The sequence below is a fragment of the Schistocerca piceifrons genome, chromosome 5 (assembly GCF_021461385.2).
Source record: "Schistocerca piceifrons isolate TAMUIC-IGC-003096 chromosome 5, iqSchPice1.1, whole genome shotgun sequence".
Classification (NCBI taxonomy): Eukaryota; Metazoa; Arthropoda; class Insecta; order Orthoptera; family Acrididae; genus Schistocerca; species Schistocerca piceifrons.
The window spans coordinates 178499785-178571873 of NC_060142.1; positions in this window are offsets into that span (position 1 = coordinate 178499785).

Genomic DNA, 72089 nt, shown 5'->3' on the forward strand with positions numbered 1-72089 from the left:
AAAACTACGAAACAATATAGCACAAGTGTAACTGTTCTGTGTGTGGTAGTGTGACTCAACGTACATGTACCTGGCACGGTTCGTCCTCAATACGACAAGAAGTTTTAAACACTATTTACAATGAAGTAATTAAAAAACCCAGAAATACTATACTTGCACATAGAAAGCAGAATTACAAGTCTAATACATGAACACGAGCCAGATGCTTTGTTGACTGAACCTGTGACCAAGAGGCATTGTTATTTACGAAATTTGAAAGAAAAAAAGTTTTTGTTACCTCCATATATATTGACGAAAAATACACTGTGATCATTGCAACATCTTCCATATATACATTACACCAACCAAACAGCATCAACTCTCTCGGCCAGCAGAAGAACAACTGCACACGACATGCTCTCAACTAGTACAGCTCTCGACATCCTCTCAACAAGCACTGCCCACAGCAACCTCTGAACTACAACTGTCCTCGACATTCTCTGAACAACTACTGCGCCAGTGGAGGCGGCGGAATAATACTCTTTGGCACAATCTCTGGCGCTGTGACTCAGTGTAGCCACCTTTCATATGCCCCTCCTCCATGGGCTAGAATTTGATCGTATTTTTGCCAGCATTGGTGGTGAAAATACCACCAAATTCGTCCAAAAAATACAGACAAAAATAAAATATGATATTAATAAGTAAATATCACATAACTAAATAAATTTTGGCTTTACACTGACCCTTCAATAACCTAATGTATAAAATACAGTAAGGAATACAAATGCTTGCATACATGTGATTTTACATAATAGTTTACGCAAGTATTATTCAATCAATGGCACCAGCAATGACGAATAGGTGCAGGTAAGAGTCTCATAACATTTCATAAACATTAAATACACAAAAAATCAGTTTATACAAATATTCACATAAAATCTTTTCAGTAGTTCAATAAACAGGTAGCACTCCTCAGAGTAGTTGACAGTTCCAACAGTAGCACCCAGCAATGGCCAACAGGTGCCAATAGCAATCTCATAACATTTCATCAACAGTATTTAAACAGCTCCAACAGTGGCACCCAGCAATGGCGAGCAGGCGCAGACACCAATAAGTGACATCATCTCAGTAGAAGCAGTTCCATCAGTGGCACCCAGTAATGTTGAACAGGTGCAGACATCAACAAGTGACATCATTTCAGTAGAAGCAGTTCCATCAGTGGCACCCAGTAACGTTGAGCAGGTGCAGACACCAACAAGTGACATCATTTCAGTAGAAGCAGTTCCATCAGTGGCACCCAGCAATGTTGAGCAGGTGCAGACACCAACAAGTGACATCATTTCAGTAGAAGCAGTTCCATCACTGGCACACAGCAATGTTGAACAGGTGCAGACGCCAATAAGTGTCATCATTTCAGTAGAAGCAGTTCCAACAGTGGCACCCAGCAATGTTGAACAAGTGCAGGTAACAGTCCATAATATTCACTATCACTAATTAAACAGTTCATCAGAGTTCATCAGCAGAAATTAAACATTTCCAAGTGGCACCCGTCAATGTTGAACAAGTGCAAACACGAAAAACAGTTTGAATAAACTTGTAATTGCTTTTACAAAATTATTATCAATGCTCTTACACTTAACATACAAATTATAATAAACACACAAATGATATCAGATAATTGTCATATTAACTATTACAAATACACAAATATCAGTAAACCTATAATGTTTATGGGTGTCAGTGCAAGCTACAACAAACAAGAATAATAATATTTAGGAGATAGGTCGGTAACAATTACTTGGGATTAGGAAAGGAAAACACACAAAACACACTCATTCATATTTCATCCACATTTAAGTACTACGGTGTAATTGAATAGTGTTAACTGTGTAAATGCAATTCTATCAAAATTTGATGTTCAACATGTGTATCAAGTAGTAGTGGCAACAGTGTATAACAGTCAATAATAGTTAGTCATCGTCATAGTCATCATGTCAAGACCAATGTTTGCCAAGCCAAATCAAAATGTACGGTTGCTGAACAACTGTCAGTGTGCTATGATACGCAAGTAGTTCCTCTCTCCAAAAAAAGTATATACTGCTTAGTGATTTAACAAAGTGTGTGTGTAGACAATCTTCCTTCTACTTGAGTGTTCTAGTCTGCCATCTTCATCCTCGTTGTACCATATAAACCAACAACAACAAAAAAAAAAAATGCTCCACACTTACTTTACCTCTTATCCACCAAAACTCCAATAATCATCAGCATCGCATAAATTTAATACTTCAATAGTACCTCTTACGTCGATACATATAAACCTTATCATCAATATCATTTACCTTACCTCTTGTCCACCAAAACTCCAATAACCATCAACTTCACACAATCTCAATACCTCAATAATACCTCTTCAATACGTCGATACATATAAACCTTATCACCAATATCATTTCACTTCCATAACAACTCTCTCCTCTAGTCAGTCTCCTCGAACAAGTACAGATAAAATCCTAGTGCAAACTTCAATTCATCATCCCATACAATCCGAAGACACAATGTCCACACACAACCTCTGTGTAATCCATCTAACCCAAATCTTCTACTCATCACGAAATTATAAAATAAATTTTGGCTACCTTGTCCATCATTAAATAAAAGAAATGCATACATGACTTCTAACAGCCTTTAATTTGAATAACTTCCAGTAAGTAAGTACGAGTACGGAGTGTGAATGATCGTAATACTTCACAGTGTGTACACCTCTTCAAGAATCATGTCAAAACAGAAGCAAACATATGGAGTATTTTTTGTGTGTCAAGTGTCACTTGCTATTTCAATTGCTCACGAAGAATGCAGTGTAATAACTGTCAATGGTCTAAACCTAGTGTTGGTATATCATGTCGTTAACTTCCTTTCTATTAGCATAAATTTATACAGCTTCCATACAACCTCCAGCTCATGTGACTTCAATGAAGTTTCTTGTGCCAATGTCGTTCGTAGCATTATGGCAGTTCATTTTCTTATCTTAAAATATAAAGCATTGAGCGTAAGCAAAACATGCAATAGCGAGTAAATATACCAGTAGAGAACACAATGTCAACAAGTGGATGTAGCACAATCCCTACAACGAGGCTCTGCCAAGCGAACAATCTACGATTATTACCATAGTGTGACCTTAACTCAATGTTCGTACACAGAATATCAGCTTTTCTATATACCAAATTAAAGAGTAGTTATGACAACTAAACAAAAATGTGTAAATATGCAATCCATACGCAAAGTGACAAGTATATATCTTACATAATAAACAGGTCATTAGCATCATATCAGCATAAGCAAATAAATGTTCATATGTAATCTTAATAAGTAGACATGAAGGCGCAAGCAGATAAACCACAAAGTATAACTTACATACATAACCATATCAGCACGACTAATCAGGAGAGAAGAGCTGTCTGTGGCACAATTTGACAAGAAGAAGGGACCGGTTGGTAGGACATGTTCTGAGCCATCAAGGGATCACAAATTTAGCATTGGAGGGCAGCGTGGAAGGTAAAAATCGTAGAGGGAGACCAAGAGATGAATACACTAAACAGATTCAGAAAGATGTAGGTTGCAGTAAGTACTGGGAGATGAAGAAGCTTGCACAGGATAGAGTAGCATGGAGAGCCATCAAACCAGTCTCAGGACTGAAGACCACAACAACAACAACAATCAGGTGACAATTATAATTTAAGCAAATAAGCACTGCAGACACATAATAAAAAAATATGACATCAGTGAAAAAGCAGAGCAGCCAAGCGATGCATAATATACATAAGTAACAACCCTGTTCCTTAATCAATCATTGTCAAAATCAGTTAACACAAAGTATAATCACGTAATCGCGAGCAGCAAATTACGTCTAAAGTACGTACCTAAGTGGTAATATGTTACCTGAAAAATAAGCTCAATTAATAGTTACCTTTTTAGTTTATTACTTTCTTCTTAGAAATTACATTCTTCCTGAAATTTTATCGATAGCAAGTCCTCTTAACGTCGGACACACAGGATTTACCTGAAGTTCTTAAATATTTCATACAACTGTATCTTGAAAAAAACTGAACGTTTAAAACATTATTTATCAAGTCACTATATCTTTATACTGAGTTTATTCGGAGAATTGAGACTGTGCGTTTGTTTACGGCTGTCAGTGCATTCGCACTCAGCGCTCGATCAGCAGTAGGTACACGTGACGTAGGAAGTAATTGTTTGCGGTCAACGACTGCCTTGTGCGGCACGCAGACTTGACTGTTGCTGTGAGTATGGGCCGCCGCCAGAACACGGCGCGGTATCCTTACATTCTCTGCATGTTTACGCATAACTGTTAGTTTCCCGAAAGTGTCTCATTCCACAAAGATTTTAACGTTCGATTTATGATGTATTCCCTTAGAGCGCCGAGATTTAAGAGTTTCTACTTCAACAGTGTTATCATGAATAATTTTTCGAACTCTATATGGACCGTTATAAAGCAGAAAAATTTTGCGACACAAGTCTTTTCCTTTGTGAGACAAACGATGAGTCTTAACACCTTTTGACTAACTGACAAGGTTTTTAAAGGACGAGGACGTTTAGCTGATTTCTCTCTTCTAGCAGCCGCAGATGAAATATTTTGTAGAGCCAGGTTGACAACTTCAGAATGCCGCAGTTTCCGTGAAGGCGGAAATGGAACGATTTCAGAAATGCGATTTGTCGGTGCTTTATTTTTTAATATCAATATAAGCGGTAAAGAAGTTGAATTATTAGGGAGTTCATTCAGAATGTTAAATATGAAGATACTGATCCCACGTTCAGTGATTCTGATGACAATAAAGACGACACAATTTATTGATTTCCTTCATCCATCTCTCTGAAGCGTTAGATTGAGAGTGAAAAAGTGAAATGAAAATTGGTTTAATCTTACGACGCCGAAGAGTGCGAAGCCAAATTTTAGTGCGAAACTGTGATCCATTATCTGATATAACCTTATCAACATGACCCACTTCTTTAATAAAATGTGTGATGAAAGCATTACATATTGAACGAGCTGTTGCTTTGCGTAAATGTGTAAAACACACATATTTTGATGTCAATTCTACTGCTACCAAAATGTATGCAAAACCATTAGTAGAACGAACCACTGGACCGAACAAATCGACTGCAGCCATCTCCTTTAATTTCGCTGGAATGATAGGAAACAACGGTGCTCTGTGAGAAATAGTTCGGCTTAGCTTTTTGACGTAATTTGCATTTGGCAAGAACAAATCGAATACATTTTTCCATATCACTGAAGTAGCAATTTTCTCATAATTTATGATAGCATTTTCTGGGACCGAAGTGTGCATAACTGAAATGTGTATACCAAATCAATTTATTAACCCACTCATCAGGAATTCAAACTAACCAAACAGAGTTGTAAACCGACTTTCGTTTCAAAAAGTATATCATTGCGAACTAAATAACACTCTCTAATGGCTACGCTTTCCTGTCTGCTCCACTTCTCCTTAATGTCCTTCCAGATAGGATCCTTGTTTTGCTCCTTAGCGATGTCCTGGAGCGAAGATGAAATAAAATTTTCAAACGCAACGCCTTGATTATACATCAAACAACAATTGCTTTCTTTGCAGTCCTCCTCAGCACTTTGTTTCAAACCCATAGGAGCACGTGATAAAGCATCAGCAATAATATTTGAAGAACCCTGTATGTAAACAACACTAAAGTCAAATTCCTGTAGATACAGCGCCCATCGTGACAATCTTCCATGTGTTAATTTTGTTGACATAAGAAATTCCAGAGCTCGATCATCGGTGTAAACCTTAGTATGTCTGCCATACAAAAATATGCGAAATTTTGTGAAAGCCCATACAACAGCCAAAGCTTCAAGTTCCGTAATCGAATTATTCTTTTCTCATTTAGAAAGAACACGACTTCCAAATGCAATAGTTTTCTGTACTACAACGTCGTTTTCTTCTATCTCTTGAAATAAGTGTGCATCTAGGCCTTTGTATGATGAGTCCGTCGCCAAACAAAAATCTTTAGATAAATCCGGATGTGAAAGAAGTGGAGCATCAAATAAAGCATCACGAAGTTGTTCAAATTCTGATTGAGCTTTCTCATCCCAACACCAATTAGAAATCTTTCCATATAGTTCACATAAACAAGGTGTGGGCAAATTGTCCAATCTAACAAAGCGTCTAAGAAAATTACAGACGCCAAGGAAACTACGAACATCACGTTTTGTAGTAGGAACAGCATAATTACGAATAGCGTCTAGTTTCTCTGGATCAGGAAGAATACCTTCTGTAGAAATAATATGAGAAAGAAATTTCACATGAGAACGACCAAATTCAGATTTATCCAAGTTCACGGTAATGCCAACTCTTGCAAAGATACGTAATAATGAATCCAAAATTTTGTTATGCTCACTCCAAGAACGTTTAGCAATAAGAATATCGTCAACATTTGAAGTAATATTGTTACGAAGACAGACAGGTAAAATTTGTTTTAAACTACGAATGAATACTGCAGATGATATAGTAAGCCCAAATAGTAATTTCCGAGATTACCTTTGGGTAAAATAGTCATATCCGGTTATTCTTTGCTGACTCCTTTTCTAGATAGAATAATAGTTGAAGAGTTGTTTTGATAGATACCAAGAATAGTAAAAGAGTAGGCAGCAGTGCAGAAAACTGAAACGGAAATAGCACTACTACAGCTCGGTGCCCTGTGCACGCTATGGCACATATTCACTTAGTGTAGTGAATCCCCTGAGGACCTAAATACCCGCACATAAATTCCAGTTTGTGACTTAGTGGTCAATTTGGTGGAAGTGCGTACATAAATTGATCTAACCATGAACATGGATTTATGTCATTCTTAGAATTGCGAAAGATCTTAAATTTCCGAACAGTTAAAAAGTGTTTCTAGTCGAAGTTTTCGCCTCGTGGCGATAAAGACCTACCGCGTCTGTCCCAGTCCGAATGTCGATTATTGTCAAGTTTGCGCGCCTGGCGCTCTCTTGTTGCATCTCGTAAATGAAATAAATTTTTTTCTTCAAAACCCGCTGCTATCGGTGATTCGAAATTTCTTCTACAGTCTTTTCCTGCGATTTCGCTTTCAATTTGTTTAACTTGCTTTCGTAACGCCTCAAATTGCCTTTTAACGCGTTCATTACATTTTTTCTGATTTTCTACATGTTTATTTATATTCTGGTACTCTTCTGTTTCTGCAGATGGCAATGGAGCTGTATCATCTGAATCTCTGTCCCCATTTAAACTAAGATTTGTCAATTTATCTGAAATCTCCTCAACTCTTTCCGATAAGTCACCTATTTGTTCTTTCTGTTTATTAGCGTCTCCGTAAGTGTCGCGACTCGGGTTTCAGTATTGACACATTTAGTAGTTAACTGTTCATATCAAAACGATATCTAACTAAGAACGTTTTATGGAATAGTGACAGACACATACGCTTAGATAATCTAAGCGCAATTGAAAATGGTGTTTGGAAAGCTATTGCTCGACATTACTTAATAAGTAAGCGTTTATCGAGATGCTGTCCTAGAATTGAAAGTGTATGACGGAGGCACAATACACAGGCAGGCGTTGGTCGAGTGACATTTGTCAATATAATGTAAACGTTTCATGCCATGCTGCAATAATTTTAATTTCTGAATGTCGATGTTCCGCTGCAGGCAATACCTTCTGTTGCTGAAGTTGGATACTCTCTTTGCGTTCTGCTAATAGCTCCATGCTTTGCAGATCTGGATGTTCCCTCAGATACTTAATCACTGACCCTCAGTTTCCACCAATAATTAAACCAATACTTTCCTGAATCATTAAGATCAGAATGCTAGTTCAAAATATACATTCCAACTCAAATTTTAATTACAGGACCCAAGGTAACTAACACGGCAATGCACTTGGCAGTACAGGCAGAAAGCAACGATCGTTCTCATCAACAGCCGTCTATGTATCATGCCGAACCTGAAATAACCGTTAATTGTGTTGGCTCGCAATTTCAATGCGTAAGAAGGTCAATTAGCTGACTGTGCTATCACCAATTTTTACTGGTGTCATTACGATTCTAGCTCAATATGGCATGGAGCCACCGTACAGTTGCTTTAAATAAATGTAACAAACCAAGTAGCTTGGATGGAATCAAATAATGAAAAGAGAATGCTACGAACTTGTATGTATATATACCGTATCAGACAGCAGGATTGGTTCAAAAAAGTCATATTGATTCAAAGACAGGCTTTTAATATGCTAATTCCAGTAAGGCAATGACTCACTTACAATTCAGGGAGTGGTGATAAGTATTAATCTACAACACTGCTGATTGACAACAGCTTCGTTAAGCAGATTCCATTTACCAAGGAAATGAGCAATCTATGCCATTGCATTTACTCAGGCAGAGGCAAATCCACGTAAGTAACCACATATTTATTTTATTTTACTTCAGGAACTTTTGAATACAGCTCTGAAACAACTTGTACACTCGCCTGAGAGTCACCGCAACAAGTAACTGTAAAGATCTCATCTGTTCACGACTGTAGAAATTTCTAACTAATTCAGGCCAACAACAGACGAAGCTTACATCCCACCTAATTTAAGAGGGCACTACTCGACGAAAAACAGCATCAGACTTTCAAGAATAAATGTAACTGGAAACAGAAAGGGGACTGAGCGTTCAAACAAAGAAATCTTCGTGGTTATAAAGTCCGGAAGGTTTTTCATTGGCTGGTAGCCAAAGCCGACCTCCAGAGATGCAAAATGCCTCAGTGTACATGTAAAGAGACAGCTGCGCCAGAAACTGAGTGTATCCTGAACACAGTCTTTAGCTCAATGAGTGTTCCTTGGGTACGAAAATTTAATGCTTATTCTATCACCCTGGATCACATAAAACGATAGATTACTCCCTTGAAGTAGACATCGGCAAGTGCTGAGCTGTGGACCCACAGAAGGTTTAATAATAGGCAGAATTCTCACCCGTAGCGTTATTGGTCCCCCGTTCTGCTACTAATATTATTGGACTCTCCTACGACTGGCATTCCGCCCTATAGTTCAAGTACTGGTACAATCAGCGCCGAAAGCTTTGCGCGGCTGTTTGTGTGGCCCACTGTCTCAGTTTTTCTTTTGAGTGATGGCTGGGTCTTCACCTGAGTATGAAAAGGCTTCCCCTTGTAGCCCATCCAATGCGAAGAGAGTTCACATCGCCCCACAGACAGATACATTAAGGAGAATAGTGAAGTCGGAAATGTTAAATTAAGTACAGCGAGAGGGGTTGTCTACATCGATACAAGATACTCCCTACGCACTCATGTAATCAGTGTGCAGTACAAGTGATACGTCAGCAAATAAAAATCAAATCAGAAAGGAAATGAAGTTAGAAGAACTTCGTATACGTGTCAACTATGGAAGTATTATAAAAATGTGGGAAGCACTCCTGAAACAGGCTGCCACTTCACATCATTTACCGATTCAAAATTGTTGACAATAGAAGTCTCAAGATGAAATGTGGTGGGACCTTTCCCGAACAGTTTCTCTCGTCCGGACAACCTATGACAAAAACGAGAAAAATATAAGAAAAAGTAAGAAAAGTAGAGAGAGCATCTGTTTTGTCTCCTTGAAGCCTATCGTTCATTCTAATACATGAATTCATCACCCAGTGTATCTAAAGTTTCACGTGGAACTGATATAAGGAAAACGTAAAAATTGTTTCATATTGCAGCACAGTGATCCAAATGGTTATTATCTAAAACATGGATGTTCATTTAACATAAAAACTTCCTCACATGAAAGATGAACGAACAACAAGAATGAAATATACAGGTATAAACAAAAATCTTTGAACACATCCATGGTGTCACTGTGTGGGGTGGCATTTACTAATAAAATATATATATTGTGGAAATCAAAATATGAATGAATTGCTGCGCTCATCCATTGGTGTGCATATGAAATCAAATGAATTTGCAAAACAAAAACTATAAGTAAGTAGAAAAATAGCGAGGCACGCAAATCTCAGCAGATTTCAAGTTAGCAAAGGTGAATTCTAGGATTTTCATATGTCGCTGTAAGTGATACTGGCTTGTGTACATTTGTAACAGATATGTGACAGAAAAAAAGTAAACGTAATTATGCGTTTCGGTACATCTGATCGTAGGTATAGAATATGAGGAACAATGTGTGGAATAAAAATACTATCAATAATACAAACTGTTTCATGTGTTTGTTTAGCTGTTCATTAGTGCCAACTAAGTGTAATAAAAACGTAAAACAACAATAAACAAAAATACAAAAATTGCAGAAGTACAAGGATTAAAATGCAAAAGTTGCATTTAAAGTACAAGTGTCAGGATGGATTTGTAATTAATCCACTGAAATCACAAAAACAATGTAAAGAAAAAAACCTTTACTGCCTCTTTGAGAGGCCCAGAATATGCCAGCATTTCCATTGACAAACTACTATACAAATAAAACTACGGGAAATATTACAAATGAAAAAGTCAAATTACTACCCATTATCATGCTCGAGAAATACGTTGCAGATTACCGGAGATAATAAACTTTTTATGTAAGACTCCCCAGAATATTTTCCCTTCGTAGTCATTACCTTCGTAGTCATTTAATGTACTAAAAGGCTGTGAACTGTTTTACTAATAGAGTAGTACGCTACTTAGATTGATATAAGTGAACCATAGTCCAAGTTACAGTTTGTAGTGTATTGCGAAGTATATAAACAAGTAGGATAAATGTACCAGGTAACAGAACACCTATTTGAATCTGTAGTCTGTACAGTAACAGCTTTACATCCCTCTGAATTGATTTAAGTAACATAAAACAAGACGGCATACGAGGCAGTTCAGTTACGACTGTTCGTGATATGATATCGTTACCTTAATCACTGACACTTTTCAGAGTTTTATTAATGTACCTTGCCTGTCACAAATAATAACTTGTCGTTGCTTGTTAGTACGAGCTTCGAAGAGAGTGCAAACTTGCGAATTACTAAAATTCATTACTTTATTCCCTTTGGCGAATTTCTTTCTGGCTATACAATTTATGATTATATTTATGTTATTTACATTTTCGGGAAAGTGCAGTTAAGGGTCTGTCCCATAACGTTGTAATGATCGTAACCAGGAATTAAGAATTTATTCTAACGATCCAAAACCAAAACCTAGTTTCCTAATCAATCTAGTTACAGTTTTAAGAAAAGTATTCTCTATAAACGAAGACGCCAATGGCTATAACTTCTCCTGTGTAATGAAGAATTCTCGTAAATCAGTGTTAACCACTGTGGTAACACTCTAATAAAAGTACCCTCTTGAGCTGTCTCATATCATTGTATTATTGTTGGTTAAAAAAGACAGTTACATGTAGGTTAAATTTCAAAAAAAAATTGGAATATGCATGTTATGGATAACTCATGTTCGTTCTACAGACCGATATACACAGAAAATTCTCAGCTATTACTATTTTTCCTCGACATCACCAGTTCCCATGTGCTGTGAAAATGACTATTATTATCTGTCTGCTCTGAAGAATCAAAATTCCTTATCTTCCTACAACACACCAGGACGTCTCTCAATTGGACTTCAGACCACCTTCAGTACCGTGTCAGATGACAGTGGTTGCGGCCCAACGTTATCCACTCTAGTAGCCAAATGCTTGGTCATGTGATACTCTCATTAAGATATTAAACAGGTGATTATGATTTCCAAGTGACTCATATGTGATTGCGATATCTCGCACAGCTGTTACTCGGTTGACTTTTGATATCATTTCATTAGAAACATAATCAAGACGAAGGTTCTTTTTGGAGACACTAAATAAACAATAATATCTTTTCCGTTTTCAAATGAAGTGCCTACATACCTTGTACATATTTGGCAGAACGCGACACGAGTCACTGTATTCTTCAAGTATTCTTTACAATTTTCACGTAAACCTCGAGTCAAGTGCAAAAAAATATAGAACACCAAATCTCTAGTTAAGCTTGTAAGCAGGCTACTCTACCGATAGGAAATAACTTGTTTACTTATATTCCTAAACAAAGATTTATTTATTTACTCGTGTCCAGAACATAACGTACATACACAGCCGATAGACAGCAATTTACAAATAATATAAATACATGTTAAAATTCCACATTACATGGCCTTCTTCCACATGAAGTATAGCTGTGACAATTTCTATATTGTCTAATTGTCTAGTGTACCCCTAGTCCTCATTAGCTAGAAGCTCTGATGCAATAGCCTATGCATATGTCATGCTGTGCGCAGAAACTCTCACACCCTCATTACTAGTAATGCCGAATGTGTATGAAAAATTGGTGACCGACTCTCACAAGCTGCAGTTAAGTTTATAGATTTAGGACAAGGGCTCGGAGAGCCTGTCCCGCACTCTGCCTTTTGCCTGTGAAGTGTTAGCCAGTCTTGAATTCTTTCGTTTTGAGTTGGTGAAGTGGTACCAGGCTATTTGTGGTGCTGTGCCTGTACTGCGTGTCCATTGCCATATTGTACTTTAGTTTGGGCCAACTGGTACAGATAATGAGTACGGTGTTGTTCTCTGTCCAAAGTAAAGTTTTGTGGATTCAATAATGACATATAAAGGCGTCTGCTAATCTTGACTTCACAGTTGTTGAGGAGGCAACAACGCTACCAGTTTGAAAATGATAAGCACCGACCAGTTTACATGTGAATGATTTCTTTCCTTCGCTGTCAGATAACTGGCTGAAAGTGATGTTCTCCCTTAACATCGTCAGTGTTAGGTTTTAATTGTAGCGAGCTATTAGGAATTTGTTTCTCGCAGTGGTATGGTACCTTGCTGTGCTGCTTGTACTGCGTCACTGGTTTTGAAAAAAAAAAGATTGTTCCTTCGGAAATTGTAAAGTAGTAGTGCCTATCCATAGGCAGCTTTATTTGTCTGTTATTAATTTGAAGAATATTACAGAGCCTTTAATTGACAGCTGTGCCTGGTGGTAATTTTTTTTTTTCAGAAGAGGGTAGCTAACAGATAGTCTAGTTATTAAAAATTTTAGATGTGAGCCTTTAATATTCATTGATGTGCTCCCCCATCTGGCTTAAAATCTCTTTGTTTTATAGATACTTTTTGATGCTCGTGCTGATCTCTGCACGTTTGGGTAACGTACGCGGTTTATCACGTTTAAGTGATGTTAACTGCTTCCCCATTTTTGTTGCTTAAAGGTCACACATACAGTCCTGAGCTTGGGTGAGTTTTGTTTAACGATGTCTTATATTAACACACTCATTTATTGAAGTATTTTGTGTGTGGTAATTATTTTATTTTATGTTTGTTCTAGAAATTCCTGTCCATACCGTTGGAAAGTATAGTGCAAGGCAGATTTCAGGTGTCGTTTAGAGGTTTGGTAACCAGATCCGTATGTTGAATCTAGTGTGTAATGATTTAATTTTTTGCGTTTCCAATTTTAGCTAATTTTGTAAATGTCATAATTTTTTTGAATTTAAATGGTTGAAATGGCTCTGAGCATTATGGGACTTAACTTCTGAGGTCATCAGTCCCCTAGAACTATGAACTACTTAAACCTAACCAACCTAAGGACATTACACACATCCATGCCCGAGGCAGCATTCGAACCTGCGGCCGTAGCGGTCGCGTGGTTCCAGACTGAAGTCCCTAGAACCGCTCGGCCACCTCTGCCGCCCTTGAATTTAAAGTTTAGGCTCCTTCCACTACCGAGTCTGAGCGTTTATTTCTGTGGCCTTTTTCTAATTAATTCTGTTTTCTTTTTTATTTTTAAGTTTTCTCTTTGCCTTCAGTAACTTCGTTGTGTTGAATTGGAGTCAGAAAGCAATTCTTGTAGAATAATGTAATCAAAGCGTAACATCACGTGATTCTAAAGCTTCAAGTAAATCGACCCCAGCTAAGAGTGCTGGCTATGACCATAAGACGGAAATCACCTTCCCTCCCGACTTATTATTTGGCGATTTTCGTACGCTGCTTGCAGTCACGGTCAGAGATCGCTGCTGACTGGTCGCCGTGAATCGTGCTGCAGTGGCTGGCCGATGTGGGTGGTGTGGTCCAAAATGGTGTGATTGGAAGTCGCAGACGTCATTAAATTAACGATTGCCGAGTCCCGAGTGAGTTTACTCTTGGAAAAAAATGGTTCAAATGGCTCTGAGCACTATGGGACTCAACTGCTGAGGTCATTAGTCCCCTAGAACTTAGAACTAGTTAAACCTAACTAACCTAAGGACATCACAAACATCCACGCCCGAAGCAGGATTCGAACCTGCGACCGTAGCGGTCTTGCGGTTCCAGACTGCAACACCTTTAACCGCACGGCCATACTCTTGAACTTCTAAGACTTAGGAGAAGACTGGAATCAAGAAAACGCGGACAAGTGTGGAAGAGGGAATGACGTCCAGACCCAGAGTAAATGTAAGAGTGCCAGTGTAGATATTTTTCAAGGTCCTCCACACAATTTTCCCAGCCAGTCCCAGAAAGGGGGTAAGTGCTCCTTGAATGTGGGATCTGCGAGTCGATTCACAATCTCCCACCTGCAAGTTAATAATCGATCTTCCAACGAGCATTGTGTTTACGGAAACGAGAACAGACTGTCACCCTGGGCTGGAGATTCCAGAGTTTTGGTGTGAACTCCGTCCTAAGTGCCCACAGAAAGGCACAATCAGGAAATTTTTGAGATGGACTTGTTTAGATTGTGGAACAGAGTCTGAAGACCAAACTCAAAGGCTTATCGGCCAGTAGTCAGCTGAGACTCCACCGAAAATTTACCAACAGGTGGAATTCTCACCCCTATCATTATTGACCTCCCGTCTTCCTGTCGGAAGCGCTGGACACTCCTTCGATCGTCCTTCCGTCCTATTGTCCAGATACCAGCAAGATTGAGTCTTAAAGGCTCACTCGGCTATTTGTGTGGTGTGCACTGTGAGGGATGGCTGGGTACAGCAGAGCGTGCGAGAGCGTCACCTGTAAGCGGTTGCAAGACAAGAGAGTTTCTGCAGCCCTAAAGCCAGATACGTTAAGGAGAATAGCTACTGCTGGTATGAGACGTTAATTAAATACAGAGAGATGGGTTATCTACATTGATACAAGCTACGCCCTAACTAGTAACCAGTGGGAAATACGAAAGTCATGCCAGCAAGTGAAAACTGGTTCAGCTACTAAATGAAGAAAAGTCTCGTGTATAAATCGAATATGGAAATAGAACACAAACGTCAGGAGAAGGCCTGAAACAGACTGCTGACTCACAGCAGAAAGAGAATATTTTGACAATTCGAAGCTGATTTCAGCAGAAACACCAAAGCCGTGCCCACATAATGGCGCGATTTGACAGCAAAAAATAATGATCAAAAATGAGAAATACAAATGAACAGTCGATTTTCACATTTTTTATTTATCGCGCATGAGTAAGTATTTTGTTCAGAATACCATCACGCGTAGAATCATTGCTGGTTCCAACTGTTGTGTTGTTATATTCTATCCAACAATGTAAATGTGACTTTGATGTACCTCTTACATCTCTGACTATATTACGAGGTTAACAATGCAATCCCTGTTCACCAGCCGGGACTGCATTTTTAAGCTTGCAGTATAGTCAGAGATATAAGATGTACATCAGAGTTCGAGGTCTCAGTTCATTCTCCTTATCCGCTGTCGCGCGGGGCATACCTTGTGCACAGATTCGCTTCTGCCAACAGTGACTTTCACTAAGAATTATGTTTTTGTGTTTCCAGCAGGAAACTTACATAAAAAAGGATCTGAGATGTAACGAGGATATAAAAATCATTCGCTGAATGTGAAAGAATTGTATTACTTAAATGTATAAGAACTATTCGTATTGTCGGCTGAAGCAAACATTTTACATCTTCAGATCTGATAAAACCCACTTCAAAGTTTGCTGCAAATTTATGAGGAAAACAGTAAGGCACATTGAATGTCATAATGTTCAATAACAGCTTTTCCATTTTCAAATGAAATGCCTATATAGCTTTTACACACTAAATATACGGTAACAGCTTTTCCGTATTCAAATAAAGTGCTTACATATCTTGTACATATTTGGCAGAAAGCGACACGAGTCACTGTATTCTTCAAGTATTGTGTTTATGTAAACCACTAGTTAAGAGCAAGAAAATATAGAACCCTGGATCTCTAGTTAAGCTTGTAAGCAGGCTATTCTACCGATATGAAAGAACTCGTTCATTTATATTCCTAAAAAAGATAATAGTTTAATTCATACAATGACTGAAGTTACTCATTATGTGTAACCAATGTGACATACTTTCCGAATCACATGTAGAAAAATGAACTGCTAGTGTGATTCATAATCAACTATCAGTAATTAAGGAATAATAATCATGTACGGATAATAACACTTGTTTTCCGTCCTGGACACTGTTAGTTCCACGCTTACGAGCAGCAACGCCAGTCGGTGAATCTTGATGACCACGCTGAGTTGCAGATATCGCCCAAACCAGTAAGAAATATCTCTACTTCGACCTTCATCTGTCTACTGTCTTGATCATGGCCATACACATTCGTAATAATTAAGAAATATATCGTCACGTTATAAGAAATTATTGTTGTGTTATTTTTTATTTGTTGTAAGTAACCTCAAAGTTGATATTTCATCTTTGGTCTCTACAGGGTGTACTGTTTCCCTCCCTTTCTGTTAATATAACCAAGTTACCGTTTTAAATTGGTATTTCTCGCAGTTAGGTCACTTTAAATTACAGAGTAAATACACAGTGATATGTACATCACCAAAGTTGACTTCAGTAAACATCCAATATACATTAATCTACCATCTTTTGAAAATACTTACTGATATGTAGCGTGAAATAACGAGTTGACATTCCTGATATAACCTGGTACGTCATAGCACGTAGAAACTAGGTAATGTCTTAATATGTGGATTAGAGTATAAAGGTAGTTGAAATAAAGTTCTGGCTGGACGTGTTGCATCGACTTTTACTCTGTAACTAATAAGATACAGTAACACAATCAAAAACCGAAAAATAAGTAGCAAAGAGAGAAAGACTTTCGACTATTGAACCATTAAAGTTATTCAGGCTGTACATTTTAAAATGTTAGAGGAGATAAAAATAAATACTTTCTTAAGCGACAAATATGTCACATGTGCACCCTTTCCCCACTAGGGTCAATGAAGGTTCTGACGCTAAAGACGCTCAGAGACGATGTTTCTATAGTTGTGTGACGAATATAGTTTTAAAGCTGCTACCGAAAATATCGTCCGATTACATTAACCAACAAGTGACATATACGAGTACATGAAATAATTGTTTAACACCCTCTTAACAAATACACTGACTTGTTCGTCTTTGGAACGAAATACATAAGTGATTCTGCTTGTCACGGATCCGGCAGTTGGTTTGTAGGTTTTTGGAGGTATTTGGCATTAGATGTCTACGTATAGGTTACGTAATTCGCATAAATAACAGTTCGTGATTTGAATGCGCATTGATGGTGCCCGATGGCGATGATTTACAGCAGACGAATCTTGCCGCCGAGACATCAACTTGAATTCACTATATCGCACCGTAAAGCACTGAAACACGTCTCTGGCCCCGAGACACGGACAATTAAACTGCTGAGAGATGACTTTGCCGTCGCGGATGACATCAAACATGAAGGGATGCAGGTCGTTCGCAGCTCTCACAGTGTCTTAGATTACTACCACAGATCCCACGCAAGCCCAGGGGAATGTCTCCCACTGCGAAATGCTGCTCCACCAGCCTGCGTCCGTGGCGAGCTGCACGTTTCGGGCCGCCGTTCACCTCGATGACGGAGTTTGGGGAGACGACACTCGACCCACTGGAGCAAAAGTGTGATTCACCAGAAGTCCCGACACGTATCGATTGATAGATGGTCTAATCCCAATGGTCCCGTGCCTACTGCAATCGTAACTGATGATGTCGTTGCGTCATGTGAACACGTAGGGATGGTCTGCTGCGGAGCCCCATGCTCAACAACGTACAATGAACGGTGTGCTGCGAAACACTTGTGAGTGCACCAGCACTCTGCTCTTTCAGCACAGATGCCACAGATCACCATCTATCCCACTTTACAGAGCAGACAAGCATCCGAACCCTACGGCCTTTGAAGTGTCGTGAACGTCCAATCATTTAGCGCCTAATGGTTCTTTCACTGTCCTTCTACTTCTTTTCGTAGACCCTGACGTCAACGTTCGACCGGCTTCACTGTTTTCAAGGTACTCGTTCCCAGGCTCTGCGTAATAATAATCCGACCTGTGTCAACGTCGTTTGTCTCAATGGATTTTCACACATGCAGCATATATCTTCACTAGGGTGATCCCAGATCCGTGTGTGCTCCACTTACACACTTTTGTTAGTGCGTCACGTGGCAGATCGCCACCAGGGGGATCCAAAATCGCGCGTGGCAGTGGTCTTGATGTTTTGGCTTATCAGTGTAGTTTCTCTTCTGTTATCTCTATCTGTGTTTCATACTCCAAACGCTTCATCTCCCAACACAAAAAAATGCATGGGCGTGTGTTCGGGAGAACGTGATGGCTACTGTATTGCCCCACCCCTCCCAACGCAACAAGTGCGGAAAATATTGTCTAATTGTCCTCTGACATCGATATCTGTCGTGCAGAAACCATAGTCATTGACTAACAGTGGCACATTTTCTAATGTTTCCTGTCGTGAGACAGAAACGGTAACTTTTTCTAACTAAAAAGTCCTAAGTAAACGAGCAAAATCGTCTACTACCTTTATAGCACATCTCGAGTTAAACTTCATCTGTCCCCCTTTGAAACGGAAAGAAACTTAAATCAGCGCAATGACTTCTCTAATGTCCTACCTAAACCAAAAGATACCATAGTACTCTTTCAGAATAACTTGCTAACTAGTCGTTGAACATAACCACACTACTAATAGTAAATAAAATTGCTATTCCGAACACTATACAAAAAATAAGAGCAAAGCAGTTTATGGAATATTCCTTCGGTTCTTGGCGGGACGAAGACACATAAAAAACTGAAACACACAGCATCGATGTTCCGAAATGTGTCTTTTATATTTTTCTGTGAATCTGATTTAAGCGTCCTTTGACGTAAGTACTATTGTGTGTATTTCGGTTTTTAATATTAAGAACAAAGAAAATTTCTTGTTAGTTCTTAGCGCAGTTTGGATCATCTGATCAATCCACATCTAAAGTGTGCTCCGATCCCTGGGGCTCTGAAACTCCCATGCAAGGACTCCACGAAAGTAACATCTCTCTCAAAAACAAAGCACATCAAATCTTGTCACACGCTGGGAAAAACAACTCTTGTAAGTGTATCAACGTTGGTTTAACAAAAGTTACTTTTTATCTTATTGCGTAATAGTCGAAAATGAGGCGACAGCCAGCATAATGAATGTACAATACTCCGAGGATCGAAAACTGCTAACTAAGGAGTTTTGCTTGTATGGTATGTGGCGACTCGATACTCGTCACTAAAAACTCAAGAAGTGGGTGTGCTGATATAAACTTTTCACTCTACTCTCTCCATCTCTCTCTCGTCCTCAAACTCCTCAAAACAGTTCGAAGGATTACATGTCGTTTCCGTACCTATGCTTATAGCATTGATAACAGTTTCTACTCGATTTTACAATTGCACTGTCCAGTCCAGTTCAGCACGGCGAATCTGTGCAACGCTTTCAGACAACAGAATATTCGATTCCTGTTTCTTATTTACTACAGCTGTAAAATTCAACATTTTATAGAGATAATATCTTACGTTTGCCTTACTCAAAAATTAAACTGCTAATTTTAAAATATAGGACAGAGTGGTGGTTTAAACACGGTGCAACAAAATTTTGCATCGAAAGTTCATAGGTGAAGCTGCAGCATCATCTTCAAAAGATTTACAATCAGACGCGTGTAGAACAACACGGACTTAAGTGCTGCAGATGATACAAGGCTTGCTACGTTTGGACCTAGCTGTAAGAAGGAATATGGTACGATAAAAGAGTTACAGGACATAACAACCCTATTGCATAAGGAAATAGTCATGCATTGATAGAGAATGACAAGAGATCTGGGACACAGCAGAAACAGCGAGCAGAACCAATGTACCAGTTCCTTCCTAATGTAAATGAAACAGTAATAATGACATATTTCCTTCCGATCACGAGAGCTATACACTATCTGTCGAACAAGGTTTATTCCAGCTACTTACTAAAAATGCGACATTCGTGAATGTGGAGCAATATGCACCACGGAATGCATCGTGTGGGAATATGCCAGACGTCACAGACTAGGACAGTAACGCATTTGGTAATGCAACAGCCTATATCATAATAAAATATCAGCTTATAAATTGCAAGCCGACAGGGCTGAGAAACAACCAAGAAGCGGCAATACATCATGTTAATGACACTTGCCACTGCGAAACATCCACCCAGAACAACCTTCCGGAAACAATGCAAAGATGAACCTAGGAGGTAACAAGGGACGATTTCCCGATACCCTTACAGGCACCTCCCAATCCCTACAACCCCCTCCCCTGCAGGCATACAACATAATTCGAAATTGTACTGAATGTTTTCTCAGAAAATTATTTTGAACAATTAGTTCATGAGCCCACTCCTGGACAAATAGTGAGTGTTGTGACGAATACGGGAATTAGCGACCGCAAGGCAGTTGCTGCTAGGCTGAATACCGTAACACGTACAACCATCAAAAAGAAACGCAAAGTATATCTATTTAAAAAAGCTGATAAAAATGCTTTTAACGCCTTTTTAAGAGACAGTCTTCACTCCTTCCGATCTGATCATGTAATAGAGGAAAAGTTGTGAAATGTTTTCAAAGAGATAGTATCAACAGCAATTGAGAGATATATACCACATAAATTAATAAGTTATAGTACTGGTCCTCCATGTTACACAAACGGATCAGATTGGCGTTGCAGAAGCAATGGAATAAGCATGCCAAATTTAGAAGAACGCAAAATTCCCAAGATTGGCAAAGTTTTACAGAAGTTCGAAATATGGCGCGTACTTCAATGCGAGATGCTTTTAATAATTTCCACAACGAAATTCTGTCTCGAAATCTGGCAGAAAACCCAAAGAGATTCTCGTCATACATAAAGCACACCAGTGGCAAGACACAGTTCATACCTTCACTGCGCGATAACAACGGTGAAGTCACTGATGACAGTGCCACTAAAGCAGAGTTATTAAACACGGTTTTCCGAAACTCCTTCACCAAAGAAGACGAAGTAAATATTCCTGAATTCCAATCAAGAACAACTGCCAAGATGAGAAACGTAGAAGTAGATATCCTCGGTGTGAAAAAGCAGCTTAAATCACTTAATAAAGGCGAGACCTCTGGTCCAGAATGTATAACAGTCAGGTTCCTTTCAGAGTATGCTGATAAAATTGCTCCATATTTAGCAATTATATACAACAAGTCGCTCACAGAAAGATACGTACCTAAAGACTGGAAAATTGCTCAAGTCACACCAATACCCAAAAAAGGAGGTAGGAGTAATCCGCTGAATTACAGGTCTATATCACTAACATCGATTTGCAGTAGGGTCTTAGAACGTATACTGTATTCGAACATTATGAAGTACCTCGAAGAAAACTATTTATTCAGAAAATATCGTTCTTGTTAAACACAACTAGCTCTTTATACTCATGGAGTACTAAGTGCTATCGACAGGGGATGTCGAATTGATTCCATATTTTTAGATTTCCAGACACAGTTCCTCACAAGAATCTTCTAATCAAACTGCGTGCCTACGGAGTATCGCCTCAGTTGTGCGACTGGGTTCGTGATTTCCTGTCAGAAAGCTCGCAGTTCGTAGTAATAGGCGGAAAGTCATCGAGTAAAACAGAAGTAATGTCCAGCGTTCCCCAAGGAAGTGTTATTAGGCCCTCTATTTTTCCTGATCTATATTAACGACATAGGAGACAATCTGAGTAGCCGTCTTAGATTGTTTACAGATGATGCTGTCTTTTACCGTCTTGCAAGGTTATCAGATGATCAAAACGACTTGCAAAATGATTTAGATAAGATATCTATATGGTGCAAAAAGTGACAATTGACCCTGAGTGAAGAAAAGTGCGAAGTTATTCATACGAGTACTAAAAGAAATAAGCTAAATTTCGATTACGCAATAAGTCACACAAATTTGAGGGCTGTAAATTCAACTAAATACTTACAATTACAAGTAACCTAAATTGTAACGATGACATAGATAATATTGTGGGTAGAGCAAACCAACGACTGCGATTCATTGGCAGAGCATTTAGAAGGTGCAACAGGTCTACCAAAGATACTGCTTACACTACGCTTGTCCGCCCTATTCTGGAGTACTGCTGTGCGGTGTGGGATCCGCATCAGGTGGGACTGACGGATGACATCGAAAAAGTACAAAGAAGGGCAGCTCGTTTTGTACTATCGTGAGATAGGGGAGATAGTGTCACGGACATGATACGTGAACTGAAGTGGCAATCATTAAAATAAAGGCGTTATTCGTTGCCACGGGATCTTCTCATGAAATTCGAATCAACAGTTTTCCCCTCCGATTGCGAAAACATTCTGTTGGCACCCACCTACATAGGGAGAAATGATCATCATGATAAAATAAGAGAAATCAGGGCTGGCAATGAAAAATTCAAGTGCTCGTTTTTCCCGTGTGCCGTTCGAGAGTGGGAGAGGACGACGGTTCAATCCCGCGTCCGGCCACCTTGATTTAGGTTTTCCGTGATTTTCCTAAATCGCTCCCGGCAATTGCCGGGATGGTTCCTTTGAAAGGGCACGGTCGACTTCCTTCCCCATCTTTACCTAATCCGATGAATCCGATGACCTCGCTGTCTGGACTCCTTCCCTTAACAACCCAACACAACCTTTCGAGAGTGGAACGGTAGAGAGACAGCATGAAGGTGGTTAATTGAACCCTCTGCCAGGTACTTTATTGTGAATAGCAGAGGAATCACGTACAGGTAGATGTAGGCACTGCACCCATGTGTGGGACGCTTTTGTTTCACACACTGTGAGTGTACTATATTTTGCTTCAGTGCTTTCTTATCATTCTGGGAATACTGACACAGCAAGCCCACCTTCCCAGCATTCTATACCTCGTTCCTCGAGTTTCCAACTGCTTTGAAGCAATATGTTCAGTTTTCGGGTATTTGTTATAACGGGAAATTAATTTAAAGTATTAAAAATATATTATGACGTCACGTCAGCGAAACGTACACAGTGGCTCAGTGTTCAGGTATTTGTTGCAACAAATTATTCATGCCTAAAGCATTTGAACGATGTCGCAACCAGCATGAGATCCATAAGAAACATAACGCTCAAACCTACTAGTAGAATTTATCAACCATTCTAGGGTGCTGCTCTGTAGCGAGTAAGATGCCTTGACAGTATGAAAACTTGATATCAGAGCAGTGTCTGAAAAAAAAAGATATTAAGCAGAGCGACGCCAACATCATTGAATTTCGTAGGAAGTCAAATCCGGAAAACAAAAATAGTAAACATTCTACAGACAATACAGTGCAAGCTCAGCTCCTCAACCTTTGATATTCCTTTTTATGGTAATGTGATTGCATGTGCACCATCATTTGCTGTTCATCATGAAGTGCAGCCAGAAGCAGCGATGAGCATGAAGAAGAAGACTATTGTTGTTTATGACGTCAGTTGATCTCTAACTATGTATGTTATGTGTGTATGTGTCACTTCTTTTATAATTAACTCGGTTTTATTGTTTGGACCATCAATATACCACCCATCAGAAGCAAGACGGTGTCGCCGACGTCACTGCTGTCAACCCCTCCTCACTCTTTGAAAGTACTTCGTGTCAACTAACCATGAACTAAATATCAGAATTTATCACTGGGTGATGTGCGTTTCTGTTGCTTGTATCCCTCTGTGGCGCAAATCAATTTCGCTTCTTCTTCCACTGCAGATGGTGCTGCACTCAAAATGGTGTTGTCGGCCTCTTCATTGGTACGAGCATCGACCTTCGCATCACCTCAGCATAGCAGTTGCAGGGTGGGACTGTCGACTTCATCACTGTCACTTCAGCCTGGGCAATTAGGTTACTGGACCCTGGCTAAAGGTAGCTGGGCAGTGCTATCGACATCTTCAATGGCACCTTAGCCAGGACTATCAGCCCACTGCCCCCCGCCTAGTAGTAGCATGCCGGTGCTATCAATGTCATCACTGTGTCCAAGGTCTAATAGCAGCAGCCTACAGCTCGCTTTTTCCACCAACAGCAGGTAAATCACGCAACATTACACTACTCTGCAGTTGCTAGTGCTTTCAGGATGGGGATCTTACAGGCCCACATTGATAACGTCAGTGCTGGATTATGACATCTGACTCACACCTTTCACGCATGCCAAGCGGTGTCGAAAAGGAATCTCCCTGAAATCATTAGTACTCAGCCACATCCTACCATCAGATGCAAAACGGTTCTCTTCTACTGGCTGTAGCACACTGCTAAAGAAGGCAGTAATGATGCTGCAGAGACAAGTATCATCAAACTATGGCGGAAAGATGGCGTACCATCACAGGACATGTCAGTTGCGGAGTGGAACGGAACTCTAAGTGCAAGCGTTCTACTAAAGTGTTTTTCCGATGTGAAGGGAAGAGAGTCTGGTAAGGTCTTCATCCGCATAATCCATCTTGATGTGTACTGTGACGTTTCTTATCCAGTTGATGGGGGTCCAATTACATCCAACTCCTAGGTGATATTGTCCCTAAATAGCTACGTTGTCCAGAATCTAGAAGAGAAGAATTAATAATGCTTAGGATGGTCACTTTTGGCTTGTGATAGAAATTAACCTAAAATGCCTCTCGTATGAATAAATACAAAAAATCTAACTTCCGCGGACACTATAACTTTGAAGCATTCTCATTACGTGTCACAGTCCCAGACCTGCCAAAATTCGACAGGCCGAACCCCAATTTTTCTGTTCATGTTTACAGGCAGCATGTAGATGAGAAAAGTAGCAAGACAGGAGATGCAAAGCATAAAGGCACGAGGGCGAGCAGCAACACTACCTTTGGATCTGAAACATGTCTCACCTATTTTCCCTACAGATGAGGGGGCAAGATATTTTTATCCGTTGCCTTAACTCTCTTACTAAGCTGGCATATTTATAAAGACATCTGATTGATTGCTCAGCCCTGGAAATGGTACATGTGGTCATTCCCACTGTTGGTAAGAAGTTCATAAAATTTAAGAACGCACACCACCACAAACGATGTCCCTTTGTTGTATACACTGACTTTTAGTGTTTACTAGTTCCTCTGGTACATTGTGAAGGCGATTCTAACTCGTCTCGAACCACTTTACTTACCGTATGTGACAGCATATCAGGTCATATGCTTGTATGACTGCAGTCGCAAAAAATTGGACTCATATGTTGGGGGATAATCATGCAAGATGGTTTCTCTGTGACGTTGTAAAACTTCCATGGGATTTTGATGGCCTTCACAGAAAAAACATCTCAATGACCAACTCGCAGGACAACAATGCCTTATGAAAGCATGCATTTAAATGTCGTATTTGTGACCTGCCTTTGGACAAAAAAGTGGGAACTCAACGTAGAGGACACTGTCAACTAACAGGGAGGTTCCGCAGTGCAGCTCACAACACATGCGACATGAAGTACAAACTATAACATGTCTCCACCTTCTTCCATAAATTGAATGGGTGCGATGCTCACTTCCTTGTTGAGGACTTGAGTGCTTTCAGTCTGGAGAATGATAAGGTCAGTATCATATCTGGTAATACAAAAAAAAATCCAGTCTCCAAATAAATGACGCCAAAAATATCGCTCCTCTTCCGGGACTCATTAATTTGTTCAGGCACCTCTTCAGGAACTTTCCCAGGTGACACATTGAGAGGAGATGCATATCACTCGATCTCCATAAACAGATGATGCAAAGTTCCAGTCAATAAAATTCTTCTGGGCTTTTGACCTCATTGTCAGTATCTAAATTGTCCGACGTTTCTGAGCTGGGCTCAGTACAGAGGCCTCAGAGAAGCCACTTGTAGCCGGCCGGTGTAGCCGTGCGGTTCTAGGCGCTTCAGTCTGGAACCACGTGACCGCTACGGTCGCAGGTTCGAATCCTGCTTCGGGCATGGATGTCCTTAAGTTAGTTAGGTTTAATTAGTTCTAAGTTCTAGGCGACTGATGACCTCAGTAGTTAAGTCGCATAGTGGACAGAGCCAGTCCACTTGTAATAGTGGTCGGACAGTTTTATATATATTGACAATGCGGTCATCAGCGCAGAAGAATTTCATTGCCAGTGACAGTGGCAGCGGAAGACCACGCTTACATGCAAAGTTTCAATTTGTAACAAAGGAGGGGGCATTCCCGGACGAACAACTGCATTCATTGGAGAACCTCCACTAAATCAAGATGCCCGGTATAACTACTTTCACCAGAAAACTCACAAGCACTGCCATAACGCATGCGGAGAATAGAAATGCGATACAGGTTTATAGAAATATGGTGAATGTTTGACAGGAGTTCCACATCTCTGATTCAGAAGATTGGAAATGGAGACTGGCTTGTGCTTGCTCGCAGCCATTTTTAAAACAACCCAGGGTGTATGGCTGGACACATAAACTGTGGATGGTGAATTCTACTACACCATGACAGGGATTTCATGGGAAGCAATGTTACAAAAGACATGTATCAGCCTTAAACCGTTGACTGATATTCAGATGTTGCCTGGTTTCGAACGCGGTATTCATGGGGGACTTTGCCAGTGCGATGTGAGGGGGAGGACAGGCCATCTGACTGTCTGAGTTACATACACTACTGGCCATTAGAATTGCTACACCAAGAAGAAATGATAAACGGGTATTCATTCGACGAATATATTATACTAGAACTTACATGTGATTTCATTTTCATGAAATTTGTGTGCATAGATCCTGAGAAATCAGCATCCAGAACAACCACCTCTGGCCGTAATAACGGCCATGATACGCCTGGGCATTGAGTCAAACAGAGCTTGGATGGCGTGTAGAGGTACAGCTGCCCATGCAGCTTCAACAGGATACTACAGTTCATCAAGAGTAGTGACTGGCGTATTGTGACGAACCAGTTGCTCGGCCACTATTAACCAGACGTTTTCAATTGTAAGAGATCTGGAGAATGTGCTGGCCAGGGTAACAGTCGAACATTTTCTGTATCCAGAAAGGTTCGTACAGGACCTGCAACATGCAGTCGTACATTATCCTGCTGAAATGTAGGATTGAATGAAGGGTAGAGCCAATGGTCGTAACACATCTGAAATGTAACGTCCACTGTTCAAAGTGCCGTCAATGCGAACATGAGGTGACCGAGACGTGAAACCAATAGCACCCCATACCGTCGCGCCGAGTGATACGCCAGTATGCCGATGACGAATACACGCTTCCAATGTGCGTTCACCGCGATGTCGCCAAACACGGATGCGACCATCATGATGCTGTAAACAGAACCTGGATTCATCCGAAAAAATGACGTTTTACCACTCGTGCACTCAGGTTCGTCGCTGAGTACACCATCGCAGGCGCTCCTGTCTGTGATGCAGCGTCAAGGGTAACCGCAACCATGGTCTCCGAGCTGATAGTCCATGCTGCTGCAAACGTCGTCGAACTGTTCGTGCAGATGGTTGTTGTCTTGCAAACGTCCCCATCTGTTGACTCAGTGATCGAGACGTGGCTGCACGATCCGTTACAGCCTGTAATCTCGACTGCTAGTGATACGAGGCCGTTGGGATCCAGCACGGCGTTCCATATTACCCTCCTGAACCCACCGATTCCGTATTCTGCTAACAGTCAATGGATCTCGACCAACGCGAGCAGCAGTGTCGCTATACGATAAACCGCAATCACGATAGGCTACAATCCGACCTTTATTGAAGTCGGAAACGTGATGGCACGCATTTCTCCTCCTTACACGAGGCATCACAACAACGTTTCACCAGGAAACGCCGGTTAACTGCTGTTTGTGTATGAGAAATCGGTTGGGAACTTTCCTCTTGTCAGCACGTTGTAGGTGTCGCCACCGGAACCAACCTTGTGTGACTGCTCTGAAAAGCTAATCATTTGCATAACACAGCATCTTCTTCCTGTCGGTTAAATTTCGCGTCTGTAGCACGTCATCTTCGTGGTGTAGCAATTTTAATAGCCAGTAGTGTACTTTCCTTGGATGGGAACAGTCTGTATGGACAGGTCACGCCACAATCTCTCCCGGCCCCAGTGGCGGTTCTAGGCGCTACAGTCTGGAACCGCGCGACCGCTACGGTCGCAGGTTCGAATCCTGCCTCGGGCATGGATGTGTGTGATGTTAGGTTTAAGTAGTTCTATGTTCTAGGGGACTAATGACCTCAAAAGTTAAGTCCCATAGTGCTCAGAGCCATTTTTGAACCACAATCTCTGCCGGTTGGAGGGTTCCGATTGCTGCCAATCGTCAGAGTGATGGATAAGGTCCTCACTGTGGCTGCTGATGCTGTAGAGGCTATGTCCTGGAGGCAGTCTTGGAATATCCAACCAAATTACATGACATCAAAGGAACCTGCCATTGTTTCTGAGCACCTAGCCCCGCGAAATGTTTCCATCCCCAAGCTGACGACAACGCCGGGAACTAAGCAGAGATAAATTGTACACTGTAGATACCTCCAGCAATGTATAAGGTTAGGGATGCGACTTCTTGGAATGATCTGTGGCTTTCCCTTCAAGCAGCAACTCTGGTTGAATGAGTACATTGATTTAAACACCGAGCACAGAAGTCCCCTGAAGTGCGAATTTCAAAAGGACTTCATAAATTAATAAATAATTCAGTTTTCGGCAAAAACGTGGGGAATTTTAGAAGCCACCGTTATCTTCATTTAGTCTTATATTGGAATGGGCGTTACGGTTCAAAAGATTACGTCACCAGGCCAGAATTTAATCGCGCCACAATCTTCACTGTGGAGATGAATACGGTTTCAGTGGAGTTCACGAAGCCTCTCTATATCGGTATGTCTGTTCATCGCCTCTCCAAACTTAACAATTGAAAAACCAATCTTTGCTGATGTCAAGCTACAATGAAGCACCAAAGAAACTGGTATAGCCAAGCGTATACAAATACAGAGTTCTGTAAACAGGTAGAAGGCGGCGCTGCGGTCGGCAAGGCCTATGTAATGATACAATGATATGTTATCAAGATTTAAGTGAGTCGGCACACGAGTGGTGAGATACAGTATCTCCGAGGTAGGGATGAATTGGGGATTTTCGGGTGCGACCATTTTACGAGTGCACCGTGAATATAACGAATCAGGTAAAGCATCAAATCTTTGACATCGCTGTGGCCGGATAAAGATCCTGCAAGAGGACGCCAATTACGACTAAAGATAATCGTTCAACGTGACAGACTGTTGACGACTGCTGGTGATTGGAAACATGTCGCATGGTCGGACGAGTCCTATTTCAAATTGTATCGAGTGAATGGACGTGTACGGGAATGGAGACAACATCATGAATCCATGGACCCTGCATGTCTGCAGGGGTCGGTTCAAGCTGGTGGAGGCTCTGTAATGGTGTGGGGCGTATGCAGTTGGAGTGATATGGGAAACCTGTTACATATAGATAAGACTCTGACAGGTATAACGTATGTACGTATCCTGTCTGATCACCTGCATCAATTCATGTCCATTGTGCGTTGCGACGGACTTGGGCAATTCCAGCAGGACAATGAGACACCCAACAAGTCCAAAATATCTACAGACTTGCTCCAGCAACACTCCTCTAAGTACTTCCGCTGACCACAAAACTCCATAGACATGAACATTATTGAGCTTCTGTGGGACGCCTTGCAACATACTGTTCAGAAAAGAACTCCACCCCCTCGAACTATTACGAATTTAAGGAAACCTACGTATTCTTTTTAGAAATGACATGAGATTAAAGCTCACATTCATTGTCACATGTTTTGAATCCTTCGCAATAAACATCTACAACGTGTCACACAGTCTTTAACTGTTCTTTTCCAGTTCCCAACAACATATTTGTGTGAAACGGGAATCTCACCTACAACCTCTGCACCTAAAACGACACAATACCGCAGTTGACTAGATGCTGAACCTGACTTGCGGCAACTCATTTCTTCTATTGACTTTAAAGAGCTATTCAAAAGTAAGAAACGAACCAACCTAGTGTCAAATAAATATAGTCTTATTTTGTGTATTGTTTCATTTGTGCTGTTTTTGTATATCGTTGTAGAAGCCAGTAGAGTATCATGTAGTTACTTTTTATTATTTTCTTTAAATACTTATTATTAAAGTACGAACATAAATTTAGGTTTGACTTGTTTTAGGACTACGTGAAATATTCAGAATTTCAAATGGGTTCCGCCGCCAAAATGTTTGAAAGCCGCTGGTGTAATCTTATATCCATCTATTTTCAATGATTGAAAACAAATAATTTTACTGCTTGTCAATAATTACATTAGCAAACACACGGCTAAACAAGACCAATAATTCGACTACAACGATTAAACAGACAACGGCAGATGACTTATATCTGGCTTGATATCGGTAATAAAATGTGGTTTCCGTGATTCCGCTAACATCTGTTAAATATTATTGCGTCGCACCATCCCCAGCACTATAGTAGACGGAATAAATATTTTCGGTTTTGCAGTGTGGAATGCTGCACATATACAATTCTCGCTTAATACCCAATAACCAGACGCTACGATCTCGTGCAGCCTTTTTACTTTTCACGTTTTACGCGTTCTTTTCTACCTGCCTTAAATGCAGTAGCTGATTGCAGTTCAGCCCTTAGAGTAATTCATTTGCGGACACAAATCTTGAAGGTAAATGTATTTACAGCGTATACCGTATGTTAATTTTGCTACTGTTGCAAAGGGGAAATTTTCAAGGACACTCGTCACATATTAATGGACGTATAGTAATTCGTGTTTCTCATCACGAACCATCTTTATAAATCTTAATAATCAGAGACAAATGTTTTTAGTGCCATTTATAATTTACTGTACTTATGCTCACTGGCAGTTTAATTCCAAAGTACATGAGGCCACTCAACAAGGGAAAAATCAGGAAAACATACTGGAAATTATGTGGACGGAAAGGTATTCATTTCCTTGCCATGAGATATATTTAGGAGCCTACACCGTGGTGGCAGAAGTCGTGGGGTAGCTATATGCACATACGCAGATGGTGGTCGTATTGCGTACACAAGGTGTAAGAGGGCAGAGCACTGGCAGAGCTGTCATTCGTACTCAACTGCTCAACTGATTCATGCGAAAAGTTTTCCGATTTGATTATGGCCGCACGACGTGAATTAATACACAGAGCGAGGAGGCACCATGGTTAGCATCCAGGACTCGCATTCGGGAGGACGACGATTCAGACCCGCATCCGGCCATCCTGACTTAGGTTCTGCATGATCACCCTAAATCGATCTAGGCAAATGCCGGGATGGCTCCTTTGAAAGGGCTCGGCCGGTTTCCTTCCCCATTCTTCCCTAATACGATCTTATGCACCGTCTCTGATGAACACGATGTCGACTGGACGTTGAAACTAATCTCCTCCTAAGGGAATTTGCAGTGTGGCAGTTGGAACTAGAAGCTTGGGAGATTCCATTTCCATATTGTTAGAGAAATACGCTTAAAGTAGTAAATGAGTTCTGCTATTTGGGGAGCAAAATAACTGATGATGGTCGAAGTAGAGAGGACATAAAATGTAGACTGGCAATGGCAATGAAAGCATTTCTGAAAAAGAGAAATTTGTTAATATCGAGTATAGATTTAACTGACAGGAAGTTGTTTCTGAATGTATTTGTGTGGTGTAGCCATGTATGGAAGTGAAACGTGGACGATATATAGTTTAGACAAGAACAGAATAGAAGCTTTCGAAATGTGGTGCTACAGAAGAATGCTGAAGATTAGATAGTTAGATCACATAACTAATGAGGAGGTATTGAACGGAATTGGAGAAAAGAGAAATTTGTTGCACAACTTGACTAGAAGAAGGGATCTGTTGGTAGGCCATATTCTGAGGCATCATGGGATCACCAATTTAGTATTGGAGGGCAGCGTGGAGGGTAAAATCGTAGAGGGAGACCAAGAGATGAATACACTGAACAGATGCAGAAGGATGTAGGTTGCAGTAGGTACTGGGAGACGAAGAATCTTGCACAGGATAGAGTAGCATGGAGAGCTGCATCAGACCAGTCTCTGGACCGAAGACCACAACAACAACAACAGTCTCAAGACTGTGCCGACAATACCAAATTTCCGGCGTTACCTGTCACCACGCATAACGAAGTGGTCGACGGCATTCACTTGTTGCCAGATACTGGCGGAGTACGTGTAGAATGCCTGCACCCGTGGCCTAGGGGTACCGGCACGGTAGCTCAGCGTGTTTTGTCGGAGGGTTAGCTACGCTTTGTAATAAAAAACTGAGTTAATCGATCAACAAAGAACTGAAACGAGTGTCCTGCGACGTCCGCCCGAGCAGATACAACGAACGAAAACGAACAAAATGAGATTTTTTAAAAAAAAGGGGGGTTGCATCTTTGATTCATAATCAAAACATCTTCGGTCCCGGGTTCGATCCCCGCCACTGCCTAAATTTTGATAAATAATCAGCATTGGCGGCCGAAGACTTCCGGCATAAGAAGTCTGCCTCATTCTGCCAACGGCCTTGTCAAAGTGGGCGGAGGAGCGGATAGAGGTTCAGGGCACTCTCTTGTCCTAGGGGTGGAAAATTGCCCCTAAAGGCGGAAGAATCAGCAATGATCAACGACATGAGGATGCAGAAGGCAACGGAATCCACTGCATTAAAGACACGTAACGTGTATCCACAGGACATGTGGCCTGTAATTGAAGAAGTGTCATGAAGATCTCTCCATTCGCAAAAGATTCCGGAATAGTCCCCCATTCGGATCTCTGGAAGAGGACTGCCAAGGGGGAGGTTACCATGAGAAAAAGATTGAATAATCAACGAAAGGATAACGTTCTACGAGTCGGGGCGTGGAATGTCAGAAGCTTGAACGTGGTAGGGAAACTTGAAAATCTGAAAAGGGAAATTCAAAGGCTCAGTCTAGATATAGTAGGGGTCAGTGAATTGAATTGAAGGAAGACAAGGATTTCTGGTCAGATGAGTATCGGGTAATATCAACAGCATCAGAAAATGGTATAACAGGTGTAGGATTCGTTATGAATAGGAAGGTAGGGCAGAGGGTTGTTCTAATCACAATCGACAGCAGACCAACGCCGACAACGATAGTTCAGGTATACATGCCGACGTCGCAAGCTGAAGATGAACAGATAGAGAAAGTGTATGAGGATATTGAAAGGGTAATGCAGTATGTAAAGGGGGACGAAAATCTAATAGTCATGGGAGACGGGAATGCAGTTGTAGGAGAAGGAGTAGAAGAAAAGGTTACAGGAGAATATGGGCTTGGGACAAGGAATGAAAGAGGAGAAAGACTAATTGAGTTCTGTAACAAGTTTCAGCTAGTAATAGCGAATACCCTGTTCAAGAATCACAAGAGGAGGAGGTATACTTGGAAAAGGCCTGGAGATACGGGAAGATTTCAATTAGATTACATCATGGTCAGAGAGAGATTCCGAAATCAGATACTGCATTGTAAGGCGTACCCAGGAGCGGATATAGACTCAGATCACAGTATAGTAGTGATGAAGAGTAGGCTGAAGTACAAGACATTAGTCAGGAAGAATCAATACGCAAAGTAGTGGGATACGGAAGTACTAAGGAATGACGAGATACGTTTGAAGTTCTCTAACGCTATAGATACAGCAATAAGGAATAGCGCAGTAGGCAGTACAGTTGAAGATGAATGGACATCTCTAAAAAGGGCCATCACAGAAGTTGGGATGGAAAACATAGGTACAAAGGTAGCTGCGAAGAAACCATGGTTAACAGAAGAAATACTTCAGTTGATTGATGAAAGGAGGAAGTACAAACATGTTCCGGGAAAATCAGGAATACAGAAATACTAGTCGCTGAGGAATGAAATAAATAGGAAGTGCAGGGAAGCTAAGACGAAATGGCTGCAGGAAAAATGTGAAGACATCGAAAAAGATATGATTGTCGAAAGGACAGACTCAGCATACAGGAAAGTCAAAACAACCTTTGGTGACATTAAAAGCAACGGTGGTAACATTAAGAGTGCAACGGGAATTCCACTGTTAAATGCAGAGGAGAGAGCAGATAGGTGGAAAGTATACATCGAAAGGCGCTGTGAGGTTGAAGATTTGTCTGATGTGATAGAGGAAGAAACAGGAGTCGATTTAGATGAGATAGGGGATCCAGTATTAGAATCGGAATTTAAAAGAGCTTTGGAGGACTTACAGTCAAATAAGGCAGAAGGGATAGATAACATTCCATCAGAATTTCTAAAATCATTGGGGGCAGTGGCAACAAAACGACTATTCACGTTGGTGTGTACAATGTATGAGTCTGGCGATATACCATCCGACTTTCGGAAAAGCATCATCCACACAATTCCGAAGACGGCAAGAGCTGACAAGTGCGAGAATTATCGCACAATCAGCTTAACAGCTCATGCATCGAAGCTGCTTACAAGAATAATATACAGATGAATGGAAAAGAAAATTGAGAATGCGCTAGGTGACGATCAGTTTGGCTTTAGGAAAAGTGAAGGGACGGGAGAGGCAATTCTGACGTTACGGCTAATAATGGAAGCAAGGCTAAAGAATAATCAAGACACTTTCATGGGATTTGTCGACCTGGAAAAAGTGTTCGACAATATAAAATGGTGCAAGCTGTTCGAGATTCTGAAAAAAGTAGGGGTAAGCTATAGGGAGAGACGGGTCATATACAATATGTACAACAACCAAGACGGAATAATAAGAGTGGACGATCAAGAACGAAGTGCTGGTATTAAGAAGGGTGTAAGACAAGGCTGTAGCCTTTCGCCCATACTCTTCAATATGTACATCGAGGAAGCAATGATGGAAATAAAAGAAAGGTTCAGGAGTGGAATTAAAATACAAGGTGAAAGGATATCAATGATACGATTCGCTGATGACATTGCTATCCTGAGTGAAAGTGAAGAAGAATTAAATGATCTGCTGAACGGAATGAAGAGTCTAATGAGTACACAGTATGGTTTGAGAGTAAATCGGAGAAAGACGAAGGTAATGAGAAGTAGTAGAAATGAGATCAGCGAGAAACTGAACATCAGGATTGATGGTCACGAAGTCAGTGAAGTTAAGGAATTCTGCTACCTAGGCAGTAAAATAACCAGTGAAGTACGGAGCAAGGAGGACATCAAAAGCAGACTCGCTATGGCAAAAAAGGCATTTCTGGGCAAGAGAAGTCCACTAGTATCAAATACCAGCCTTAATTTGAGGAAGAAATTTCTGAGGATGTACATCTGGAGTACAGCATTCTATGGTAGTGAAACATGGACTGTGGGAAAACCGGAACAGAAGAGAATCGAAGCATTTGAGATGTGGTGCTATAGACGAATGTTGAAAATTAGGTGGACTGATAAGGTAAGGAATGAGGAGGTTCTACGCAGAATCGGAGAGGAAAGGAATATGTGGAAAACACTGATAAGGAGAAGGGACAGGAAGATAGGACATCTGCTAAGACATGAGGGAATGACTTCCATGGTACTAGAGGGAGCTGTGGAGGGCAAAAACTGAAGAGGAAGACAGAGATTGGAATACGTCAAGCAAATAATTGAGGACGTAGGTTGCAAGTGCTACTCTGAGATGAAGAGGTTAGCACAGGAAAGGAATTCGTGGCGGCCCGCATCAAACCAGTCAGTAGACTGATGACCAAAAAAAAACAAAAAAAAGACGTGTAGAATTGTCAGTGTTATGAGATGAGCAACATTGCGTGAAGCGGCCACAGGAATCAATGTAGAACATACGACGAACATATAGGTTACGATAGCATGGCGAAATTTGCCGACAATGTGCTATGGCCGAAGACGACAAACTCGAATGCCTTTACTAACAGTACGTCATCGTTTACAGCGCCTGGACTCGTGAACATATCGGTTGGATCCTAGGCGACTGGGAAAATCGTGGCCACGTCAGATGAGTTCCGATTTCGGTTGGTAGGAGCTGATGGTAGCGTCCGAGTGTAGAGCAGTCTTCACGTAGCCATGGACCCAAGTTATCAACAAGGCACTGTACATGTTGGTAGTGGCTCCTTAACGGTGTTGGTTGTGTTTACAAGGAATGGATTGGATCCTATGGTCTGGTCCATAGGCTGCTTGGTTGTCGTTTGCAGCTAATCATGGACGAAATGTTGCCAAACAGCTAAGGAATTCAGTATGTATGACAGTGCGATATATCACCGGGAACTGTTGTTCGCGATTTGTTTGAAGAACATTCTGGACAATTGTAGCGAATGATTTGGCCCCATAGATTGCCCAATATAAATCGTATCGAACATTTTTGGGACATAATCGAAAAGTCAGTTGGTGCAAAAAAATCTGGCACCGGTAACACTTTCACAATCATGGGAGGCTATAGAGGCAGCGTGGCTGAATATTTCTGCAGGGTATTCCAACGACTTTTTGAGTCCCTCCCTCGTCGAGTTGCTGCACTACGCCAGGCAAAATGAGGTCCGATAAAATATTCTGTGATATCCCAACAGCTTCGTCAGCTCTTACCAGTTTTTTTTCTATCATCAGTCTTCTGGCTGGTTTGATGTGGCTTCCCTCGAATTCCTCTGTTGTGGTGTGCCATCCTTTTCATCCCTGAGTAGCACTTGCAACCTACGTCCTCAATTATTTGTTGGATGTATTCCAATCTCTGTTTTCCCCTATGGTTTTTTCCCTCTACAGCTCCCTCTAGTACCGTGGAAGTCATTCCCTCCGGTCTTAACAGATTTCCTATCATCATGTCCCTTCTCGTTATCAGTGTTTTCCACATATTGCTTTCCTCTCCGACTCTGCGTAGAACTTCTTCATTCCTTACTTTATCAGTCCGCCTAATATTCAACATTCGTCTGTAGCACGACATCTCAGATCTTCGATTCTCTTCCGTTCCGGTTTTCTCACAGTCCATGTTCCACTATCATACAATGCTGTCCTCTAGACGTACGTTCTCAGAAATTTCTTGTTCAAATTAAGGCCGATGTTAGATATTAGTACACTTCTCTTGGCCAGGAAGGCCTTTTTTGCCATAGCTAGTCTGCTTTTGATGTCTTCCTTGCTCCGTCCTTCATTGGTTATTTTACTGCTTAGGAAGCAGATTTCCTTAACTTCAACTTCTTTGTTACATTTCTCGCTGTTCTCATTTATACTACTACTCATTACCTTCGTCTTTCTTCGATTTATTCTCAATCCATACTGTGTACTTATTACACTGTACATTCCGTTCAGCAGATGATGTAATTATTCTTCACTTTCACTTAGGATAGCAATGTCATCAGAGAATCGTGTCATTGATATCCTTTCACCTTCAATTTCTATTCCATTCTTCTACTTATCATTTATTTTCATAGTTGCTTCCTCGACGTACAGATTCAACAGTAATGGCGAAAGGCTACGTCCTTGTCTTACACCCTTTTTAATACGAGCACTTCGTTCTTGGTCGTCCGCTCTTGGCTGTGGTTCATATTGTAAATCACCCGTCTCTCCCTATAGGTTACCCCTACTTTTTCCTGAAATTCGAACATTTTGCACAATTTCTCACTGTCGAACGCCTATCCAGGTCGACGAATCCTATGCACGTGTCTTCATTTTTCTTAATTCTTTTTACCATTATAAACCGCTACGTCAGAATTACCTCTCTCGCGCCTTTACTTTTCCTAAACCAAACTGCTCGTCATCTAGCGCATCCTCAATTTTCTTTTCCATTCTTCTGTATATTATTCTTGTAAGCAGCTTGGATGCATGAGCTGTTTAGCTGATTGAGCGGTAATTCTCGCACTTTTCAGCTTTTGCCGTCTTAGGAATTGTGTGGACGATGTTTTTCCGAAAGTCAGATGGTATGTCGCCAGGCTCATACATTCTACACACCAACGTCAATTGTTGTTTTGTTGCCACTTCCCCCAATGATTTCTGAAATTCTTATGGAATGTTATCTATCCATTCTGCGTTATTCAACCTTAAGTCCTCCAAACCTATTTTATATTCTAACACTGGATTCCCGAACTCTTCTAAATCGACTCCGGTTTCTTCTTCTATCACATCAGACAAATCTTCCCCCTCATAGAGGCTTTGAATGTATTCTTTCCACCTATCCGCTTTCTCTTCTGCATTTATCGTGGAATTCCTGTTGCACTCTTAACGTTACCACCCTTGCTTTTAATGTCACCGAAGGGTGTTTTCACTTTCCTGTATGCTGAGTGTGAGCTTCCAACAATTATTTCTTTTTGGATGTCGTCACATTTTTCCTGGAGCCCTGTCACTGAACTGTTCTCATAAACAAACTCACTGCCCTATATTCCTATTCATAAGGAATCCTACTCCCTTTATACCATTTTCTGCTACTGTTGATATTACCCTATATTCATCTGACCAGAAATCCTTGTCTTGTTTCCACTTCACTTCACTGACCCCTACTATATCTTGATTAAGCCTTTCCATTTCCCTTTTCATATTTTCTAGCTTCCCTATCACGCTCAGGCTTGTGACTTTCCACTCCCCGAATCGCAGAACGTTATCCTTCCGTTGATTATTCAATCTTTTTCTCATAGTAATCTCCCCCTGGGCTGTCCCCTGCCGGATATCCGAGTGGGGGCTGTTCCGGAATCTTTTGCCAATGAAGAGATCAACATGACACTTCTTCAATTCCCGGGTTCCCGCGTTCGATTCCCAGCGGGGTCAGGGATATTCTCTGCCTTGTGATGACTGGGTGTTGTGTGATGTCCTTAGGTTAGTTAGGTTTAAGTAGTTCTAAGTTCTAGGGGACTGATGACCCATAGTGCTCAGAGCCACTTCTTCAATCACAGCGCATATGTCCTGTGGATACACGTAACGTGGTTTTAATGCAGTGGTTTCCATTGCCTTCTGCATCCTCATGCCGTCGATCATTGCTGATTCTTCAGCCTTTAGGGGCAGCTTCCCACCTCTAGGACAAGAGAGTGCCCTGAACCTCTGCTCGTTCCTCCGGCCTCTTTGACAAGGCCGTTCGCAGAATGAGGGTGACTTCTTATGGTGGAAGTCTTCGGCCGTCAATGCTGATTGTTACCCAAACTTTGAGTACCGGCGGGATCTTAACCCGTGCAGGCCAATATTATTGGTTTAGCAAGGGGACCGTACGTACCTGCCCTCACCGATTTTTTTCTTGTCGGCAAGGTGGGTAGAGCATGGCTAGGACCTCAACTAATGTAAAGAGGAAGGCGCAACTCTCAACCGTATTCGGGAAAATAGAGTTTGAATGTTTTAGGCATGTGCGTATATACCATTGTCTGGTCAGACAAGGAGTCCGTAGCCAAGTCATTAAGTGCTTAGTTTCAGAAGCGCAAGATCTCTGCATTGAACTTCGCTGCTGGTGCATTTTTTTTTTCTATTCCCACTTACCCACAACTGATGTATCATGTTTGTGCAAAATACCACCATTTAATGATTAATTTATCATTCCCACAATATTATCCCAAAAACCAGGAAAACAAAATTTTTTTATAAGGACTTTGAAAACAAAAAACGTTACACGATCATTTTCAATGAAATCTGTATAGTCTCTCTATTGACATTACTGTAGCTACATTTGTGACACTTATGAAGCACTGCAAGAATCGGGATGATACTGACCGTGAAAACATGTAAAAACATTGTGGTATACAGCACACGTAATGAATGCCACGTTTTTGCTAGAGCATGGTTATCTCATTGTTTTAACAGCAAAACAAACTGATTTACGTTCATAAACGATTCTCGGTCATCACACGGTTTCACGGCATACCACATATATCTGATCCTATAGCGAATATTGGTGCAGGCGACTCAAGGTGTGTGAGTTATTTAATTTTTATGCTGTCTACTCTTGAAGCTATATCTCTTTTGTGTTCGATGATGTACGAGCAATTTCGTAGTTGCTTTATAAGGTTTTTCACCGGCCTATAAAAATATACATCGCAGGGTTTCACCAACGGAGAACATTTTGGAGGAATTATTTCAATACAGCACGATGGCAGATCCTCTCTATATTGAAAAATTTCGTCGTACAAATCCAGGTTTGTTTGCCCTCCCCATGAATCGAGGAGCATAAGAAATTGTTCTCCTCTCGCGTATGGCTTCAAGACGTCAATTACAAGTAGCGTTTCACTGCACAAGATCCACCTTTGTTCCGCGTTCGACGAGAGTTCGGTCATAAGTTGCCTGAATTTGGTACCCTAAAACAAACATTCACAATTTAGCATCGAATGGTCTGTAAAAATACCCGTACAATCGCAATTCATGTAAATGAAGTAGCTACTTTCACGCGCAATACCTATTTGATATGTTCTAGTATCAAAAACCCTATTCGTATTTTGGTATGAAGCTGCATTTGGAAATTAGCTGCTGCATCAAGGACTTGCTACAGAGAAACACATTGCTTCCCGAACGCAAATATGGTGATTTTTCTCTGACGAATGCGATATCTTCGTTTGAAGAGCATGACTCACCAGTCACAATCTCGAAAATTTAAATCTGGAAATCGGCTAGCAGTAGCAAGAGTCCATTGCTGCAGGTTTCTCCTCGTCACTTGTTGATTACACTCTCGAGCTTCCATGAAAGAATCGTAGGTCCACGAATCAATTGTTTTCCGCCCCGTTTAATATGATCTTCCCATATTTTCAAACATTTTATGCTTTTGAGACGTGAAGCTACCGTTTTCCGAAGAGTGGCCAAAATTCATCCCAGATGCTCTCCCGCTAGACTGACGACCGTAACACTGTAATATTGCGGAACATAATCGCTGTCCATTTTCGACTTCTTCATATGATGAAGGTGAAGCGACTGCTTCAGTTTCTTCAAACAAAACCTTGTCATCGATGTCTTACTGGGTAATTATTTGGTCTAGTATCAGGGGCTGTTTCTTCGCAAGCATTTCGAAAATTTGCGAAGTATAATTTCTCCAGTTTCCATGTGTTCATGTATTATTACTACAGAAAGTTTCGAACCGATGAGATTGTTGTGGACAAGGAGCTGTTCACGTAAAACAAGCGCCGATTTTAATCGTACTTTTGAAACTTCACTGTAAAGCGATTCGGCTTCCCAATCAGGTTCACGTTCTCTTACTGCGAAAGTGCCAGGCACATCATTACGTTTACTTGTGAAACAAGACATTTTGGAACGTTGACTGTAACTACATCGGAGGCCTACATACGAATAAAGTATTCTTAGTGTTTGTAAGCGCCGTTACCTTTCTTGCTCCATCACCCGAAAGTTGTTTGTGTAAGTGCAGCAATTTCTGGTGGGTCAAAACTAACTCCAGGATTAATGCGAAAACGGGTTCATACGGTGAGTCGTTCCATACCTCTGCCTAAACAGAGAAATTTGGCTCATGGTGGGTTGGAATGTATCTGCAGGAATACGGTTATAGTGATAAACTACTTCCAGAATGTCAGAGAAAAACTCTACTTTTCAAGGGGAAGATTATATTAACAACAAATGCTTCCTTAGATACTGATAATCTGCGCAGTCGTAAAAAACCTCTTATTAGAATATCATTTGAAGCGAAAGTATTTGTAACACGTGCTCCTCTTCAAATGACTGCCGGAATGAAAGCTTGTAGACTTAATTACTTTAATAGTTTTAGACCGTTTTTTAGTTAACTGTCAATTATTTATTTATTGTTGTTCCTAATTATTATTGTATTGAAAAATATCGATAACACATTAATAAAGTTCACAATAAATGCTTAAAAAACTCGACCACCATCATCGATGCAGCTTCTTTTTTCTTTATATGAGAACGTGATGCGTTGCTCCTATAAGCTAGAAGCATTTCTTCTGTTAGCTTTACGAGGCGAGAGGTGTGCTTGTCACAATAGTTGATACAACATTATTATGTATCTTTCTTTTGCGCATAAGAGTGGTCATACCACCCTACAATCATAAAACAGTGCGTTACAGAGTAGTAAGGTAATGGTGCTATCCATTAGTAAGGGAGAACGTTTATAAATCACTGGCTAATATGCACAGTAGCAAATCGCGTATTGAAGTTACACCGCACTTTCCGTAAATAACACGACCTATGTAACGCCAAATATCACCATACAACAAAAGATATAACCGTTGATTGTTACTGAAAAATAACTAAACTGACGAACTGAGGTTTCTCTCGGAACTACATGCCTGTATTTATCTGAACCTTTTTCGTTTCGGTTGAAAACAGTCTTGGTTGCTATTTTAGTTTTTTATTTCTCAACCACGCGTTTCACCTTATGTAGGCATCTTCAGGTTGATCTTACTTTTGTATTTCTTAGAACTATCCTTTAGACTGTGTAGCCAAAGGGAATCGTCGAATACATCAGTCCAACATCACCTTCGTTAAACTCAGTAAAAACGTCCTAGATGGACGTGAGTGACTCCAAGACTTGCATAACGCGTTTCCGTTCAGAGGAGCGAGTAACAATTGTGGCATTATGCATACTACTTGAGCCCGATCGTATTCTATTACTCGCTCCTGTGAACGGGAACGCATTATGTGGGTCTTGGAGTCACTCACTTCCATCTAGGAAGTTTTCACTGAGTTTAACGAAGACGATGGTAGCCTGATGTATTCGACGACGTGCATTGGCTACACTGCCTAAAGCATCCTTCTAAAAAAAACCAAATTAAGATGAACCTGAAGATGCCGAAATAAGGTGAAACGCGTAGTCGAAAAATAAAAATAAAAATAAAACAGCAACCAAGACTGTTTTCAACCAATAATGTTATACACTGGTTTGCTGTGTGCCACAAATGGATTGGATGAACCTTTTATGGTACACATGACCATTTCTGTCACCTCCCAGGGAATTTAATTTTTTCCTCAGGGCACACTAAACAGAATGAATTTCAGGGTGTTGAAGGACGTGAAAAGGTGGATTAAAGTAGAGATGATAGCACTATTAACCAAATGGTAGACTGTGAAAAATAAAGTTTTGTTGAACTCAACGAAAGATACGAATTAAGCTTCTTACGTTCATCCGTTTTAAATCGAATGAACTAAGTGATCACAATTATATCAAGAAAACAATTTATTCACCGACAAATTATGGAGTGAGCGAAGTGCACATCCGCATTATATGACAGAGCTGAGGTATTTTATAACTGACAGGCTTTTTAAGCATCTTGCACGAGATATTTTGTATAATATTTTCATTCTGAAACAGCTGACATCAGAGGAAGTTTGCTTATTCGAACATAAAGTAATGCATTTCCAGGAGGATACCGCTTGGTGTTAATTTTAGCACGAGTCCGTGGAACGCGTTGCAGAGTAGATAGTTTCAGAATTTCATTACGGGGAGAGACAAAGGTAGGGCGCTTTTCAAACTCTAACGTAACCTGAATGCTGCTCTGCGCTGAGGGCGTATTCCGTGTTAATAATTTGAAGGAAGCTTGAGGAATTTCATTAGGGGCTCTCGGAGGTGAAGCGGAGGCTCTCTGCAAACCCCGCAGCGTCCCAACTGTTACCAGAACTTGTGTCGACACCGCACTAGCTCGCCTTGTTACTGATGTGCGTGATATAAGCAGAGCACACGACTGGCCGAAATGGGCTCCGTTGTGGCCATGCGAGGAATGTCGCAGGTATGTGTTGTGTAATGAGCGATTATCGGGAGATGTACTGCGAAGAGGACACCTGGGCACGAAAGCAACACAACAGTTTCTTGTCTTGACAGTGAAAGGCCATGCTACTTCAGGTCAGACACGTGTTTCTTTATGTACTTGAGTTCGACGTTAAGGTACGTCTTCCTGGTTTTGAACAGTGAGTTGAATCCATTTCCGGAAAGCGGTATTTTATGCTATGTAAACACCTGTCTATAAATACCGTAAAACCTCAGACATGTAAAGTGGAAATCAATAACGGGCTAAGCACCAAAAGACTGATTCCGAGTTATTCAGTTTTTCTTTCACAGAAATCTGTTAACGAAAAAACATCAATAATAATTTTTGTTTATTGTCTGCAGTAAAAGTCAGACAGCTATTGCAAAATAAGTTCCGTTCCTTTTATCAATGAAAATAACACTGTATTCTTAAAACGCGGAAGTGCTAAGTGCCATACAGGTATCGACAAAAACAAATATTATATTCTAAAAACGCGGAAGTGCTAAATGCCATACAGGTATCGACGAAAACGAGGTAACAGCCAATGCAAGATATCTCAAGCATTTATCACTTTTTGTTAATAATAAACATTTTACAGATACACTATACTGTTATTAAGTTATTTTTAATCCTTCTTTTAATTTTACAGAGCTCAAAAAATTTTAATCGATTAATTGTTCGAAAATTCTACTAACACCTACTTTCAAACACGGCAGGAACTGTTACAGATCCATTCTCTTTTCAGCTGACAAGTTGTTTTTACATTGTTGTGACTGAAAAAAAAGTTCTTTATTATGTCAGTGGTAATCCTTTTCTTCAAAAACTTGTACGTGCTCCAGTCTTCGTGCCTGTTAAATATTGTTCTCATCTTGACGACACGTGCAACTTTTCTTCATTTCCACAATACTACATTTGCAAATATTTATTTTCGTTGTGTTAATACTGTATGTGTATCAGTTGCTTTTCTTAAGTAAAAATGTCCTCAGGCAGGAGCTTGCTAACCACTAATGGATAATTAGATGTTGCATTTTCGGTAAGTTTTACACGGTCCTTAGGTACTTCACACTTTGACATTCCTCCAGCTTCTTACGATTTTCAGTCTGGGTTTTGTAAAGTTTGCTTATTACATATTTAAGACTCAAGTCACACAAATAGTATCATTACTACTTTCTCCTTATAACCAAATAATCATTAGATGATCTGTTTAAAAAGAAAAAAGGAATATACCAGGAAAGTAAATTGAAAATTTAACTTACTTTTACCTAACTGTGCATACTTGGATACGTTACACTGTAATTCATCAAGTGGCGGGGCACAGAGAGCCCCTCACAACGCAAAAACTGTCTGAGCTCTGATTACTTATTTATTTGTTATTCTAGCTTAATCTGTAATTTAGATACAAGAAATGGTTCAAATGGCTCTGAGCACTATGGGACTTAACATCTGAGGCCATCAGTCCCCTAGAACTTAGAACTACTTAAACCGAACTATCCTAAGGACATCACACACATCCATGACCGAGGCAGGATTCGAACCTGTGACCGTAGCAGTCGCGCAGTTCCGGACTGAAGCGCCTAGAACTCCTCGGCCACCACGGACGGCCAGTCTAGATACAAAGAAAGACAAAATGCTACACAGGAATTGTTTTGAATACAGCAAGTAACATTTTAACACATTTTCAGGATGCATTAATGTAGCTAAACATTACGGTATTTAAGCGAAAAATCTACATAAAACTAATAACTGAAGAATGGCCTACACTTGAGCCGTGTGGCTCGAATATATTTGTTCATCCGGAATCCAGAAATCACATGCTACTCGTCTGTTGCACTATGCTACATTATAACATCACATATTTTGTAGTTTATTCTTTTGCATTACACCACTCTACAAAACTACATTGTACCACACTACACTACTATGCTTGGTATCAGAACCCATTTAGAGGTTTTCATTTGTCTGGAAAATTAGCCTTGGCGCTGAAGCACTAATCAGTATCCCAAAAGGTTGTGCTGCACTGCAAACGAAGATGCAGAATTTGGGAGATGGCTGTCAGAGTCTAAGAAAATCGTTCCTGGTCCTCCCCAGTGGTCATCTTCTCACTGCTTCCGGAAGGCTCTTGCAGGTGAATGTTCTGCCGTGGTGTGTCTCGTTATCGTAATGTATGGCATCTCCTTGGTTGTCTCTTGGCCATGTACGCTGGCAAACCATAAGTTCGTTGGATGTCAGCGAGTTCAGCTTGTGCGACAGCTCCTCTTTCCTTACTGTGTTATAGACTACTGATTTACCAAAGAGGAGCATTGGTGTACCTGTTACTGGAAGTTACAGAGTCCTGTTGATTTTGGCCCCACTGCGTTCGACTTTGTTGGTTGCACATGCTGGGCGTAACATGCCTAATAAGTTGTACTGTTTCCTTTTGATCACTCCGTTGGTCGTTATTACTGTGATTCATACGTTGATGGCAGATTACGTATGGGGCCTGAATATGACGCTCTTTCGAGCCACAACTGTAGCGTGTTTTAAATAAACGACGATGAATTAGAATATAGCTGTTGATTTCAATTATCATTAGTCAAGTAATTCATGTCCGGCTTCTCTCCCACTGTCGTCGATGGATTACCAGAGATTTCAGAGTAAGTAGCTGCGATATGGAGCGTGTCGTGAGAGGCAGTCTATAGCAGCCTTGCTGCGAAGGAAGTGTGACATTCTGGATCTTTATGTTAGGAACGACCTGGTAATTTCTCCTCCGCGTTTGTGCCCTGTTTCAGATTTCTCGCCATTCTCTGTCTGTGCATGTCTTTATTTCCTTACTCGATGTGGCTCTTATGCCACCTCCTTTATCATATTTGCCCTTTTTCTCCCAGTACTGTCCTGTTCACTTTATTATTGGTAGGTCCAGACGTAGCGAGCCTTGTATCGCCAGCAGCGCCTCAGTCAGCGTTGTTCTATGACCGCCCGTCAGGCGCCGGAGTACGTATCTCCATGCTCGCCATAGAGTATGCACTCTCCTTATGTTTTTGGCTCTATATCGGCAGAACGCTCCCCTTGTAGTCCTTAATAGCATTTAAGACTGCGCTGTGTTCCGTTCTTAATGCACGAAGAGGCGGCTGAAACTTTCTTTTGCCACTTATTACTATTTTGTTAAATTTTAATGCCTTTCTGGCAGACGATTTCCACATGTGCATGGAACACTTGCTTTTCGTCGACGTTAATTCCAGGGTAGCCTCATAATCCTCTTCCTTTCACACGCTGGTCATGCATTCTGATTGTGGGGTTTATAGTTCTTGAAAATGTTTCTTTTAGTAACATATATATACTCTTTCGTGTGTTGCTAAGGTTGATTTGTTGTCTACGCACCAGTTACATATTCTTTCACCAATATCCGTACTATTTTGCTCCACGCACTTCATCCCTTGTGTTGGCAATAAGCGTAGCAGATCGACTGCGTAAGTCATTCAGGCCATACTGTTTGTTATACTTTTAAACTGGTTCTAGACTAACATTATAGAACACTGGAATCCAAACACAATCCGTTTGCAAGTTTCTTTTGATTTTTTTCACAATTTTCGTTCCGTAACATTGCAAATGCACCTGCTGGCCTGTGCAAAACTCTCGTCTGCTGTCATAGACGCAATAGAATACTTTCTTTTATAGAGACACATGTGCTGTCCAACCGCTTCAGTCTTTTGAAAAGGGCAGCCCACCATAAATTATCACACCCCCCAGCTGTATCAATCACTGTGCGTATAACGTACGGGTCATCTGAGGGGTTCGCAATATACATTGCGTGATTTATATCACCCTCGGCAGATTTTTCATCTCTGAAACCACACTGCAGAGGACTCATTGGTATTACCTGCCTATGACCAGCCGTGGAACAGAAGCTGTTCCTTTACGTTGGGTAGAGGGCTTACCAAACAAATCGGCCTACAAGATTTTGGTTCTATTGCAACTCTGTCTTCCGCCATTTTTAATATAATAATAGTCCAGAATTTTTAAATTCTGGTGGCCGTCCGACCCTACGAAAGATATTCGTTTAATAACACAGTCAAAGACGATACAATTTCGTCCACTAGCTGATGCAACACTTCTGCCATAATTCTATCAGGATCTGGCGCTTTCTTCTTCTTTAACTTCGTTACTCATTTTGTCATGAGCAAATGTAATCACAACACTGTTATTCACATGCTGTTCTAGTACTCTAATGGTACACTATCTCTTCCATCGTCGCATCGTCCGGTAACAGACTTATGGGTGCTACACTCAATCTGTCCTCATCGCGCCATAGGATCGTTTCAAGACTGATACCACAATGAGTGATTACATCATATTTGTTGAATGTTTCTATGGAAAACCCCAAATATCTGTTACCATTTGGTCGTGTACGGCTGACATTTACTCCTTTCTTGTATAGCACTGTATACAGTTCTTTGTTCATTAGAAATTCACCCTTATACGTCGTCCTGTTCCCCTAAGGATCTCTCGTAGTATCTTCTCGCCTCTCTTTCTCTGCACTCTAAGAACAGTGGTCTGGTAGCTTTAATCGCTTTTGAATTTTTCACAGATGTTGGTGCGGTTCATGGTGTGGGTTCCTGTAGCCATGTCCTAGTTCATGAACCACGGGCAACGTATGCGTGGCCAAGTAAGTGGTCCCGACAGTCGGGATACCATTTACTTTGGAATAAGGCTGGGCATCTCGGACATATTCTGAGTCGTGGTCACCTTTGTGCTCATACGGCAAAGACTACCAAATCCACCGGTTAGTCCCTCAACCGTTAGGGGTAAAACCCAATCTCCGCTACGGTAATGCTCTGTTCCAAGGAAACAAGGCCGCTATTTCCAAAATTCGCATCGTCCAAGACTGGATTTGTAAGCATGAGGACAAAATTTCGCAACTCTTTGTTGACCACTGTCAAAAGATCATAATATCATTGAGCCTTTATAGGGTACTTTGGATGTTTAATGTCTAAGATACGACTTGGCAAACAAATGGTAATGAGATGGGGAGCTATTAATATCAATTGGGGCTACTATGGGAAGAAGGTAGAGCTGGCAGAGGCTGCAAATAAGATGGGGCTGGACGTTTTAGTTGTTAGTGACATCCGGGTAAGGGGTGAGAAAGAAGTGGAAGTGGGAGAATACAAGGTCTACCTGTCAGTAGTCAAAGCAAGAATAGCACAATGAGGTGTAGGGCTTTACATCAGGACAGGAATGGAACCCAGCGTAGTTGCAATAAGGTATGTAAACGAACGACTGATGTGGATAGATTTGACAGTATCTAGCAAGAAAATTAGTATTGTGTCAGTATATTCGCATTGTGAAGGGACAGATCAAGAGAGGATGGATAGTTTTTATGAGCCACTCAGTGATGTAGTTGTTAGAGTAAAGAACAAGGACAGTGTTCTGCTCATGGGTGATTTTAACGTCCGGATTGGAAATCGAACAGAAGGGTATGAAAAGGTTATGGGTAAATTTGGAGAGAATATGGAGGGCAACAGGAACGGGAAACAACTCTTGGATTCCTGTGCCAGTATGGGCTTAGTAATCACAAATTCTTTTTTAAACATAAGAACATTCACCGGTATACTTGGGAAGGCAGGGGAACCAGATCTGTCATTGACTATATAATAACAGATCAGGAATTCAGGAAGGCTGTGAGGGACACACGTGTATTCAGGGGATTCTTTGATGACACTGATCATTATTTAATCAGCAGTGAAATTGGGATTGTGAGGCCGAAAGTGCAGGAGGTCAGGTCCATATGTAAGAAGATAAGAGTGGAGAAACTTCAGGATAAGGAAATCAGGCACAAGTACATAACAGCAATCTCAGAAAGGTACCAGTTAGTTGAATGTAGTCAATTACGGTCATTGGGAAAGGAATGGACAAGGTACAGGGACACAGTACTAGAAGTGGCTAAAGAATGTCTTGGAACAGTAGTGTGTAAAAGTAGGATGAAGCAAACAGCTTGGTGGAATGACACAGTCAAGGCAGCCTGTAAAAGTAAAAAGAAGGCGTATCAATAATGGCTACATACTAGAACTCAGGTAGACAGAGAAAGTTATGTTGAAGAAAGAAACAAAGCCAAACAGATAATTGCAGCATCCAAGAAGAAATCTTGGGAAGACTTTGGAAAAAGGTTGAAGACTATGGGTCAAGCTGCTGGAGAACCATTCTGGAGTGTAATTAGCAGTCTTCGAAAGGAAGGTAAGAAGGAAATGACAAGTATTTTCGACAGGTCAGGAAAACTGCTGGTGAATCTTGTGGATGCCTTGGGCAGATGGAGGGAATATCTTGAAGAGTTGCTCAATGTAGATGAAAATACGATCAGTAATGTTTCAGATTTCGAGGTAGAATGGGATAGGAATGATGATAGGATCACATTTGAGGAAGTGGAGAAAATGGCCAATAGATTGCAGTGCAGTAAAGCAGCTGGGGTGGATGAAATTAAGTTGGAACTCATCAAATACAGTGGAATGTCAGGTCTTAAATGGCTACACAGGATAATTGAAATGGCCTAGGAGTCGGGACAGGTTCCATCAGACTGGACAAAAGCAGTAATCACAACAATCTTTAAACATGGAAACAGAAAAGATTGTAACAACTACAAAGGTATTTCTTTAATCAGCGTTGTGGGTAAAATTTTCTCAGGTATTGTTGAAAGGAAATTGCAAGTATTAGTTGAGGACCAATTGGATGAAAATCAGTGTGGGTTCAGGCCTCTTAGCGGTTGTCAGGACCAGATCTTTATCTTATGGCAAATAATGGAATAGTGTTATGAGTGGAACAGGGAATTGTATCTATGCTTTATAGATCTAGAAAAGGCATATGACCGGGTTCCTAGGAGGAAGTTATTGTCTGTTCTACGAGATTATGGAATTGGAGGCTAACTTTTGCAAGCAATTAAAGGTCTTTACATTGATAGTCAGGCAGCAGTTAGAGTTGACGGTAAATTGAGTTCACGGTTCAGAGTAATTTCAGGGGTTAGACAAGGCTGCAACCTGTCTCCACTGTTGTTCATATTATTTATGGATCATATGTTGAAAACAATAGACTGGCCGGGTGAGATTAAGATATGTGAACACAAAATAAGCAGTCTTGCGTATGCGGATGACTTAGTTGTGATGGCAGATTCAATTGAAAGTTTACAAAGTAATATTTCAGAGCTAGATCAGAAATATAAGGCCCATGGTATGAAGATTAGCATCTCCAAAATGAAAGTAATGTTAGTGGGAAAGAAATATAAATGGATTGAGTGCCAATTAGGAGGAACAAAGTTAGATGGACGGTTTCAAGTACTTAGGATGCATATTCTCACGGAATAGCGACATAGTGAAAGAACTGGAAGCGAGGTGTAGCAAAGCTAATGCAGTGAGAGCTCAGCTACGATCTACTCTCTTCTGCAAGAAGGAAGTCAGTACCAAGACTAAGTTATCTGTGCAACGTTCAATCTTTCGACCAACTTTGTTGTATGGGAGCGAAAGCTGGGTGGATTCAGGTTACCTTATCAACAAGGTTGAGGTTACGGTTGTGAAAGTAGCTAGGATGATTGCAGATACTAGTAGATGGGAACAATGGCAGGAGGGTGTCCACAATGAGGAAATCAATGAAAAACTGTGAATGAACTCTATAGATGTAGCAGTCAGGGCGAACAGGCTTAGATGTTGGGGTCATGTTACACGCATGGGAGAAGCAAGGTTACCCAACACACTCATGGGTTCAGCAGTAGAGGGTAGGAGGAGTCGGGGCAGACCAAGGATAAGGTACCTGGATTCGGTTAAGAATGATTTTGAAGTAATAAGTTTAACATCAGAAGAGGCACCAATGTTAGCACTGAATTGGGGATCGTGGAGGAATTTTATAAGGGGGCTACGCTCCAGACTGAACGCTGAAAGGCATAATCAGTCTTAAATGATGATGATGATGATGATGACAGATGTTGGTATCTAACAGCTATTACGCCTTCTGCATCAGTCATAGTCATTTCATCGACTTCGGAGTGAATATCGTATCCCCTTCCTTTCAGTGGCTGTACCCCGAATTCTGTCTTAAGAGATCCCAATTCGCATTGTGTAGATTGAACAGTTCGCTCAGACTGAATGTTAACGTCTAAGTCATATCTACATCTTGAGCTGTGAAATACACACATCAAAAAAAGGTTTGCATCACTTCGGTTCCGAGAGTTCCAGAACCTGTACAGGAAATTGGGACAGAGATCAACATAAACACCATTTCCAAACTTGTTATTGCTCATAAAAGCCACACATTGCATGTTGTAACACCATACAGCGGGACCTTCACAGGTCGTTGTCCAGATTTCTGTACACACCGGTACCTCTGATATCCAGTAGAACTTTCATTGACGCATTCCTGTATTCGTCGTGGCATACTATCCACAAGTTCAAGGCAGTGTTGGTCCAGATTGTCCTGCTCCTCAACGGTGATTCGGCGTAGATCCCTCAGAGTGGTTGGTGGCACACGTCGTCCATAAACAGCCCTTTTCAGCCTATTCCAGGAATGTTGGATAGGGTTTATGTCTGGAGAACGTGCTGGCCACCCTAGTTGAGCGATGTCGTTATCCTGAAGGAAGTCATTCACAAGATGTGCACGATGGGAGCGCGAATTGTCGTCCATGAAGACGAATGCTTTGCCAATATGCTGCTGATATGTTGCACTATCGGTCGGAGTAGAGCATTTACAGCCGTTACGGCACCTTCCGTGACCACCAGCGGCGTACGTCGGCCCCACATAATGCCCGCCAAAATAGCAGGGAACCTCCCCCTTGCTGCACTCGCTGAACAGTGTGTCTAAGGCATTCATCCGGACCGGGTTGGATCCAAACACGTCTCCAACGATTGTCTGGTTGAAGGCATATGCGACACTCATCGGTGAAGAGAACGTGATGCCAATCCTGAGCGGTCCATTGGGGGTGTTGTTGAGCCTATCTGTACCGCGCTTTATGGTGTTGTGGTTGCAAAGATGGACCTAGCCACGGAAGTCAGGAGTGACGTTGCGCTTCATGCAGTCTATTGCTCACAGATTGAGTCGTAAGATGACGACCTGTGTCTTCACAAAATGCATTATTCAAGATGGTGGCGTTGCTGTCAGCGTTCCTCCGAGCCATAATTCGTAGGTACCGGTCATCCACTGCAGTAGTAGCCCTTGAGCGGCCTGAGCGAGTCATGTCATTGACACTTTCTGTCTCTCTGTATCTCCTCCATGTCCGGACAACATCGCTTTGATTCACTCCGATACGACTGGTCACTTCCCTTGTTGAGAGCCATTCCTGGCACAAAGTAACAATGCGGACGCGATGGAACCGCGGTATTGACCATCTAGGTATGGTTGAACTACAGACGAGCCATGTACTTCCTTCTTGGTGGAATGACTGGAACCCATCGGCTGTCGGACCCCCTCTGTCTAATAGGTGCTGCTTATGCAAGCTTGTTTACATCTTTGGGTGGATTTAGTGACGTCTCTGAACAGTCAAAGGGACTGTGTCTGTGATACAGCATCCACAGTCAACGTCTACCTTCAGGAGTTCTTGGGACCTGGGTGATGCAAAACTTTTTTTTGTGTTTAAGTAAGATTATGGTTAACTGTTGTAAATCCATCAAAGACGTTCCGGTTTCCAGTGTTGTCACTAACTTTCGAGTTTTCAAGGATATTGTCTGTATTTGTTGCCGCAACAACGCGATTTTGAAAAACAGTCGCACTGAAGCCTATTCAAGACATGAAGGTAAATTTCTTGTATAGGCGCCTGAAGGCACAGCCTTCTTTCATCATTTACACTGTATCCCAGTGTGGCGTTACCTCCTTTTTAAGCAATGATATGATAAATGAATGTGTTTTTCAAAGGACCGACTTTAATTTAAAGATCTGTAAATGATGCTGTTCAATATAACTTAATAGACGCGACATAGAAGCAACCCACATTGGGGACAGCTATCGTATGCTAAACCTTCACGTTGCAGTATAGTGTATCGAAGTTTCTACATTTTTTACTACTCATATTACCTTGTGGAGCCATGGGCTCGTATTTATTGTCCTTTTTTCGTTACATCAGGCTAGTGAATAGACCGACGGGCATTCATTGTTCAGAAACAGAAACCGATCAGACTCTCATAATGTTTGCTACACAGTATTTACTGCAGCACAAAAAGCGGTGTGCGGGACTACTGAGCCTTAAAATGAAAGCATTTTACGGAAGAACACCAACAGTGGCCGGGCGTGTCCGAACGGTTTGCCTCCAACCTCACCTGTTTCTCTCCTGAAACTTATGCAAATCAAAACGCAAACGGAGTAAAAGATTAGGAGACAAGGTGGTGGCTTTAATCAGTGAGTTATTTGACACGTAAATAGTATTAAATAACTTTTATCGATCAAAAATATTCTAACTCAACTTGAGCTTCTAAGAACAGCAAGCGATATACCATGTAACGTTATTTAAAAATAATATATCTGTGTGATATGCAAATTTATTGTGTGATGTATTGTTCAGCAAATGGTGTGCTTTATCCAAAGAATAATTAAACAACTCAATCTCGAAACCAGTATGTGACCCCTGTAATGAAATCAATCCCACTGAAATTTGCTCAGTCTCGTGATCATAGAGTTATATGGTCCTGTGCAATGATCTGATAAAATTCCCCATGCAAATAAACAATGAAATACATTTTCCTTAGCTCTTGAGTCGCAACGGATGTAATCTTGGTATTCTGTGCTCTCCACAGAAGACATACAAAATATTCAATCTTGGCTCAGGGAAGTGCAATGCCGGCCGTAAAATAGAGTCATACAAATAATGTTGGTAGACTAGCTGATAAATGAATAACCTTGCAAATGTTGAGTGATAATTTTGGATACTGGCTAATCGCTGTCCAGAGCTGCCGCACAGATGCTGTTACAAACATTAACACTTTTCTAATTCTGGCATATTTATATTTTTTGACTCAGATTGAGAAATCATTTCTTTTAAAAAATACTCATTGGAAATTAAACAAACACGACATGGAACAGGACGTGGAACTGATAACGGGACATGCTAAGACCAAATTATTTAGTTCAAAAAATTGAATTTAATATAAAGTTTCTCATTAACAAAATCTGATATGAAACATCTTACGTTAACTTCAAAATCAATAGACTTTTCAACTGTTCTACAGTTCTCACTTACTGACGTAGTTAACAATACTTTGATAGTTACATGACAAAAGGTCTTACATCGTTTGACAAAATAGATTCCAAAATTAACTTGTCTACATCAGGATTACAAAACACACAAAATATTGCAAATCGGGTATACCTAATCTACCTATACCTGAAATCTGATGCCAAATACTTGGTTCCTACATTCAAGGGACGATGCTGTTAGAAATAGCAAAATCCACTTTGCGCTGTTGCATACTTAAAACTAAATATGCAAAATTTCATTACCTTACTAATATATTCCTGTTGTTTACCTTTGAGTTGCAGTATCATTCATCACTTCATTTTATAAAAACTGTATTATGCGGCGTCCATAGACCAACAAATGAATTCTCACAGCTAGCCACTAGCTTTATGTATCACATCCTATCTACAACAGCGTGTAACGGCAACTGCTACTGCACTCCGCTCACTCCTACTTACAGTCGATTGTGCCACTCAGGTAACATCTTCGGTTCAGTGCTGTCAAAAATACAATCTCTTCTACATATGATAATTGTTTCACGTCATTTTTCATGAATTACATTACAAAATCGGGCTCCACTTGCAAGCGGGCCCTTCACAAACAGAATGAACACAAATCAAGTACACACTTTCATACTTCTCAGTGGCTTCACATTCACCACGAACATTGTTTGGAAGTATCTGTGTTTTAAATATGGCCTCAGTTAAATGAGTTACTATTATCCTTCATTGCATATTTTCATTTTCTTATAAATAAAAATATCTTCTCTTACTTTCTCTTACTTACTAAACAACATTATCTCATTAATCAACAAAGAACAAATTAGAAAAAAGAGGGAAATAATATGAACAGTTCATCTCAATGGTGATCTCACATTTGGGTGCACTATGAAACTGTGCCTCACGTGCCTACCCAATACTACTCCTGCTTTTAAACTTTCTGTTTATGTTGTATCTCCTATCTGACATTCCAGTCCGTGAATATGTAGAGTTCAGCCATGTGCCAACACATTTACAGGCAGTTTCCCACCTCAAGAGCAAGAGAGTGCCCCGAACCTCTGTTCTCTCCTCTGCCCCCTTTGACAAAGCCGCTGGCTGAATGAGTTTAACATTTCATACCGGAAGGATTCGGGTGCCATTGGGGATGATTTTCATTCAAAATGCAAGCGGTGGTGGTATTCGAACGTTAACGCATGCGTATCCACCAATGTCTGATTACATTTTCAAACGTTTCCTATATAGGCTGATCGTCAGACGGCAAACTTTTCCCATTTCTCATTTCCACCACTGTTATATTTTCTTCGTAATACCTGTTGCAAATTTTTATGTTGTCCTATGACGTGTATTTTCATAGTTTATTAGCTGTCGTGGGCTGTCTTAATCCGCTACAATAACGTGTTTCTTGCTGTCACACCTTGTAGACATTTCTAAGTTTGAGAAAAAGATTCATCTTTATGCCTCACTGTGATAGATATAGGAATTCTGTCCAATAATTTCTTTTCTTTCTTATTCGGAAATTCCAGGAATTCCACATCGTCCACTATCTGTATTAATGGCCTCGTTGCTGTCCATCTCATTGTTGCCCTTTTCTGTACAGTCAGTCACGTTTTCGGTTTCTGTCACTATATCTCTTCTCGTTCTATCTTTCCCACTTTATTGGAAATCCTTGCCTTTTCTGCATCGCGCTTTTTTCAAGACGAAAGTGTCATTTTCTTACAAAAATGACAATAATTTTATACTGCAATCGTTTTGTTCACTGGGACAATGTTTTATAGTTTTTATCCTCAACCAAGTTTCACCTTCTTCGAATATCAACTTCATAATACTCGTAGTTGCGCTTGTAATTACTGTCTGCTTTCCTATGAAGACTCAATAAGAGATTACTGAATGCTTCAGGATCCATGTTCCGTTCTTTGAATTTCCCGTTCCAGGAACATTTAGTACAGCGCGTACCTCTTTGGATGCGTGACTTCTTTTCTTCGCATAAGGAGTGCATGCTGGAGCTTGCTTGCTATTTTTTCGGCCCTTTTTCAGATGCTCAGATCCTCTACAGTGGGAACAAATAGGTTTGGTTTCCTTATCTTACTTTTCACTGTGCGCTTAGGCACGGTAGTTGTAGTATTTGGTGGCTACAACGTAGCCCTTCACAGTGTCTGATCGATATCCAGTCTATATTCTTTCCTGTCTAACTGTGCTCTTGGTTTAAGATTTACCTCCAGTACATAACTTACTGTCATCTTCTCCTTTTTAAACATGACGTAGGATTCTATTAAAAATTTCTTCCTAGCTGTAGTTCCCTCCAGCCTTTGTGCGTATGTTGCCATGACTGGCAATCATTTTTGGCCTCAGTTTCCTAGATGGCTTGCATATCGTTTACTTATTTAGCCCACGATTTTATTTCAACTTCCTGCTTTCCTCTTCTGTTTCATTTATGACCATTGTACTCGCTGTCTTCATTTGTTGATTCTGACCTTTCCATTCTTCTGGTCACCTCAATTCTGACTGTTGGAACTGAAGGCTCACGTTAACATTACGTGAGAAACGGTTGTAGAAAATTGTATGAACCTGATTTAAATGAGCCACATATTATTGGGATTTTAGGAATCTACTTTCGGTCAACATTTTAGGCAGTACATTCTTCTTTGAAAACGTGTGTTTTTCTTCTTATTCACATACGGCGTAATCTATTTAAAATATCTTCTTTCTTGGAACGTTGTGTCCTATGCTACAGCGCCGCAACCTGCTTTGATTAGATAATCTTCAAAAAAACGAGAGGATGTTACAATTGAATCACCGATTTCACCGTTGTAGAAAATACATTAAATATATTCGTAGTAGCGAATATGGAGAACAATCGGCTGTATAATGGAATGACGACAATGAAAATTTGTGCTGGGCCGTGACTCGAATTCATGTTACCTGCTTATCGCGTGTAGTTGCCTTACGATTAGGCATCCAAGCACGACTCACGGCTTGCATATACAGCGAAACATGAGAGACCAAGCTGAACTTTTACGTTCATATGTATATCCCCATACAGGTGAGACATTTTAATTAAAAGACGCAAGCCCAGTGTCGGCGCATAATACGATATGCACTGCATGACCTGGGCATTCATAAATACACTCCTGGAAATGGAAAAAAGAACACATTGACACCGGTGTGTCAGACCCACCATACTTGCTCCGGACACTGCGAGAGGGCTGTACAAGCAATGATCACATGCACGGCACAGCGGACACACCAGGAACCGCGGTGTTGGCCGTCGAATGGCGCTAGCTGCGCAGCATTTGTGCACCGCCGCCGTCAGTGTCAGCCAGTTTGCCGTGGCATACGGAGCTCCATCGTAGTTTTTAACACTGGTAGCATGCCGCGACAGCGTGGACGTGAACCGTATGTGCAGTTGACGGACTTTGAGCGAGGGCGTATAGTGGGCATGCGGGAGGCCGGGTGGACGTACCGCCGAATTGCTCAACACGTGGGGCGTGAGGTCTCCACAGTACATCGATGTTGTCGCCAGTGGTCGGCGGAAGGTGCACGTGCCCGTCGACCTGGGACCGGACCGCAGCGACGCACGGATGCACGCCAAGACTGTAGGATCCGACGCAGTGCCGTAGGGGACCGCACCGCCACTTCCCAGCAAATTAGGGACACTGTTGCGCCTGGGGTATCGGCGAGGACCATTCGCAACCGTCTCCATGAAGCTGGGCTACGGTCCCGCACACCGTTAGGCCGTCTTCCGCTCACGCCCCAACATCGTGCTGCCCGCCTCCAGTGGTGTCGCGACAGGCGTGAATGGAGGGACGAATGGAGACGTGTCGTCTTCAGCGATGAGAGTCGTTTCTGCCTTGGTGCCAATGATGGTCGTATGCGTGTTTGGCGCCGTGCAGGTGAGCGCCACAATCAGGACTGCATACGACCGAGGCACACAGGGCCAACACCCGGCATCATGGTGTGGGGAGCGATATCCTACACTGGCCGTACACCACTGGTGATCGTGGAGGGGACACTGAATAGTGCACGGTACATCCAAACCGTCATCGAACCCATCGTTCTACCATTCCTAGACCGGCAAGGGAACTTGCTGTTCCAACAGGACAATGCACGTCCGCATGTATCCCGTGCCACCCAACGTGCTCTAGAAGGTGTAAGTCAACTACCCTGGCCAGCAAGATCTCCGGATCTGTCCCCCATTGAGCATGTTTGGGACTGGATGAAGCGTCGTCTCACGCGGTCTGCACGTCCAGCACGAACGCTGGTCCAACTGAGGCGCCAGGTGGAAATGGCATGGCAAGCCGTTCCACAGGACTACATCCAGCATTTCTACGATCGTCTCCATGGGAGAAAAGCAGCCTGCATTGCTGCGAAAGGTGGATATACACTGTGCTAGTGCCGACATTGTGCATACTCTGTTGCCTGTGTCTATGTGCCTGTGGTTCTGTCAGTGTGATCATGTGATGTATCTGAAGCCAGGAATGTGTCAATAAAGTTTCCCCTTCCTGGGACAATGAATTCACGGTGTTCTTATTTCAATTTCCAGGAGTGTACGATGTAATGTTACTTCGGACGTGCATGCATTTCCGAAGGAACAGGCACTGCGGCAACTACAGCCGTTATTAAGTACATCAAATGTATTCGCAGCTGACAATATGGATAATCATCTACAATGAAACGGAATAACAATGAAAATGAAGGAACAGGCAATCCTCAGCAAGAATAATTCTCCCATTGTGTAGTGGAGTGTGCGCTGTTTTAGCTATTCCTCAAGGGTAAAAACAGGAACTCGAAGCCTGCACCTTTTTTCTCTTCACGATAAGTGCTAATCTGGCGTTTTTTTGAAGGAGACGTTATGTAAGGGAGAGGTAAAGAGGGGGGCGGATATTATACTTGAGTATATTTCAAACTTTTGCCTCTAGCCAGACCAGTAACTGAAGTTTAATATACAGGGTCGTCTATTGATCGTGACCGGCCCAAATATCTCACGAAATAAGCGTCAAACGAAAAAACTACAAATAACGAAACTTGTCTAGCTTGAAAGGGGGAAACCCGATAGCGCTATGGTTGGCTCTCTGGCTGGCGCTGCCTTAGGTCAAAAGGATATCAACTGCGTTTTTTTTTTTAAATAGGAACATCCATTTTCTATTACATATACGTGTAGTAAGTAAAGAAATATGAATTTTTTAGTTGGACCACTTTTTTCGCATTGTGATAGATGGCGATGTAATAGTTACAAACATATGGCTCACAACTGTAGACGAACAGTTGGTAACAGGTAGGTTTTTTAAATTGAACTACAGAACGTAGGTACGTTTTAACATTTTATTTCGGTTGTTCCAATGTGATACATGTACGTTAGTGAACTTATCATTTCTGAGAACGCATGCTGTTACAGCGTGATGACATCTAAATACCACATTAATGCAATAAATGCTCAGAATGGTGTCCGTCAACCTCAATGCATTTGGCAATAAGTGTAACGACATTCGTCTCAACAGCGAGTAGCTCGCCTTCTGTAATGTTGGCACATCTATTGATAATGCGCTGACGCATGTTGTCAGGCATTGTTGGTGGATCACGATAGTAAATATCCTTCAAATTTTCCCACAGAAAGAAATCCGGGGACGTCAGCTCCGATGAACGTGCGGGCCATGGTATGGTGCTTCGACGACCAATCCACCTGTCATGAAATATGCTATTCAATACCGCTTCAACCGCATGCGAGCTGTGTGCCGCACATTCATCATGTCGCCATTCTGTCAGGCAGTTAAACATCGTGTAGTAACATCGGTAGAACATTACGTAGGAAATCAAGATACACTGTACAATTTAGATTGCCATTGATAAAAAGGGGGCCAATTATCCTTCCTCCCATAATGCCGCACCATACATTAACCCGCCAAGGTCGCTGATGTCCCACTTTTCGGAGCCATCGTGGATTTTCCGTTGCCCAATTGTGCATATTATACCGGTTTACGTTACCGCTGTTGCTGAATGAAGCTTCGTCGCTAAATAGTGCCCAGTGGCAGAACTGTACTCGATGTTCAAAGTCGTCGTCATGCAATTCCTGGTGCATACAAATATGGTACGGGTACGATAGATGATGATGTAGCACTCTCAACACCGAAGTTTTTGAGATTCCCGATTATCGCGCAATTTCTCTGCTACTGATGTGCGGATTAGCCGCGACAGCAGCTAAAACACCTACTTGGGCATTATCATTTGTTGCAGGTCGTGGTTGACGTTTCAGATGTGGCTGAACACTTCCTGTTTCCTTAAATAACGTAACTATCCGGCGAACGGTCCGGACACTTGGAAGATGTCGTCCAGGATACCGAGCAGCATTGGGCATTTTGATCACAATAGCCATACATCAACACGTTATCGACCTTTTCCGCAATTGGTAAACGGTCCATTTTAACACAGGTAATGTATCACGAAACAAATACCGTCCGCACTGGCGGAATGTTTCATGATACCACGTACTTATACGTTTGTGACTATTACAGCGCCATCTGTCACAAAGTGAAAAAAGTCGTCGAACTAAAACAGATCTCTTTACGTACCACAGGAATATGTAATAAAAATGGGGGTTCCTATTTTAAAAAACGCAGTTGATATCCATTTGACCTATGGCAGCGCCATCTAGCTTGCCAACCAAAGCGCCATCTGGTATCCCCTTTCAAGCTAGACGAGTTTCGTTCTTTGTAATTATTTCGTTTGATGCTTGTTTGGTGAGATATTTGTCCCGGTCACTATCAATGTACCGCCCTGTATACACATAAAACTTTGGTCCAGAAATTGAATTTTCCCAATCTCACAAAGAAAATGGTACAATGGAGCTTTCATGGTCCACACACACACACACAAACACACACACACACACACACACACACACACACACATACATCAAATTATACAGCTCTCGTGATCTGTTCTGCTGCCTTCGCCATCTTGCAAGACAAATTCTTCGTAGGATGTAGCGTCCCTTTATAGTTTGTCGTGTGGATGATTTACGTCCCCTCGCCTCTCCATCTGTATCCCTACAGATGACTGATTTAATGTCGTAGTGTATTCGACTGTTTTCTGCACTCTTGCCAAAGGTAAAGTTATTCATTAATTTATAAAAAAAACATTCTCAAATGAACATTATGCAATGACTAAATCTGCATATTCCGTCAACCAGGCGCTCTTGTGGAATTGAATAATGTATGTGATTCTAACCATTTCCACACTCAAACTGAGACGTCTTTTTGTTTCCCATCAATGTCATCAGTTTGCGGATAGATCCACATTGTAGAATGTGGTTATCTGGACATGTTGTGAAATTTCTGTGCGCATCAAATAAATTATGAGTCTATACACTATTGGTTTGGGTTGTCTATGAAGACATCGAACAAATCCTGTAGCAACCCCGGATCAAAGAACGAAAACATGTCGGCATCAGTTAAACGTTCGAGTCCGGCACTTGTTGTCTAGATCATTGTGTTCCGTAGAAGCCTAGGCACACTGTAGCAGTAGACAGGATGCAGACTGAATGTTACTAGATATACTCTCTGGAATTATTGAAATAGATGTGCAAGAAAGCATACTTGTTTTTCCATGTGAAGCTTGCATAGTCTCCAAGTCAGAGATATTAAATTCCTACCAAACACACATTGCATGCTCATTTACTACATCTAGAATTCAAGTAAATCGGACAGCAGATTTTCGTTGAGTGTCTCTGCTGAATCTAGTTATTTACACAGAAATATCCCTTTCTTCGTAACCGACTTACAACACTGGGATGTGCAGTTCACGAGAAGTGCATCTTCTACCCGGAGTTTCAGCAAGTTTATGAAGTGGTGCCTGCATATATCTTACAGAATCGAGGAAGCACAACGTTATTTCCTTGGTAGTCTTCTTCGATAATTAAGTAGTTTTCTTCTTGCTCTTAGATAGGACACTAATCTCGGCATTACCTGTACCAAAATCAATGAGTTATTTAATATTGAAGTGAGAATCGTAGCCTCTCAAATCGTGGATGAACACAGGTATGTGATGCAGAAGCTTCTAATTCCTATTGCGCTTATTTTGTGTTGCACTGTGAAATCTACTGGTTAAATGATAGTAGCCCACACGCTGGGATTTGTTAGTGACAGCTCAGAAATGACAGCGTATTTATTTTACTTTGACCGAAATTCGTACAGTGTATATGAATGCTGGTGTCTGTTGTTTCGTCTATATCTGGAAGAACAGACACCACCCAGAATCCTCAGCTGTTACACATTATATGTAAATTGAAGGTGGGGAGGGGAATAAAGGAAAGCTATGGGAATCACTCTTGTCAGCTACATCAGGAATGACCTAGCTGGGCAATGGATGCACCTTCTTGAGTGCAGATGCACAAATACGTCCGACCTCCTAAGTGAATGTCAGAGAGCGAATATAGAGAAAATGGACGGCGACTGCGGGCAGGTGGCACTCGAAGGGAATGTGGATCGGCCGTGAGACGTGACGAGATAGTTCGTGCAGCTGCGATAAGCATTAGTCCCGAATGATGCAGAGGCTAACGCAGCTGTCTCGCAAGCAGGAGATATGGGTTCGAATCCCGATCTGGTGCACATTTTCACTCGTCGCCGCTGATTCCGCGTAATATCCTTACGCAGCTGACAGCAGTGATCCCTTCCCTCCCTCTCCTTTCTTCCCGTCTCGAACTTCAATTTATATGTATCGTACATTATAGCTAGAGATAAGCTGTGAAATATTCCTCATCGTCTGCATTCACTCAACTAGGCTAGGAAATGTGTTGTGTGGTTGCCTACCTGTAGGTATCTTGAGCTGTTTCCCTGTAAAGGTACACTTTTAAATTTCCCAATGATTATGGGCAATTGCCACCGAAGGCTTTGCCAAACTTGAGCGAGCGGGGGTCTGTTAGGGAACCCCTGCCGTTGTATTCAAGCAAGTGTCAATGTCGCACGCCTCCAACAACTTACACGGGAGGGCGTAAAATAGGACCCTTTGCTGCTTCGCATCAGGTTCAAATTTCATCGAATGTTTTTCAACGATCCCTAGTAGTTCCACCTGTACATCAGAGCAATAATTGCTTTCGCACTGCACTCCAAATGGGTAAGAAAGTTTGCGGTGGGGATGCAGGTGCATGATTTCTTTCGAGATGGTTGAATCACCCAGTAGGTGACATCAGCGCCCAGAACGAATTTGTGTTGCTGATCGCATTGCGAACAGTCTTTTTCGACCGCGAAAGGAGTGGTTTCTGTGGCGTCCTTTATGCCATCCTCCTGAGATCTTTTCGTTTCAGTTTTGAGTGGCGATGTGTGTGACACCTTTTTCCCGGCCACCCATGAGGAAACCACTTGATTTCAATTCCGGGCGTCGCGGTTCTGACGTCCATCGCAGACACATCAGAAGAAGGGGTAAAATGTTGGTAAGAGGAGTTGTGATGACCCTCCCACAATATGACACGTCCACGGTGGCGTTGGGCAGAATTGTGGCTAAATTTGGTGTCAATATTACGCCATGAACCCACTTTACACGTTTGCATGAACTTATGAGCTCTGCGCTTTATTTCACATGTGTTTTAAGCGTCGTAGAGGCCGACGGTGACGCTGGAGGGCGCCGCGCCTGTTCACCGTTACAGAGGAAGGCTGTAACCACCTTGGAGCTACATTTCAAACCTATGCGTCGGACTGGGAGGCTATTATGAGTTATCGACAGACTGGCTTTAACTCTGTTGCGCAGTGAATGTTACAAAATTTCTTCACGTTTCTGTTAATGTTACGAAATGTGGCTCGCCATGACGTCATCCAGTGCAATTGCTGTAGACGTACCGGTAACGTGAAAACTTCACCACAATTTATGTCCAGAAATTCTTGCATTCCTGACAGATATTTCATTGCGGCGACTTTTAACTGTATAAATTATTGCAGCACCATTTCTTTGATTTTTTCCCAGAGTTTCGTCGTATCATAATGAACACTTTTAATTACGTCCTTCAGAACGTCGACTGCGCAACTTCACTGTCTACAAGTCAGTTTGACTCTGCTTCTAGTTTTGTTCTATCCTCGGCCGCTAAGCTCGTTAAGGTCATCCAAAAAACGCGCCAAAGGGATAACACTCAGTGATAACCCGGCTTAGCACTCCGTCTTCAGGCCACAAGTGGCCCATCGGGACCATCTGATCGCCATGTCATCCTCAGCTGAGGATGCGGATAGGAGGGGCGTGTGGTCAGCACACCACTCTCCCGGTCGTTACGATGGTTTTCTTTGACCGGAGCCGCTACTATTCGGTCGAGTAACTCCTCAATTGGCATCACGAGGCTGAGTGCACCCTGAAAAATGACAACAGCACATGGCCGCCAGGACGGTCACCTATCCAAGTGCCGGCCACGCTCAACAGCGCTTAACTTCGGTGATCTAACGGGAAGATAACCCGGCTTACATTGATGGTTATTGCAAATATGAATTCATTGTAATGTAGTTCCTTATGGAGTAGAACACTCATTTACTGTCTGAGTACATAATCAAGATATTTAGATATTTCAGACCATAGATAAGATCAGAAGGTCGTATCGATCACTATAGTATCGATAGTCAATTAGACAACACTATATCCGAAAAATTACATAATACAATTGCCGTCTTGTTGCCTTCTCATTAAATATTTTCCCCCGAATGCGAGTAGTTTGGTTTTCTCCACTGAGATGTTAAGATCGTAAATGCCAGAGAACTTGTCTAGCTGATGTGCATCTAACTCAGCGGGATTACTCCGTGGGTCTGAGTTTATCTTCCCTAGCGTTGCTGCTTGCCCACGCATAAAAGGCAGTAGGGGAGTCACTACAGTCCCGATTGATGAAAACTCTGAATTTAGTAGCACAGCCACCGTATAACAAATATCAGATCAGTTATTGTTAGGATTTACATTTGAACCTGGATAAGATACTCGACGATGAGTGTTACGTCACTAATCCTACCATAGGATGTTGCCGCTTTTACACAAGCAGAGCCATAAACTGTTTATATGGACAGAATTCGGGTACACATCGTTATCTATAAGCACATGGCTCAAGAATATCTTCTGGATTAGTAAGTCGTGGATATAAGCTTAAGGCAACGCATTTCTGTGATGCAGTCATTCGAAAAAATTTACGTACATCCGTTTATCCTGTTTTCATTTGCGCAGTTACGAGTCAGATTCAGTATCAGTCAATGCTACATTCTTTATTCATTTATATTTTCTTGATTCACACAAATTATATATTTGATAATATTGATTTTTCCCTGATCACATATTGCTAAACACCAATTATGTTTCGTTAATGGACCTACGTTATTTAGAATACTGTCGTAGGGAATCTCGATCTGATTTTATTCTGCTTGTTGTGTTTTAGTGCCAGTGGGTATACTCATAAAATATCTCCAACAAATCAGAAACGTTACTTTCACCAGTCTGTAGTTATTATCTCATCTGATATTTTCTCTGTGTGCACACCTCTTGGCTAAGCGTCTTTGAAGAGTGCAAGACAAAACGGCCTGATGACGACACTTGTTACCAAAATCAGTAGCCAGCTGACAAAATGAGAACGCATGAGGGCTAAAGAAAATAATTATTTTCCCTGAATCTATGTACAGTCTGGTAAAGATAATCCACATTGGAGCGCAGTGGCCAGGGAGCACGGTGAGGAGGGGAGGCAATGGGGCGCTGTTTACAGCCGGGACCTTACCCAATTTAATCATCTTATAAACTGAAACAATTAGGGTAATTGCGTGCTCGCTAATTGCAATCAGGATCAGCATAACGCTATTAGGCCACGTGATCGACTCGTTAATGTTAGACAGCGTCCTTGCATAATTAACTTCCGGAGCTCGTGAAGGAAGCACAGCCTATATGGTTACATGCGAAGACAAGAAACAACACAGTGGTTCTTGCAACAACTCATCCACTTATCACCCAATGACCACACCTGTGTATAACGCAGCTCTCCTTTTGATCCTAAGGTCATCCACTCAGCAATTGTAGGGTTGCAAAGAAAGCAGAAGAGACTACTTAAATAGTTATGATCCGATTCTCTTTGAAGTATAAAATCGGGATACTGATAGCTTATAAGAATTGCTGCAATGAAGGTTCTTGAACGACACCTTATTCCTAAAAGAATATACCTCGGTTGTGTTTAAATAACTTTGCTACATGACCCATGTTCGGCCTTATCGGAAATCTGCCAGAGGATAAGAATACAAAGAAACCATTATTCAATTGTGAAACCTTAATCTAAAAATTGCAAAAAAATATAGGGAGTAAGAGGAACTCAGGAGGTATAGTTTTTTGTACATTGGGCATTCAAAAGGAAACGAGCCGGAGTCTGGAATGCGCAACCGGTGACGAGGTGTGGTTCCGACCAGAGCGTGGAAGTTCACAGCACTTGGCTAGAGGGCACGTGTGCACGTCACGTGACTATACAGAGCTAGCAGCAGCATGCATCAGTCGTTCAACGCCATCCACACGAATGGAGGAAAGGCTACGCTGACGTTCTTCTTTGACAAAGATGACCCCCTTGTGATTCACTTCCTGTAGCACGAGACAACAGTGAATACCCAGCGTTACTCTCAAACCTTGACCACCCTTCGCCAAGCGATCAAATCAAAACGACCAAGCAATCTCACCCGCGGGGTAATTCTGCTCCACGACAATGCAAAGCCTCATACGGCCAACACAGTCGCGGCACTCATGCAGAAATTCAAATGGGAGATTCTCGGCCACGCTCCATACAGTCCGGACCTCTGTCCCTGTGATTACGCCATTTTTGGTACTCTTAAAAAGGCTCTGAAGGGCAAACGATTCACCTCGGACAACGACGTGCGGACCTGGTTAACATCGCAGCTCCGGGAATTTTGTGAGACAGTCATTCATCGCTTTGTGTCACAGTGGGACAAGTGTCTCAACAGCCAGGGTCAATACTTCTAACATACAAGTGCTGGTTTCTGTAATTATGCATCCGGCTCGTGTTTGTTTAAACACCCCTTATATATTGTTACAGCAAGAAACTTAACGTCATAACTGGTGATGAAGTCAAGGAATTCTACTACCTGGACAACAAGTAAGCATGACGGAAGAAGCAAGGAGGACATAGGAAGTCCATTAGCAATAGAAAAAAGTGCATTCCTGGCCAGGAGGAGTCTATTAGTATGAAGCATAGGCTTTAATTTGAGGGAGAAATATCTGCGAATATACGTTTGGAGCACAGCTTTGTATATTAATAAGATATGGACCGTGGGAGAATCGGAAGAGAATAGAACCATTTGAGATGTGCTGCTACAGAAGAATGTTGAAAATTAGGTGGACTGCTAAGGTAAGAATTGAGGAGAATCTCCGCATAATCGACGAGGAAAGGGAAATACGAAACATCAGAGAAGAAAAAGGGACAGAATGATAGGACATCGGTTAAGATATCAGGGAATAATTTCCAAGGTAGAGGGAGCTGTAGTGGGTAAAAACTGTGGAAGAAGACAGAGATTTAGATACATCTTGCAGATAAGGGAGGATGTACCCTGAAACTGCTACTACGAGATGAGAAGTTCGCCACAGGAGGGAATTCGTAGCGGGCCGCATGAAACCAGAAACGATTCAGAAGGCTGATGATTCAAAAAAGAAATCGGGAGCTGTACGCTACTGTCTCTGAGAAGGATACGGTGTGGACGAAAGACATAGCATATTACTATGTGTAATGCAGTGTAAGGAAATCGATGGCACTCAAAACAGCTTTAAGTCGTGTAGTAATGGATAAATACAGGTTCTGTGAGGTTTTCATGATTTAGTATATCATTTTTCTTTTTTTCTTTCAAAATAGTGGCAGGTTCTGTAAACGGCAGTCTATCTGTCTTCTCAAAGTAAACCACAAAGGCTGACTAATATTGACTACGGCAGCCAGGGGAGATGCGACAGTATTATTCGTCCTCATGATCACAAAATCTGCACTGGACTTTGCAAGCTGTATTACCCGGAGCCCGGCCGTCGTGCAACACAGCATTGCAACTGGGGAACGAACTCTGTACTATGAGATGGGCTTGATCTGCCGAAATGGTGGTAGAATCATTGGCAGTAATGCAACCTTGCAGAGTACCCTTGGGGCCCATGCAGTATCTCGATATGGCTGCCCAAATAATCACTGAACCCTCGCCATGTTTCACTGTTTGGACGTAAATGCACCTGAAATTGGGAAAGGTGTAAAAGAACACTTAACACTTCCGGGCTGAGATGCCGTGGTCCATACATAAAACTCTCCGCTAACGTTCGCCGATTGTCCTCGGAGGATGCCTTCCGCAGTCGAAGGCGAAACATCAGGGCATTTGTAGCACTGGTGAGTGATTTTCGAATTCCAGCTCGCCCTACAGTTCCCTACTTAAGGAACTCCCTTTGCACTATTTAGGTACTGACAGGACACACGTGTGCGACATTGTGTTCTGAAGTGACATTTACAACTGTCATTTTCTTCTGCCACCCCTGCCCCGCCCCCGCCTTCACAGTCACCGTCTGTCACGATCACTCATGACAAACTTTTGTCCGCGTTGCGTTGTGACTTAGTAGATGATGTTTCCTTGCTGTCCCTGTACATACTTCTGATACCGTGCCTGCTGAAACACCAAACATTTCGAATACCTTGATTTCGGAAGCACCCACCATACAGGCACTAAAAGTTTGTCCACGTACCATTAGAATTCAAACAAGCACTACGTGTAAAATTTTAAGCAACAGAGCGCTTGTACTTCACGTGTTTCTACAATCTGTCGAACGTGGAAAAATACATATAATAAATTGTCTTGCCAGCAAGGTTTGTAATAATCGCGAAAACGGATTAAACCTCTTTATATTGTAAATGACTTTAGAGTCTCATATAAATATAAATTTACGAACTACGAAAATTCCGCTTTGAAGTATTGTAGATTGTGTGTTTTAATTTATTTTGGGTACAACAAATGGAAAATTACTTTCTTTTCTTTCTAATCAGGAAATCTTCGTATTCAAGAGAGATGACAAAACATTAGGTAATAATAGTTAAACCTATCTGTATGATGGATATTCTAGAGGTAAGAAGGCTTGTTTTTATGGCAGAACATATTGCGTGTCGTTTAGAAAATGCACCATTGTGCACCATTTATAATTTGGTTGGCAGCAGGAAGCCATTACGATTTTGTAAATTTTCCTAAAGACGGTAAGAGTATCTGTAATCAATGGTAAGCTGTTATTTCTGGAACATCCGCCCCCGGTAGCTGAGTGGCGCCAGCGCGGTGGCTCAGCGTGTTCGGTCAGAGGGTTAGCTAACCTCTCTAATAAGAAAAAAACTGAATTAATCGATCAACGACGAACTTAAACGGGCGTCTTACGACGTCCGCCCAGAGCAGATGCAACGAATGAAAGCGAACAAAACGAGATTTAAAAAAAAGTGGTCAGCGCGGTAGAATGTCAATCCTAAGGGCCCGGGTTCGATTCCTAGCTGGGTCGGAGATTTTCTCCGCTCAGGGGCTGGGTGTCTTGTTGTCCTAATCATCATCATATCATCCCCATCGACGCGCAAGTCACCGAAGTGGCGTCAAATCGAAAGACTTGCACCCAGCGAACGGGCTACCTGACGGGAGGTACTAGTCACACGACATTTTTTTTATTTGTAGTACGAAGTAATAGGGACTTTCATCAAGATGAATAATATAGGTGATTTAGAACTCATAAAAATGCCTTGTTGAATATCGCCAAGCTATTAATACTGTTTGTTGTGAGATCACTCCAGTGTGGTTTTTTCTTAGCCTTTTCAAAAGAGCGTTAGGTTTTGTTGTTGTGTTTTGGTTATGTTTCATGCGGCCCTGTTTTCTGAAGACCATTAGAAATAGTTCCTGTAATTTATTCCGTTAAGGGAATGAGTGTGTAATACTGACGTTCAACCGAATGTGTGACGCCTGTTATTTGGTGTGGTAACTACTATTTAGGTTTTTTCTTGGTTAATATGTATAATAAAATGCGTATAGTTACTTGCAGCGTATTAGAGCATATGTTGCCTCAAATGGACCAATTTAAAGTAAAGTGAAAAATTAATTACTATTTTAGAAAGTGAAATATTATGACATGTAATGTAAAGCAGATTGTATTGTGCAGTAAAGAGACGTCCAACAAAAACGAAGTATTTGGTTGATTGAGGAAAACCATCCATAGGTAAAGGTCTCATATTTACCTTCATTATCAAAAATGGCTCTGAGCACTATGGGACTCAACTGCTGAGGTCATTAGTCCCCTAGAACTTAGAACTAGTTAAACCTATCTAACCTAAGGACATCACAAACATCCATGCCCGAGGCAGGATTCGAACCTGCGACCGTAGCGGTCTTGCGGTTCCAGACTGCAGCGCCTTTAACCGCACGGCCACTTCGGCCGGCCCTTCATTATCAGCGCAATCTTTTTATTTGTTGCGAAAAAGTATCGATGAGACGATCCCTTGGACGCAAATACAACACAAATTTTCACGTGACAAACCGAATCGCATCAGGTTCAAATGGCTCTGAGCACTATGGGACTTAACTGCTGTGGTCATCAGTCCCCTAGAACTTAGAACTACTTAAACTTAACTAACCCAAGGACATCACACACATCCATGCCCGAGGCAGGATTCGAACCTGCGACCGTAGCGGTCGCGCGGTTCCAGACTGTAGCGCCTAGAACCGCTCGGCCACTCCGGCCGGCAATCGCATTAGGAAATTTAAAAGATGTCACGAGGACGTTATCTATAAATGTTTGTCCCTCGCCGTCATAATCGTTTCAAAAAATTGTGGAGGATTGTTTTTGTATTTACAGCCTTCTGATTTAAGGTTTGAGGGACTTGGGCTGTTCACTTGTGTAACAAAATGGAACACCTGCAGTCGTTGCTCGATGTTATTTATTATGTAGCTACCAGTTTCGGTGATTCAGTACATCGTGTACACGCCTTAACTGACGCTGAAGGGGTGAATTACAATCGTATAAACGATCCCATCAGTGGCCAACATCTAAGAACTGGTTTCTGTAGAGTACCGTAAAAGAGATTCTATGTCTGCAACCATCAACTGCGATTGTTGATGGCACAGCAGCGCGTTTTTCTGTGCTCATTTTCCCTTGTCGTAGCTTCACTTGTTATTCATTTCATTCCTGGGTGATTTT